The sequence below is a fragment of the Coptis chinensis genome, chromosome 3 (assembly GCF_015680905.1).
Source record: "Coptis chinensis isolate HL-2020 chromosome 3, ASM1568090v1, whole genome shotgun sequence".
NCBI classification, from domain to species: domain Eukaryota; kingdom Viridiplantae; phylum Streptophyta; class Magnoliopsida; order Ranunculales; family Ranunculaceae; genus Coptis; species Coptis chinensis.
In genome coordinates, this window is record NC_141458.1 from 46,788,964 (window position 1) to 46,861,052 (window position 72,089).

General features: G+C 38.0%; 2 protein-coding genes and 1 long non-coding RNA gene across 3 annotated transcripts; 2 read left to right on the forward strand and 1 right to left on the reverse strand.

Moving 5' to 3' along the window:
- Positions 1 to 6,274: 6,274 nt before the first annotated feature.
- LOC147509817 (uncharacterized) lies at positions 6,275 to 19,592 on the forward strand. Its single transcript, XM_086597925.1, has 5 exons — positions 6,275 to 6,485; positions 10,848 to 10,922; positions 14,897 to 15,288; positions 15,370 to 15,585; positions 19,485 to 19,592. The coding sequence occupies exons 3-5, from the start codon at positions 15,085 to 15,087 to the stop codon at positions 19,590 to 19,592; spliced, it is 528 nt and encodes a 175-aa protein (XP_086454051.1). The 5' UTR covers positions 6,275 to 6,485; positions 10,848 to 10,922; positions 14,897 to 15,084.
- Positions 19,593 to 21,579: 1,987 nt separating this feature from the next.
- LOC147509818 (uncharacterized) lies at positions 21,580 to 22,803 on the forward strand. Its single transcript, XM_086599254.1, has 6 exons — positions 21,580 to 21,718; positions 21,809 to 21,970; positions 22,070 to 22,174; positions 22,334 to 22,397; positions 22,474 to 22,572; positions 22,672 to 22,803. The coding sequence occupies exons 1-4, from the start codon at positions 21,678 to 21,680 to the stop codon at positions 22,368 to 22,370; spliced, it is 345 nt and encodes a 114-aa protein (XP_086455380.1). The 5' UTR covers positions 21,580 to 21,677; the 3' UTR covers positions 22,371 to 22,397; positions 22,474 to 22,572; positions 22,672 to 22,803.
- An 8,804-nt stretch (positions 22,804 to 31,607) lies between these two features.
- LOC147509819 (uncharacterized) lies at positions 31,608 to 33,143 on the reverse strand. Its single transcript, XR_015216650.1, has 3 exons — positions 33,117 to 33,143; positions 32,876 to 32,984; positions 31,608 to 32,751 (listed from the first exon to the last, which is right to left on the reverse strand). It is a non-coding gene; the product is annotated as an uncharacterized LOC147509819 (long non-coding RNA).
- Positions 33,144 to 72,089: the final 38,946 nt, after the last annotated feature.

Genomic DNA, 72,089 nt, shown 5'->3' on the forward strand with positions numbered 1-72,089 from the left:
TTTAGAGTATCAAAAGCTTGTTTGCAATTGAAATTGAAGTCGAATACCGCATCCTTAAGCAGGAGATTGGTTAAAGGTCGAGCAACTTTAGAAAAATCCTGAATGAATCTCCTGTAAAACCCGCGTGGCCTAAAAAGGCACGGATATCACTAACTGTACGTGGGAAAGGTAGCGAAATTATTTTAACAATTTTAGCTTTATCAACCTTTATCCCGTCTTTCGAAACAATATGACCCAGAACAAGTCCTTTGGTAACCATGAAATGACACTTCTCCCAATTGAGTACCAGATTTTTCTATTCGCAATGCGTTAATACTTTAGAAAGGTTGGATAGACAGTCGTCAAAGGAATTTCTGTAGATGGAAAAATCATCCATGAAGACTTCCATATAACGTTCCACCATATCACTGAAAATGTGAAGCATGCAGCGTTGGAAGGTGCCTGGGGCATTACAAAGACCAAAAGGCATTCGTCTATATGCAAAGGTTCCAAAGGGACATGTGAAAGTTGTCTTTTCTTGATCGGCAGGATCGATGACAATTTGGAAGTATCCGGAATAGCCATCAAGAAAACAGTAGTAAACATGACCGGCTAAACGTTCTAACATCTGGTCAATGAATGGGAGGGAAGTGATCTTTACGTGTTCTCGCATTAAGTTTGCGATAGTCAATGCGAATTCTCCATTTTAATGGAATGCGAGTGGAGATGTACTCACCATTTTCATTTTGTACAACTTGAATGCCAGACTTTTTGGGAACAACGTGGACAGGACTAACCCAATCACTATCAGAGATAGGGTATATGATACCCGCATCAAGTAAACGTAAAACTTCCTCTCTCACCACTTCCTTCATGGCGGGATTAAGGCGGCGTTGTGGTTCTCGCGATGTCTTTGTGCCGTCATCGAGATATATGTGATGCGTGCATATGCTAGGGTCTATTCCCTTGATATCATCTAAGGACCATCCGATAAGCGAGCGGTGTTCTTAATGACATGAATCAAACGTGCCTCTTCATCGGTAGTCAAGTGAGCAGAAATTATTATAGGGTGACTACCATCGAGATCAAGATGCACGTACTTCAAATCAGAGGGTAGAGGTTTTAAATCCGGAGTTGGAGGATTGGGGATCAAGGATTCGTGAGGGATTATCTCTTCAATGGAACAGAGCGAATACGGTTCTTCTGAATCAGTTTGCAATGCAGTAGTAGGATCAAATAGTGGTACCGACTCTAATAAAGCGTGGACATCCCTTATGTACGAGTCATCGTTAAACTCAGGATTATCAAAAGAAAGAAATTGGTGTATCTCGTTTGGGGGAAAAAAGTTTGTGAAATAATCATGTTCTAGTCTATAAACCAAACTAATCTCGCCCTCCATTATAGGATCAGGAAATTGTTTCATTAATTTTAATACGTTGAGTTCGACAGAAAGGTTCCTGAAAGACAATGTCGTTGAACCGTCCTGACAATTTATGAGAGCGTTAGCAGTTGCAAGAAAAGGACGTCCCAAGCTGATAGGGATGGAGTCACAAGCCACTTCAGTATCTAAAATGACAAAATCAACTGGGTAGTAAAAATCTTGGACCTTGACTATGACGTTCTCTACTATGCCCTTTGGGTACTTGATGGAGCGATCCGCGAGTTGCAGAGTCATATTGGTAGGTTTTAATTCATGAAGACCTAATTGCTTAAATAAGTAGTAGGGAAGTAGGTTAACACTGGCACCTAGGTCTAAAAGTGCGGTAGCGGTATACTTGTCGCCCAACGTGCATGGTACAGTTGGTCGACCTGGGTCCTTATACTTTACCACACCATTAGTAGTGGTAATCGAGGGAAACTGCTCAGTGAGGAATGCTTGTTGAGGAACATTCGTACGTTGTTTGGTGGTGCACATGTCCTTCAAAAACTTGGCATGCTTGGGTAAGTGCTTAAGCGCATCTAGAAAAGGTAAGTTTATGGTCAAATTTTTGAAGGTTTCACGGATCTCATCGAAATGTTCGTCACGTTTGTTCTTTACCAAACGGGCAGGGAACGGAGCTTTTGGGCGGAATCGCGCATAAGGATCAATGGCGTCTTTCTTTAGGGACGTGGGTGCAGATTTGGAAGGCACAACTTCGTCCGTTATAGGTTGCGAGATAGGAGTTGGAAGGATGTCAGCCATGGCTTCCGTCGATTCCTCGTCTGGCATACGTATATTATTGTCGATGGTTTCGCCGAACGAAGAGTGGTAATGGCATTTACCTCACCCTGGCTTGGATGACTAGATCCTGGTGTATTGTTGAGTTCAAAGGCAGTGTTTGTAAGCTTAGGGTTTGGAACTGCATGGCCAGGGAACACGCCCTTTTGACTTTTATCCTGAGCTAACAACTGAAGAGACTGTTGGATAGAAGCTAGGATTTAATTTTGTTGATTCATGTATGTCAGAAAAGTTTCAGCTGTTTTATCGGCTGTAGATTGTACCAGCGGAGCAGTAGGAACTAGTTCACGGTTGTTATTCACGGGTTGATTTTGGTAGCCATATCCTTGATTAGCGAGAACAAGGTTGCAATTGTTTTGTTATCCTATATTTCCATTGTTGGGAAAATTACTTTGCCCTTGCTGGAATTGTGGATGATTTCTTTGATGATGGGAATTGTAGTTCGCGGGTGGTCGTACAGGAACGTTGTTGACACCCGGAGGAACTTGTTGTTGGGCAGGGGGTGCCCAAGCTAAATTCAGATGTTGTCGCCAAGGTGCATTAGGGATGTTGAAAGCACAAGCCTCTTGGAAGGTTGGGGAGGGCACTCTCGATACCAAAAAGGACAATAAGAATCGGGCGTGCTTTCGGGACTTAAGTAAAGAGGACATGGGGAAGCGTTGGTAGCCATGACCTGTTTGGATTTTTGTTCATTTACTTGTACCGAAAGAGCATCGACCTTTTTGTTTAGGGACTCGATTAGAGTTTTTAATTCCGGATCGGGTTTGACCTCAAACATAGATGTAACTTTGGTAGGAGCGTCTTTAGAAGATCTAGAAGAATCAGTGTTCCCCCAATGGGTGCTTCGTGAAGCCTGTTTCTCAAGAAAAGTGTATGTAGCGCCCTTGTCCATGAAACAACCGCCGTTCATGATATCTAATGTTTCCTTTTGATGGTCAGGGAGACCATTAAAGAATGAACGGACTAATACAGCGGTGTCTAGTTGATGATGGGGACATTCGAGAAGCAGATCAGTAAATCTGCTCCATGCTTCCGAAAAGGATTCCTAGGGGTGCTGGCGAAAGATTTGAATCTTTTGAAGCATTTTTGTAGTTTTCTTCTGAGTATAGAACTTTATCATGAATGCTTGTACGAGTTTGGCCCATGTGTCAATGGATTGCGGCGCTTCGCCTGTGAGCCAAACTGAAGCTTTATCAGCTAAGGTGAAGGGAAACAACCTAAGCAAGACTTGTTCGTTGGTAACAGTTGGATGGCGGAAAGTAGTGACTACTTGTTGGATCCGACGAAGGTGATTGTACTATTTTTCATGGTCTAGACCATGGTACACAGGTAACAAATCGAAAAAGTTTGGCGGAATTCGAAAATCACCTACAATAGCATCGAGTTTAATGCAGGAGGCAGGTCCTTCTTGTAAGGCAGTATAGAAATCCGAAAGGGGTTTCTCGAGTGTGGGAATTTCCTGGGCCATAATTAAGGGAGATGATGGCAACAGAGATGGTTGACGAGGTTGGTTTACGGAGGAGGAACTATGTCTAGGAGATAGCATAAGCAGTTGTTTATTGTATTTTCGACGACGATACGTAAGTTCTAATTCCTTATGTTTACCAGACCGTAGTCTCACACAAATTTTAATTTAATGCTCATAAGGAATGAATTATGACTAGAGGTTTTAGAAATAAGGAAAGAGGGAGGTGAAGCACGTCTTCCTGAGCTGTTGCTAACTTGAGCAGGTAAGCTAGGATAACGTGTGAATATTCTAGCGGCCAGGTCACCTGAGAGAATTGAGGGAGGTTGTTCGTGCTAGCACGTTCCTTAATTAGGTAACCTCAATCTTTCAAGTTTTCTTAGCCACTGAGGGAATATGATGATAATTTATGAAGGTGTATTATGCGGGGTACTATTAAGATGATTAAGATGAAATTTTTAATTATTAGGATTTTTTTTATTTTTTTATATATATTTTTTTATTTTTTATTTTTAATTTTTTAATTTTTTGTATTTTGTGTTTACGTAATCAATGTATTATGGAGACGTGATTACGAAACATGCAATTAAAAACTATAGATGCCAAAATAGAAACTAAACATGCTAGTTTTACACAGGAAGTCTACACATGCAATCCTATATTACTTATACGTGAATCGAAATATGTCCTACGCATGCAATAATCTAGGTTACCGATACGTGCAACTATATGTGAGCTAGGGGAATGTCGAGAACGAACTCATACAAATGAATACCGCGTACGTGAATTGATGTAACATACACATACAAAAATATTCTAAGCAGGTGGTTTGAAACTACACATACATCCAAATATATTCGAATCATATTGATTGTGTTAACGTGAATATGTAATGACGAACCACATTTATATGCAAAGAGTTCTTATGCCACACATAAACATGCAAGGTAAAACAGGTTATAGTAACAACCAAATAATATCCTCGACAAAGTTTGAGGAGTTTAAGGATTTGAAACCTGGTGTCTCGCGATTCCTCGTACACGATCTAACTAACTCCCGAGCTTGTGAACTTACTTGCTAAACTGGACAAGAGAGTCCAAAAGAGTACTGAAAAGGAAAGTGGCCTGTACCTGAAAACCGGAGTGTTGATACTCCAGGTTAGTCTCTCGCGCTACTAATTTAGTCTCGTCCGAGACTCTTTTGTCAGTTCAGTACTTCAAGATCCTACGGAATACTTAAACTGTGCTAATAAAAATAAACAAAACTTGGTTCACAGATATTTGTTAGTAGATAAAGTTAAGGCAAACAGTTACGTAACACGTTAGTATCGTAAAAGAAATGGAAATTTAAAAAAATGAAGAGGTAGGGGAGGGGGTTTATGTTTGATGTATTCCAGTTATTACGTTAAGTCCAAAGTCCTTCAGCGTGCAGCGGTGCCATTTGATACAATGCTCTTTATACACGTTTATTGTTTTCAGTTACTTATTTTCTTATGTCCGAGGTCCACAGTCCGAAGTCCAAAGACCCAAGTCCAAAGTCCAAAGTCCAACGTCCGTATAGTCGTACGTTTTAGTCAGGTTACCTTACTCACGTGGGTTTGGTAGGATAGGTCGAGTAAGGGATCGTCCAAACCTTACACTACTACAGAATGACACATATACCACGGTCAATAAAAACGTTTATACCACGGTTATTCCAAAAACCGTGGGAAATACTTATATACCACGGCGGAAATTTCTTTGGTCATTGGTTTACTAGTATATGTCACAGTTACATGAAAACCGTGGGATAAGTTGGGCCATATACCATGGTTAGTTTTTTTTTCAGGATGAGAATACTCCGCATCCCTACTACCTTTAACATAAACAGTGGTATATAAATTTTCCACTTTCTACTGTGGTTTATGACTTTATGCCAAACAAGGACCAAAATATCGCCGATATATCCGACGCCGATATATCCGATATATATCGGTATTTTGGTACACATATATCAATATTTCTGACATATATCCACCGAATATAGAACCCTTTTTTCCCGCTATATATCGGAATTTCTGATATAAAATTTTATATCGCCGATATAATCGATATATCCGATATGTACGATATATATCGATTGACTTTTTGATCATTTTTTAATATAAATCCGATATTTCCAATATATTTCTGATATATATCCGATATTTCCGATATTTCCGATATTTTAAATAGTTTGGACTGGTTACAAAAAAAAATGGATATATCCGAAATATCCGATATATATCGGTTTTTGGGTACACCGATATATATCCATTTTGGGCCTTGATATCGATATTTTGGGCTTTGATGCCAAATAGTCAAATACGCCCAGAAAAAAAAATACGGCGAAACTCGTTCAAATTGGATATTCCCGCTATTATCTCGGTCTCTCCCTCACAACTTCTCCAGTTCTTCCACGACTTTTAGGATTCCCGCGGGTTTACGATTCTCACATCCCATTTGGATAAAAACGGTAGAATTAGAATTCTTTGTGGACTCCCATAACCTTATCTCGTGGAGAAACGGAATTGGATTTTGAGAGAATTATCACAAAGTTAGTTGCCTATAAAACTACAACTCAACTCGTCTTCTTCACATCAACTCGTCATCGTCCTCACTATTCAATCACTCGAGATAACCATTTTCATAAAAATAGCAACTTTTTTTTTTGTTGATTTTAACCATTTCTTCTTCACTTGCTTCTTTTACTGATTTTAACCTGTCGTCCTCACTATTCACATTTGTTTTTGTTGAAGGGGACCAACTAACCAAGTTCAAAGGATTATGTCAGTCTCTATTTCAGGTATTTTTTTTTATGTATATATTTGTTTTTTGCGATGAGATGTGATACCCTCTAGTTTCAATTTTTTTTTGCGATGATTGTATACCCTCTAGTTCAGACAAGCTATATTCACTATAGTAACGACACTAGTTTTCGCTTGGCTACTGAGAACGATCCTCTATAGGAGGAGTGAGCCCATCTCTTGATTACTCAAGGAAACAGAGGTATTTCCTTATAGAACAGATCCTGTTCAAGTAAGGTCGTTTCTGTTTTATTGTTAACTAAAATCTCAATGAGATTATGATCCTAGTTTACATTCCTCCTTAGCAAAGGTAACTGTATTCTCTAAAACGTTAAACAAAAACCTATGGTTTGATTGAGCAAGGTTTCCTATTATCACCGTGAATCTAAATCAAATTGATGAGGGACAATAGCCGGGCATAGATAGTCGGGAAAAACTAAAACGCCGCGGAAGTCACATCCAAATCTGCCCCTGGAAAGTGGAATGTGATGGTCGGTAGTATATTGTCATTACCCGCACTCGTACCCAGCTGACGCGAGTAGCACAAATCCATTCCATACATTGGTAGGAATGGCTGCTTTAGGGGTAAGAAGTACCATGCCGAGCCATTTTCACGTAATCATAGGCCTCTGTTCCATAAAAACTAAAGGGCTTCCATCGTCAAGGACGATTACCACCTTTACCATCACTTCTAATTCCAAATGTCCCGGTGGGTAGTCAAGGGAGCAAGTCAACATAGTAGAAACTTTGATATCTTGGTCCTTGGATCAATTGAGTAGTAAGTAGTTGTGCATCCGGGTTTAAACCGAAAGCATCCGCTTGAATCTTAAAATGTACTACTTGTTCTTTGGATTGTCTCTATAATGTGGTATGCAGAAGACACACGACCTAGACTATGAATAGGACCTAGTTGATTTAAGTGAATCTCCAATATTTTCATATGGAACATCCGGAATGAACGGCTAAAGCTCCTAGGCAACGCTGTCTTTCACTCCTGGGAAGAGAATAGCGTAAAAGTATTAGGGCTATCCGTTAGGCTGAACAACTGGAGACCAAAGCCTGCGTACAGTCGGGATTAGCCTGCGTAATCGAAGGGTTTATTTATAGCTTGAGCGTTTTTCATCATGAATTAGCGGCCAGCGGTTAGTGACCCTTGCTTGAGTACCCTCACTCTGGAAAGATTGACTTCACGAACCTATGGAAGACTAAAAGTGCGTTTTTCATTCACAAGAGAGCTTGAAACAGATAGCTTTGGATTTGCAGAGCTTAAAATCGATTGATTGATTACACAGATGGAGGAGCCGAGGGAGGGGCTGTGTTGCCCTACCGGTATCCGAAGTATACACCTTCTACTGCCGGGATAAGATTCCGTTCATTGGTCACCTCCCGGCGGTTTATGAATGGGGTAATTGGTCTAAGCCTCCCGCGAGAGGTTACGATCCTCACCCATGTCATTGAAGCCGGTCAACCATCCAGTGGCTTAGCTGACAACTGCTTTAAGTCAGGAAAGCTAAGATTACACTGAAGAAATAGCTGCAGAGGTTTAGCAGCCCTTACTTCGTGTGTGGCTTCTTTTTGAACGAAATGAATTTCTACTAAAGATAAATTGCCATTGTTGCAGGATTTTATAAAAATAGCTACTATCAGAGGTGCTGGCAGAAGAACTGTGTTAAAGGAGAAAGTAACTCGTCAGTAAGGGTTGAGTTATATTTGTAATATAATACTTATAGTCCGAAACGAGCGTTTGTTTATATACGAAATAATTTAGAGAAGCTTGTATCCGCCTCAGTGCCTTACCCTAGGACTCAGTAGTCCTAACTATACAACAACCTGTTGTGACAGGCTAAACATCTAGTATTTGAATATGAGGAACCATTTTATTTACTCTCAGTCTAAGTTCGGATTGCAATGCTTATCCTTGCTGTGTAGACCTTCCTTTTTGTAGAGTAATCTCTTGAAAAGAGACCTCGTGATTTGTTTAGTACAGGCTATAGGTTCTAATTTGATTGGGACGCTGGATGAAGGAAAGGTAAAAGATTTACCTTTTTCTTCTTTTTTAGAACTGAAAAACTTAATACAAAAGACAGATACTGGTTGCGAGGCGGTTTGAAGTTTGTTAACAGGTGGGAGCTTTTCAGTTCGTTACCATGAGGGATGTTTTACTCTAATGTGTGGCATACTTGTAGAGGGTATAAAGAAGCTTACATGTTAGGATTTTACTTTGTTTGATACCGGTAGCTCGGCGGTTTGAAGATCGTTAACATGAGAGCTGCTTTTTTTTTTTTCTATACTATGATATAGTTAGTATTGGTATTTCATCTACAATTAGATATTTCTTTGACTCTAAAGTGTGGTATACTTTATAGGGTATAAAGAAGCTTACATGTTAGGATTGACCTTTTGTTTGATACCGGTAGCTCGGCGGTGGGAGCTAGTATCAGTGCGAATATCACTCTTAGGTATTTCTATTCCTTGCTTCCACTAAGGCCGGAGCGAGCTATCAAGTGTTTTTTTCTCTTGGCTTTCTCTGCCTCTTATCTTCTTACCTGGTTTGCTAAGTAAGCATAGTCCTTATAGCTCCTCGCTTTATCTATCCAAGCCCCCTCAAACCCCCGCGGAGTTAGATCCGGTGGCTTTCGGTCTTTTGCTAGTAGGTTGATCGTTTAGTAGCATCTACTCTTTTAGCGGAATGCTTTGATTCCCACTTTCCTCACAGTGAGGGTTGGAACTGTATTGATAAGCCCGATCTGAATAGCTCCCGGCTTAAGCTTTGCCACGTTCTCCCACTTATTGAGTTGTTTGGAAAGTGAAGCCCGCCCTGACGACTAGTCGATGTATTCATGCCTCCAATTTCCTAAAAGTAAGTGGTTCTTAGAGTTTGAACTCGTTTGAGAAAGCCGCTAGTTGTCCAACCAGATTGCTAGCTTAGGTTCTCCAAGTTGCCTCCCACGGTGATAGAGGTCTCTTGTTTTCCAAGAGCTTGACCCGAAGGAATGGCAATCAACTTAAGCAAAGATTAGCTCGGATGAGGCTTGCCTTCGATATCTCCTTAAAAAAAAGGCAAGTAGCTCCTTTGTGAGTGAAAGGCTTCCCTTGCTAGAAGCTAAACGCCGCTTTGCTTAAGTGTTTTAGGTTAGTGAGTGCCCCCGACAGAGTTAAGCAAGCGTAAGACCGAACCGCTCCTTCTTGTTTTGAGAGTTGGTTGATCAAGAAGCATTTGAAAGCTCTTTCTTTTGCCCAAGTATCCCTCTTACAGTCCTCACTAGATGAGTGAGGGAATCCAACAGAATCACTCCCGGTTTTTTTTTTTCTTTGTCGTCCCTCGATACTAAGAGGATAAGCTGCGAGGGGGATAATGTGGTGATGCTATCGGTTGCGATTGCTTTTCTTTCTTGCTACTTCCTGTCGGGTTAAAGCCAGGTTTAAGAATTCCTAGGTTTCGAGAAGGCGACTTAATAAGGCGTGGGAGGCAACTTGGAGAACCTAAGCTATTTATGGAATACTTCTATAGGGGATTTTGAGTTGATATTTGAATTCTATTTATGGAATAGTCATCAGTTAGAGTTGTTTATAACTATAGAATAGTATGTTTGAAGTTATAAATACCATGATTATATAATAGTAGTCATTTATAGAATAATCATAAATACCATTAGTTATAACTCTCTTTTTATCTAAAGTGGTGCATATTGTATAGGGTATTGAGAATAGTAGTCATTTATAAATTTATAAAATATACCATTATTATATATATATATATATATATATATATATATATATATATTTATTTCTCCTAAATTAGTTCTCTGGCAATTGGGTGGTAAGGCTTGACAGAGACTTGAGTTGTCTTGTTGGTTTGTTGTGGGTAATTCAAGAGAATATATTCTAGAACCTCTATGCAATGATCCCTTCTTTAAAACTGTTTTAAAAGTTAATAATACAACTGAAATGTATTGCACTGTTGTTTGATCAAGAACACTACCGATATATGACGTTTGGATTTTAGCTATAAGCTAGATGCTACCTAAAAACTGAATGGTCTAGAGTGATGCACAGATAGATATAGTACGTGTTAATTTGTATGTGAAGTCACCATGGATATCCATTGCCTACTACTTCCAACAGACTTAAAAATGATCAAGAAAATGTGGACTTCAAACAAGTAGAAAATTAAGAAAATAGACTGGTCATCACAGTAGGTTGAAAGGCATGGATACAGGTTTGACGTTTGAGAACCTTATAAGCAGCTGAACTCTACTGTTAGACCACTTTAAGTCATAAGCTTGATTTTAGATTGCCAAAGTAGTAATTGCAGTAAGTAACTTGAGAGTTATTGTAAACATTCTTCCTTTGTCTTGCAGATTCTTGGGAAAGCTCTTGGAGTTCTTGAGAATAGTACGTGTAAGGACTTGAGTGGAAACCAGTATTCTTGCTAGGTATTGTTTTCTGCATTCAGTTCTCTGAACTTTTCTTTGTACTTTTCTATAGCTCCATGTAGTATGCTACATACTTGTTTTTATTTTGTGGTTACGGTGTTTAAAATGACTTATCTTTATGGGGTTTTAAGTTTTTGTTTACTTGCAATAGGAATAAGAATGGATAGGTCCTGGATGACTATGGATAGAGTAACGAATGAATTCGAAGTAGGGGTCTTGTACTTTCTTAAATGTGCTGAAAAGAGTGTAGGCCCGAAGATGCTTCATTGGATAAGATGCCCATGCTCTGTTTGTGGGAATAATCAACACCAAACTTTGGTGGAGATAAAAAATCATCTATATGAAAACGGTTTTGAAGAAACCTATACAACATGGATATTGCATGGGGAAGATTCTCCTAGTGATCACCCTGAAGTGGTAGTACATGTCAACCTCTTTCTCAAGATTTTGAGATCCCTGATGATTTTGCAGACACAACTAGAATGGTTGAGGATGCATATGAGCATTTCACTGGGGATCCTGAAAAACTTTGTAAGTTGCTTGAAGATGCGGAGAAGCCTCTGTACAAAGGTTGCAAAACATTTACAAAGTTGTCATTCCTTGTCGAAATGTTCAATTTGAAAGCAAGAAGCGGGTGGTCAGACAAGAGTTTTAGCCTTTTATTGAAGTTGTTCGGAAAAGCCCTTCCGGAAATTAATGAGTTGCCAAAATCCATGTCCAACGCTAGAGATATTTTGTCTACGTTTGGAATGCGATCTGAGAAAATACATGCATGTCCCAATGATTGTATACTTTATAGAGGTAAGGAGTACAAGTCTAGAACTACTTGTCCGACTTGTGGAGCGTCAAGATACCAAGAAAACAAGGGTAAAGCACCTGCAAAAGTATTGTGGTACTTTTCACCTATCCCAAGATTTGTAAAGATGTTTCAATCGGCTCAGACAGCAAAAGATTTGGTATGGCATGCAAATGAGAGAGAAGTAATTGATGGTCAAATGTGTCATCCTGGCCGATTCTCCGCGTGGAAAGAGATCGATAAGTTGTGGCCAACTTTTGCTTCAGAACCAAGGAATCTACGATTAGCTCTTTCGACAGATGGAATCAATCCACATAGTAACCTTAGCAGTAGGCATAGTTGTTGGCCCGTTATGTTGGTCACTTACAATCTTCCTCCATGGTTGTGTATGAAGAGAAATTTTTGATGTTGACAATGTTGATATCAGGTCCACGACAGCCGGGTAATGATATTGACATTTACCTCAGACCTTTGATTAAAGATTTACAGACTTTGTGGGGTCTTGGTGTTGAGGTTTTTGATGCCTACAAGCAGCAATCTTTTACATTGAGGGCTGTACTAATGTGGACAATTAATGATTTTCCCGCGTTAGGAAATTTAGCTGGTTGTAGCGTCAAGGGGTATTTTGCTTGTCCAGTTTGCAGTGAAGAAACAGATTCCATTAGATTGAAACATTAATAAAAACATATATCAAGCATTATCGAAAGTGGCTTCCAAAAACCATCGGTTTAGGAAGCAAAGAAAGGGGTTTAATGGGCAGCAAGAATGTCGATCAAGTCCGAGTCTGTTAACGGGAAGAAGATTTTGGGAAAGGTCAAGGGGATCCGAAGTCAAATGGAAAAAAAATTTTTGGTGATTCGAAGCCAAAAGCATCAAAAAGGAAGTCAAAGGCATCCAATGAAAAGTCGGATACACGAAAAGAGGAAGCGGCTTGCCCGACTAATGAAAGCGAAAGTAGAACTTGTTGGAAGAAGAAGTCCATATTTTTTTGAGCTCGAATATTGGGAATTTCTTCTTATGCGGTACAATTTGGATGTTATGCATATTGAGAAGAATGTTTGTGATAGTATTATTGGCACACTCCTCAACATGAAATATAAAACGAAGGATGACCTTAAAAGTCGTCTTGACCTTGTTGAGATGAATATTAGGAAGGAACGGCACTTAAAACAAGAGGAAATCGAACTTACCTTCCACCAAAGATGTCATACATTAACTAGAGAGGAGAAAGCAAAAGTCCGCAATACTTTGCTTGAGCTGAAAGTGCCGATGGATATTGTTGAATTCCCGCATCGCGTGTCGTCTGCAAGATTTGAAATTGTATGCGGTCTCAAGTCTCATGACTGTCATATATTGATGCAACAACTTCTTCCGGTGGCTATACGATCGGTGTTGCCAAAACATGTGAGATATGCCATCATTAGGTCGCGGTGTTTCTTCTTGATTCTCTTTGTGCCAAAGTGGTGGATGTGTCTAAGTTGCGGAAATCCAAGACAATTTGGCGGTTACATTGTGTTTGCTGGAAATGTACTTTCCACCATCATTTTTGACATTATGGTGCATCTCACAATTCATCTTGTACATGAGGTTGAGCTTTGTGGTCCAAGATTATTCTTCGGTGGATGTATCCATTTGAGAGGCAAGTACAAGCTAATTTCTTATATTTTTCAATAATTCAACGAAGCTTCCCCTTTTTCTCTAACTCTTATATGTATTAAATTTTAGATTCATGAAGATATTGAAGGGATACGTTCAAATCGAAATCGTCGAGGAAAGGATGCATTGCAGAAAATTATCTTGTTGAGGAAGTCGGTAGAGTTTCTTCGAAGTACTTATCAGTCCGCAAACCATGGGAGTTCCTTTAGGAAGAAACATGGATACCAACAACAAAGAAAAAAAAAGATACAATATCCAACGGGAAGCCTCTTGGTTGTACAAAGGTTGTTGGAGTGGAACAATACTCTTGGGAGCAAAAGCGATCGGTGTGTTTTGCAAAACACGGATGATGTACAACTTTATATTGAGTAAGTCGGCATTAATTATACCTAACAATAACCGCCTACAAGAAACTATGAAAGTTTCTTGCTTAATTTGGACAGTTTGATGGTTACTGTATTTTCCTAATTATGTCTTTGTAGGAAGCATATGGAGCACCTAAGACGTAGTAATCCCCTTAGGTCAGCGAAATGGCTACAAGATGAGCACCACCGCGACCTTTATTTCTGGCCAGTAAAACGGTATACTAATTGAACTTGCATCACATTTAATACCATATTATAAATGTGACTAACAAGTTCCCAAAACCTGCAAAAGCAGGTTGAGGAAGAGGAAATGATTCCCGGGAACGATCTCTCAGACATCTTGAAAGTTGTAGCTAAAAGGACCTCGTCGAGACGTTATAAAATGCTCCGCTATGTTATTGGCGGGTTTCGCTTTCATACAAAGGCTCGTGAAGCATCACTAGTAAACCGAATAGTGGTGTAAGCTTAGTGGCTTCAACAATTGCAAATTGCTAGTGCCAAGGATAAAACCAGTCATTTAGGAGATGTGTTATTACGGTGTTATTCAAGAAATATGGTTGCTTGACTATATGACGCTTTAAAGTCCCAAGATTCAAGTGTGATTGGGTTGAGAGCAGAAATGGCGTCAAAGTGGATGAATTGGGTTTCACATCTGTTGATCTTGGTAGAATAGGCCATAAATCAGACTCTTTTGTTATGGCCTCCCAAGCCAAGCAAGTATTTTATGTACCCGACCAGCTCGACCCAAGATGGTCAATAACATTGAGGGCTCCTGAAAGAGACTACCATGAAGAGGAGAATGAGGATGAGATCAACGTTGGTTGCTCTATTGACCATACAAACAGTAAAAGTTTGCCAGAAGTTGACTCTTTGGGTTCTTATGCTCGTGCAAATTGTGAGGGGATATGGGTCGATTCGACCTAAAACATATTTTCTTTCCTTCCAAAGGAGTTGGTTTATCTTGTACCAGATATTTTATCATTTTAGTTTATCACTAAGAAAAGTTTGTTTCGTTAATTTTTTTCCTCAATAAAATTTATTTGGGTTTATTTTGATTTGTTATCTTCTGCTTAAGTAAAATTGTGTAATCATTTTAGAAGTTATAGTTGTTATCTTATTTGGCTTCATGTGCTTTTATTCATGTCTACACTCTACAGGAATTTAACATGGATCCAGAAGAAAACTTCAATCCTAACACGGAAGTTGACGAGACTCTTGACTCAGACATGGATCCAGAAGAAAACTTCAATTCTAACACGGAAGTTGACGAGACTCCGACTCAAACATGGAAGAAAATGTGACACAACGGTACTGGAGAGAAAAGGAAAGGTAGAGGAGCAGTTGTATGCTCACGTCTTACAAAGATGAAAAAGAGAATGAACGTGTGGATGTTGTATTCAATCAAAATGGTCAACGTATTGGTGAAGGTGGGAAAGATTTGGCTAGCTACTCAGGTTTGCTGGCTGCTTCTCGAGTTTCCATTGCTACTTATGGCAATTGGCATGATGTCAAAGGAGAAGCGAGAGACAGATTATGGAAATTTATAAAGGTAAAAAGTTCGAAAATAAAATTACTTAATTAGATAGTCTTAATTCTTTGCTAGTTTCAAAATCTCTTGTATGTGTTTTAGGGGAAATTCAACTTGGAAGACCACGAAATGAAAGGTACTTTGCAAGATATCGGTGAGAAATGGAGAGAATTCAAGAGCAGGCTGACCAGGTTCTACATCACACCATTTAAAGACCAACTCGAATTGCTTAGAAAACCTCCCAGAATATACGAAAAATATATCAGCCAAGAAGATTGGGACAAGTTTGTTAAATCGAGATTGACTGATGAATTTCAGGTATACTATTTTAACAACTGAATTTCTGCTTATAGTTTTTTTTTTTTTTTTTGCTTTCTTTCTTTCTCTACTTGCATGAATACCATTTGGTTGTATATGAGTGTGGAAATTGGAGTCACTACATAATAATACATGATGCTCTGCTTCAAGCTAGGATGAGTTGTTTCATTTAAGTCATAGAAGAGAAATGATGGGCTTATTTGCTTTTGATCTAGGCGGGGTGTCGGCTTTTGAACTGGAAGGAATGCCAAGTGCTTTAGAACGTATTACTTAGGAAGTCTAACTGGGGCAGGATCAGCCCCAACGAGAATAGAAGCGACTCGCTTCTGGCTGGCTTGTAGTCGTAGTCTTTTAGTTTCTGTAGTCGGCATTCCCATAGAAGATCTACAATGTTCCCTGACAGCTGTAGTTGTGTCAGAGGGTCTTGCTCTCCTGCTCTTCCCCAGCTCTTATTCCTTAATTAGCTGGCTTCGTTCAGCTGACCTTTACCTTACAGGCTTTCTTTCTAATGAAAGGGCAGAGAAGGGGCGTGCGTGGGTCACATCAGTTTAGTTTGGTCTTAGCTTATCGTTAGGGTACTAAAATAAAAGGCTTGAAAGCTGGCTAGGTCGCACTTGAAATGTGCCAGGCTTCTATAACAAGGGCATTACGAGATTGAGAGCAAGTGGTACGATAAGACCTGCAAGAAGGCCCCGAGCTACGTATCTATCGCGGCTAAAAATCACTGGAACGGAGCGGAGTTGAAGAGCAGTACTCCTTCTCTTGAAAACTCACTTCTTAAGGTTAGGAGATGCTCGCCCGTCTACCGGGATTGGAGAAAGAGAAGATCTCGACTAGGACTGAGAGGGAATCTCTAGCGGATCTTTTCTAAGCCAGGAAGATGCCTCTGCTGAAGTATTGGGGTTTCAAACTGAGATTTTACTTTTTCTAGTAGGTTTACCAGATCGAAAGAATCCCGGGAGTGCTTTTTTCTATGTGTAATAGTTGTAGAGAAAAGTACCGAGAATTGATATTAAGGGAGGGAGCAATACCGGGATTGCTTCAGCTATGCGTTAATGGGACATGGAGGGCTAAAGGTTTAGCTAAATCTCTGTTGTTGCTATTAAGGGAGGAGTCCGAATTCGATTCTAGAAGACAGTTAGGGGATGATCTTTTTGAGCAGATTATGACGGAAATATATTCAGCTGAAGAGAAGGTTGCTAACAATACCGTAAAATTAGTAGAAAGGATGATAATGAATCACTTGTTGTCTAATTTATTTAGTGCTCATGACTAATCTTCGATGGATAGAGCATCTAGAATAGGGTCAGAATTGTTTTCTCGACTGTCATAGTTGGCTCAATACCTCATTGTATTCAACAATGTTCTTTTCATTTTATTTTTGAGGACCGATGAAATGGTTAAGAGCAACCCGATCCACTGGCTGGTGTGTTTCAGATTTAGCATGAAGTGGCTCATCATCCAACTTAAACATGCCTCTGTTATGTTGACAAGTTTGAGTTTTGTGTGGCTATCTTAGGTACAATCCCCGACCCCAACCATCCAAATGTCGGTTACAACAATCTCATCGAATGAAAAAAGGTGGCTAACAAGTATTCTAACTCACACTCGATTGAAATAGGATGACTCTTTTACATCTAAACAACGAAAACAACAAGTGAAGAACAAATGAATTCTCTGCCACCAATCAAATAAATAATCTATGCGCTACGAGTACAATTCTACGAGTCTCATGAAAAGCAGAACAAGTTCTCGTCCATCGGGAACTTCTTATTGATCAAGGATACGTGCCAATATCTCATAAGTGCAAGTGTAGGAGAGTCGAGGAGTTCAGTATCTTAGGTGCATTGTGTTATCTATTTATCTAAACAGAGTACAATTCTACATCTCATGAAGCAGAGAAAAAGTTCCCGTCCATCGGGAACTTCTTATTGATCAAGGATACGTGCCAATATCTCATAAGTGTAGGAAGTGTAGGAGATCTTCAAGTGTAGGGAGTTAAGTATCTTACAAGTGTAGGAGAGTCGAGGAGTTCAGATCTTAGGTGCATTGTGTTATCTATTTATCTAACACAGAGTACAATTCTCTATCTCATGAAACAGAAAAAGTTCCCCCGCCCGGGGGGAACTTCTTATTGATCAAGGATACGTGCCAATATCTCATAAGTACAAGTGTAGGAGAGTCGAGGAGTTCGTATCTTAGGTGCATTGTGTTATCTATTTATCTAACACAGAGTACAATTCTACAGTCTCATGAAACAGAACAAGTTCCTGTCCATCAGGAACTTCTTATGAGGAAGTGTATTTTTTTTAGAGCCTGATGAGCATGCATCTTAGATAAACGCATTATATGTCCTTATATAGAAAAAATTTATCTAATAGTATTTATCTAATGTACATATTTCATTAAAAACATAGAAGTTGTGTTAGATATGGTTGACAATAGGCTCCAAGGATTATGTGTATGGTTGGTGATAGGCTGTACGTGCTTAGTGAAATATCGAGATTAACATGCGTGTACTCATGGGCTATATAAGGCTACAGGTTGTATAACTGAACGACCGAAAGCTGACCCGGGGAGCTCATAATTGCTCCAGTGGGTTTCTTAGTCTATATTCTTGTTCAAACCGAGCCTTTAGGATTACCTTTAACTAGGCGATTGTACCCCGTTGGTATCGGGTAGTAGATAAAGGTAATTTGAACCATCTTTTGATAGACACCGCAGACGCCATGGGTAAGGATTTACTATATTCCTTTTTTCCGCTTCCGCGACTTGATTTTCGAAAGTAAGAACAACCTGAACCTTTGTTTTGAAGGTCCATCTAGGGATGTCCTGTTGTGATTTATGTTGGGGTCATTCGGTGCAACTCTAAAGTGTTGCTTCAGAGTGTTTTAATTGTTAATTGGAATGTGTGGTAACCCAGTCGGCATCACTAAAACTATAGATTTCTATATTAGGAAATTTAGAATAGATTTTCAAACTTACTAGTCTGTCACAATTATTTCCATTCAACAACTTGCTAGAATGCTAGCTAACATAATGGAGTTTAACCTTTAGGTATGGTTTATAGTTATACGAAATTGAATTCATTGGCTGATCAATATCACCTGCCCAACATGAAATTTTGTCTCCCCAAGATGTACATACTACGACTTATGAACTGTTTTATTGTAATCTGTCTTCTGATTTTCATTTCACTCTAATTCTAGTGGCTGATAGATGAGAAATAGGTATATTACATAGAAATAGGTATAACCATAGAAATAGGTATAACCATAGGTATACTGTGCAGCTATATGTGTCCCTTTTCCTTTCTAAATACATCACTGATTCACTTGGACAATAGGATGTTGCGCTGCTCTCTTTCTTGAGGGCCTTTCTAAAGAAACACAGAGTAGGCACACAGAATAAGGTGGGTTTGGCTAGACTATTACCAGTCCATAAAACTAACATCCAAGTAGCTTAGAATGAAATTTTGTTATCATTCTCATCATATAACCCTGCTGAATACTATGAAATCAATAGCTCTAAGCCTCTAACTGATTGATGTTTTTCTTTTTATAATGAAAGAATTAAAAGAACTTCAGGACATTAGAGTTAGCATAATTTTAGTGCGGTTAGCACATTAGAGTAGCATAAGAGTGCTAAGAGTAGCATAAGAGCAACTTGTTTTTCAGCACATTAGAGTAGCATAAGAGTGCTAAGAATAGCTTGTTTTTCAGCACATTAGAGTAGCATAATTTCAGCACTCTTATTCTCTTGTTTTTATTTTTCCATCTAGATGATACTCTTTGATAGATGATTCGAAGTCTAGTTGGCGTGTGGGGATTGTATTGTCGGGTTTTAGCGGGGCTTCGTCCTCACCCAAATGAGATGATAAGTGTAGAATTGTTTTGCAGGAAATTAGCAAGCTCAATTCGTGGCGGCAGCAAAAAAAATATAACCACCGGACGGGAAAGATGAGTTTGGCTAATCTTGGTGAAAATTTAGCACGCGTGCATTGTTAACATTTGTCTAGATTCCACGCACACATTATACACCATGCAAATATGTCTCGACTAAGTTGTTTTCATGATTATTGTTTAACCATAGAAAAGAGTTGGGACCATCTTTTGATCCATCCGATAGGACTATAATATGGAAAAGATCGCACAAAGCGAAAAAAGGAACATACAAAGACGATGTTGCTAAAGAAGTAGATGAAAAATAGTAAGATCAACTTTTGTCAATACTTTTATGGTCCTTATCAATGCTTATGTTCTAATATATTCCAATTCCTTTTTATTTGAAAAAATATATATTAAGGATGTCTTGAAAAAGCAAGTTGCAGAGGGAAGGTATCTACTCAAGGAAGCAAAGACGCGTCTTAACTTTAGCATTAGGCACCCAACATTCCGGGTCGTGTGAGATCTGCAGGGGAAGGGGTTATACCCACCACGCACTTCAGCCTCATGAAACGTGGCTCACGGAAACACATCGCTAACCTTGAGTCAACAATTCAAGAGGACCAAAAAGAATACAAGAATTACAGACCCAAAATTTGTTCGAACAAAACCGGAACTCGGGACTTCAAAAAAGAATTAAGGATGGTGTTAGAAAGAGTCCAAAGGTTGGAGAATGGAGGCTCAAAAAGATCTCTTCAAAACAAAGCGTTACTAGTGTCAGTAGAGATCATATGGTGCGCGCTCTTCTACTTGAACATCAAGGGCATAAAGTAGTGAGAAAATTTCAGCAAGTAAGTATTTTTTGTTTATCATGATCCACGACTTTCTTTTTTGTTCCATGCGTAATAATTTGTTTTTTTTGACATGTAGTCCAAAGACAAGGCCAAAACAACCCAACCGTCATCAAAGTTGAAACCTAGTCATGTAAAGAGAGTAGATAAGAAAGGAACAGGTCAATCACCTTCTTTGGGTCCCAAATCTGGTTTAGGGAAGGTAAATTTTAATTAACTTTTTGCAATATAGAAATAATTTGCTTTGGTTCCAATATGATTTGCTTGGCTGGTTACAGGAGCAAGAGTGTAGTTTAGCTGTGAATTCTAGAACAAATATTGTTGCTAAAGGATTGGTCTATGAGGAGTGTGGACCAAACGATAAAATTCACGGTCATCTTTTGGGATCTGGGAATTTTTGTGTGGCGGTTAAGTCAGTTGTTTATAAGGATGCTGGTCGTTACCATCTTCCTATACAAGTGAATGATGAGATCATGTATGTGGAAGATGTAGTTGGCACACAAGTTCCGTGGCCAAAAGACTTTGTTCTGCTTAAGGACGACATTGAGGTAAATTAAGAGAGCCTTTTATATGCAATTATTCATTTTTCCATGCATAATAATTTTTTTTTTACATGTAGTCCAAAGGCAAGGCCAAAACAACACAACCATCATCAAAGCTGAAATCTGATCATGTAAAGAGAGTAAATAAGAAAGGAACAGGTCAATCACCTTCTTTGGGTCCCAAATCTGGTCTAGGGAAGGTAAATTTTAATTAACTTTTTGCAATATAGAAATAATTTGCTTTGGTTCCAATATGATTTGCTTGGCGGTTCACAGGAGCAAGAGTGTAGTTTAGCTGTGAATTCTAGAACAAATATTGTTGCTAAAGGATTGGTCTACGAGGAGTGTGGACCAAACGATAAAGTTCACGGTCATCTTTTGGGATCTGGGAATTTTCGTGTGGCGGTTAAGTCACTTGTTTCTAAGGATGCTGGTCGTTACTATCTTCCTATACAAGTGAATTACGAGTTCGTGCATGTGGAAGATGCAGTTGGCACACAAGTTCCATGGCCAAAAGACCTTGTTCTTTTTAAGGATGACATTGAGGTAAAAGAGCCTTTTATATGCAATTTTTTAATTTCCGATTCGCTATGATTTTAATGCCTGGTTGGTTTGAATTTTCAATAATTTAGGAAGAGACAAGTAAAAGTAGTGCTAGTCGTCATCAAGGTCCAATTGATTCTTTCAAGGGATTGCTCAATATCATGCTTCCCGGAACCCATGGTGTGGTATTTTTTCCAGTTGGAAAAGAGTTGTTTGGAGAAGATACAGAAAAATTTGTTATCGAGAAATGTGATTTGTTGGATGTGTGTAATATGGATAGCTTAGAAGCTGTTTGTTTAATTGCATACATGAGGTAAGCATATCTTGAAGGTTTTATTATTGGTGATTTTAATCAAATATTAGTTATTTAAATTTATTTATGACAGTGATTTTTTCCTTTTAGAATCCTTTACAGTGAATTTGTGAGCTGCTGCCGTGACATCGTTGGATTTGTTAATCCTTTATCTTTTACAAGAGCAGATGGAACTGCTAAAACTGAAATCATTGTAGAAACATTGCGGAATGCAAGTGGAAAGAAAATTGTTCTCATTCCTTACAATCCAGGGTAAGGACATAAACGATCCTATCACAGTGTATTGTTTAAATTGATAAAACTATCAATTGTACTGATTGTTTTCCATTTTTTCCCCCTTTTCTTTCATAGCGGCCATTGGGTTTTAATTGTCATTGATCTATCACGTATGTCTTTCATTTGGTTGGATTCGATGCATGGTGAACCAAGCTCAGATATAGCAATATATTTTAGGAGGTGAGCATAGCTATATTTTTTGACATATCTTAACATTTTGAGGTACTACCATAGTGAAAGTACATAAAGGATTGAATAAAATGAAGTACTAAAAACGTCTCCAATTAGACTTCCCACTAGCGATTGTGAATTAAATGTTTTGCATTTATCTTTGTGAAGTGCGGTCCTCACATTGCAAAGGGTTGATGGGAAATGAGTTCCGCTGAAGTGGGACAAGATCAAGGTAAACAAATCCTACACATTATTGTCTTTTTCTTTGAAAAGTATATGTTTACATATGTTGTGAGTCTATATGTTAGGGCCCATATCAACCAGGTGGCACAGAGTGTGGGTATTATACAATGAAGTTTATGAGGGAAATAGTAGAAGCTTGTTCAACTGGATCATTTGAAAATAAGGTATTCGAAAGTTTTGACAAACACTTTATTTGGCTCAATTCAACGACTTTGCCTTATTCTTATATAGTAACTCTACATGTTGTGCTTTGACTCATCCAGATAACAAATTTAGAACTGAAGGAGACATACACGCAAGATGAACTTGACGGTGTTCGGCTTGATATTATTCAGTTCATCCAGGAAAATGGGGTGTTTCAGTCGGAAGCGAATGAGGATGAGTTTTAGCTATGTTCAGACCCCTTCAGTTTAATTTATGAGTCTTACCTTTTTAATTTATGTTTGATAGTTTATTGTACATTTTGGAATTTGTTGGGAAGATGGAAAATAATTAATGGAAGTTTTTTTATTATTATCTTTTTTTTGCAATGTTTGATAGTTTATTGTATATTTTGGAATTTGTTGGGAAGATGGAAATGTTGAATGTAGGCCGGCTGTGTAAATTTTGTTATGCAGGTTCAGTTTTTGACTGTTATTAGTATTATTATTAAAAAAAAAAATATATATATATATATACCACGGTTTGGCATAAACCGTAGTATTTAGTATAACTATATACCACGGTGTTATAATACATACACTAATATAAACCACGGTTTCAATAGCTTATATGCCACGGTTCTGTTGACAATTGTGGTATATAATGGGCATACAAACCACGGTTATTTGAAAAACCGTGGTATCCGTTAAATATATATACCACAGTTTTGCTATTATTATATACCACACCACCTATTGTCACGGTTGTATAACAGTGGTAAATATATTTATACCACACTTAAAAACAGTGGTATAAGTGTTATTCTATAGTAGTGTTAGGGCTCGGAAAAGGTTCACAACTGTAATTACAACTTTTAGTGAGTAGGATTTTAGGTTTTTTAGTTGGTTTTAATTAAATTAACGGTAATGCAAATAATGTAAATTACTACGGTGATTATATGTGGGTAAACAAAAATAGAGAAACAGGGAGAGAGTTAAGCATACTCATGCAAGAATCATTTTTTAATAGTTTATATTACCACATCACTACATCTCTAATTGCCACCGTGTTAGGAGGCGACATCGAAGTATTGATCCCTAGCATGCCCACATCTCTCGAGCAGCATCACACTAGCATAAGGAGTTGAACTAATATTTCATCTCCGGAATATCATTTCAGCTCTCGGCTCGATTCCACATCATTTGGACAAATTAGAGAGTTGTCGACACCATAGAGTCGCGAGACATTTTTGGGTCGCTACGAGGCGTTTCGGGGCATCGGCACTCCAAATTTGTCTGATCTCGATCATTTTGGGACCGGATGTCTAATCTATGCCTAATTCTAAGTAATGATTCTAGAATATTAACGAAGTCAATCTGGATTCTCACACGGCATAAAGATAAACCTCCGAGGGGGTGGGATTAGCTCATGGTCATTGAAGGAATAATAAAACTTGCTGTGTACATTAAGTAAATAAATGCAGGACAGGAATTACAATAGAAACGAAATGACTGTTATTCAGGGTAAAATGACTTACAGTATTTAAGCTGTTGGAAAGTAAATGACGGAATATAAGTGCTGAATTAAAACTAACTACTACTAAGCGGAAGCTAGAACATAAAATGCTGAAGGAAGATATATGAAGACCCCCCTCACATATATATAGCCTGGGGACCCTTCACGTGAAATCCCAACATTTAATCAGGTTTGTTTTTTAGCCCAATTCAGTTTGTTAGGATCAAAACTTTGTTTTTATAAAGTTTTGTTTTATTATCATTTGTTTTGTCCTTTTATGATTTGGTTTTGTCTTTTAGCCCAATTCAATTCAAACATTGAATTGGTACGTGTCTTTCTCATTGCAAGGTGCACAAATTTGTGACCATTACTTGCCACCTGCCTATGCTGACTCATCATGCCTTTGGGCCCGCAGAGTGGGTCAACTTAGTGTGTCCAGTGGCGGCGCCGATTTTTTGGCATTTTTACGACTTTCTCGTCTTTCGTAGTTAGAGTTAAATTAGCCGGTTTGCTATGGCGGTTTCACTAGCCAACGTCGGCATCGATTTATCGGATGTGAGAGCCGGAAGAAGTTTGCTTCTTTATATGTGGTCCCATTCTACACTGGTTTTGTTCTTTTGGAAACTTCGGCTCTAGTCAGGCTTTGTTGGGCTTCACTAGGGTTGAGTGGGAAACTTCAAATATTCCAGTATTCCCGTACTTCAATGCATGTTTTATCATTATATTAATTTTAAATGCGGAAACCTGCAAAAGTACGAAAATATAATTATTACATGATTATTAAACACATAATCGACCAAAATGCTATGTCTCTCGGGGTTTCATATTACAGTTTTGGGTGCTTATCAGTATACCTTGTACCAACAATTTTCTCTTAATGGCTGTAACCTAGGACAAGTTTCAGAATGGCAAATTAACTTTTATCGAACCCTACACGAGCCATAGAAATAATCTTCTTTTGAAGGCCAACAGGGAGTAAATCCCATAAATTAACAGGTGGGGAGCACTTAGGTTTCTATCTCAAAACTGATCTTTCAACAACATGCTTACTTCTTGTAGACATTTTTGCTTGATCTACTAGAATTCCTTCCTTTGAAACTTGGTGACCCAGCACTATCCCTTCCTTTACCATGAATTGACACTTTTCCCAATTCATAACTAAGTTAGTATCACAACAACGTTTAAGGACTAAGGAGAGATGGTGCAGGCAATCCTCAAGTAGACATGTGAATGTGGTCTTCTCTTAGTCCTCAGGGTGAATATGGATCTAATAAATATCCCGAGTAACCATCACGAAAGCAGTAGATTGCTTGTCCAGCTAATATTTCTAACATCTGATCGATGAATGGCAATGGAAAATGGTATTTCCTTGATGCGCTATTTAACTTCCCGTAATCGATGCAAACTCTCCATCTAGTCTGAATCCTGGTTGGAATCAACTCATTGTTCTCATTCTCAATCAATGTGGTTCCGGACTTCTTCGACACAACTTGAACTAGACTAACCAATTGACTATCAGAAATAGGGTTGATAATGTCAGCATCAAGGAGTTTGACGACCTCTTCTCGGACTACTTCTTTCATCTTCGGATTAAGCTTCCTCTATGGTTGCTTAAAAGTCTTAAAATCCTCTTCCAAATGAATCCTATGTTGAACTATCATAGGGCTGATCTCCTTGATATCATCAATTGTCCAACCTATATCTGACCTGTGTTCCTTTAAAAGTCCTACTAACCTAGATTCTTGCTCCTCAGTCAAATCTAATGCAATGATTACTGGGTAGGTTCCCAAATCTCCCAAGAAAACATACTTGAGTGTAGACAGCAAATGCTTTAATTCTAGCTTAGGTGGCTCCTTTTTAAGCTCTTTTGATGGTTCATCAGGCATAGGCGATTCAAACTTTTCTTTGAACTTGCTGTCATCCATGACAGGTGATGAATCCAAAATCGCAATGATTGCCTCGACACTAAGTTCCTCACAATCTGAGTCTGTTAGAGCTTTCAACAACTTGTCAGCAGGATATGAATGAGTTAGATAATCCTGTGCTAACACTTCAATCATGCATACCTTGCTCGTAGCACACACCTCCTGTGGTTGTTGTAACATATGGAAAACATTGGTCTCGACTCTCATAATACCAAAGAATAACGTCATATTACCGTTTCAACAGTTGATGAGTTCATTTGTAGTGGCCAAGAATGGTCTGCCTAGAATGACTGGTATCTGCCTACCAGATGTAGGTTCTGTGTTGAGTACTATGAAATCAACCAGATAATAGAAATTTTCGATCTTGACTGTGATGTCTTCAAATGATTCCTCTAGGTATCTTCATCGATCTATCACTTATTTGTAAAGTAACATCGATTCGGTTTTAGATCCTTCAAGCCTAACTTCGTAGATGAAATATGGTAGAAGATTCACTGCGGCAACTAAATCTAATAAAGCTTGCTCCTCTAAAGAATCTCCAATTCTGCATGTAATAGTTGGACTTCGGGATCTTTAAGTTTCACAACCGCTAGATTCTATGGAATACGATGAACATCTTTGAGCGATAAAAGTTTCTTTCAAAATGTTGGTCTTCTTCTTCACTAGATCTTCCACGAATTTGGCATACGAGGGAACTTGCTTGATGACAGTCAGAAATGGGATATTAATATGCAAATTCTGAAATACATCGCAAATCTCCTTGTACTGGTCATCCTTTCTGGTATTCACTAGTTTCGAAGGAAACGGTGCTGGCAGATTCTTCAATATCGGTTCTCTTCTTTCAGTTTCGGTTGACTTGGTAACAGATAGTGCAGTGACAGGTGGAGTCACTCGCAATGGCTTCTTTTTACTTACTTCCACAATAGTTCCTTCAACTTCTTTTGCAATAGTTTCTTCAACAGGTGGCCCAAAACTAGATATATCTGGAATGTTAGAATTGGGTGGGATGGTGGGGACATAAGTTTCCTTAGGTTGCGTAGAATTTTCCTGGTTCATAGACAATCTTGTTATAAACTTTCTTGCCTGGCCTCAGAGTGGTGACAGTATTAACTTGGTCATTCGAATGAGTAATCTCCAAGTTATCCACCTGCAGGACACCTCTTCCTTTCGGATTTGGCACCGTCTGGCTTGGTAATGCTCCTTTCGATCTTTCCGTCAAGGCGGCAGCGATTTGCCCTATCTGGCCTTGAATGACACTAAAGTTATTCTCCAACTTCTGGGTTCTTCGATTTGTCTATTTTAGCTCATTGACAATGGTGGTGATAACTTTTTCCAGATGTGGGATAACTGATTTGCTCGACTGAGGCGTTGGGGTAATATATCCACTCATAAGATCTAGTACTAACTCTCTATTTGTGTTGGCTTGGTATTGCTGGTTCTGGTATGACTGTTGATTTATGTATGGTTGTTGGCGGTTTTGGAACCGACAACGGGTTATTCGAACCGATTTGGTGATTTTAGAATCACGGAGGAAAATTTCCTCTGATTTGTATTTTGTGGCTTCCAATAATTTTGTCCCTGATTGAACTGGTTATTTCTTCCTAAAGAGTTGATACTACATGCCTCTGCATTAGTATCCAGATAGTATGAACACTCTTCAGTGGTGTGACCTTCATCAGAACATAGCTCACAAATGGCATAACAAGGCTTGGATGGCTGAGGTTTAGCTTGGAAATTGTTTACTTTTGGTGATTCATGGAGAACTGATCAAACTTCTTGTTCAAAATTTCAAGTCCTGTTGATAGACTTGCCATAATTGATAGCATCGCTTGATTTGGGTCTTCTTGAATTTGGTTGGCAAATTGCTTCGGCACCCCCTCCACTCTAGCTACGTCCTCATTGCTAGTACTCCATTGTTGAGTGTCTTTAGCTAAACTCTCAAGAAAGTTGTAGGCTTCCTCTCCATCCAATGATGTAAACTTACCATGATGCATTGACTGTATCATCTGCTTGTTCATAGTCGAAAGTCCTCCAAGAAAAAATAAGCTAGTGTGCTCTTATCATAACCATGATGTAGACATGAGACTAGCAGATTATTGAATTTCTCCCAGCTTTGATGATATTCTTCATTCACCTTCCTTTTGAAATTGCTGATGGCTTGCTGCATGACATCTGTCTTCTAGGGTGGGTAGAACTTGTTTATAAACTTTATTCTCAACTTCTCCTAGTTGTTAATTGAATTGATCGGTTGTGCAGTTAACCATTCAGATGTTTTACCTTCGAGTGAGAGTGGAAAAAGAAATAACTTGATACTCTCATCCCTGATATTCAGGTTCTTGAAAGTTCTGAGGACAGATAGAAATTTGTTCATGTGGACATAAGTCTGAACATTGTCTGAACCATTGAACTTTGGAAGCATAGAGATTACTGATGCTCTAAGTTCAAACTGGTTAGCTTCTGTCTCTTGAAAAACAATACTGTTGGGTGGGTCTCCAATGATTGGTAAATAGAAATCACTTTCGACTTCTTCCTCATCCTTGTTGTGCTTGCATAGGTGGGATAGCTTCAGGATTATTAGTGTCCACAACACCTCCATCATTGCATGCGGCCATTGTATCAATCTCGTCTAGTATTCTTGTGAGTTGGTTGTTAAACCTTGTCCACTGTTATGTTCTTACCGAACGATGATATGGACGACGGGGAATACACTAGAAAATGCTATGCGAAAATGACGAAAAATTATCCTACAATGCTTGAATAATATGCAACTATTCTAAATTATACTAAAATATAAAACTACTTTCCTTCAATTAGGTTGGGCTTTCCAGCTAGTATCTTGCCCGTTGTCTAAAGCTGTCTCTTCTAGGGTTATGGTGAATCACTTGGATTGCTTAAATACCACGGCCCACGGACGATAGTCCGTTTGTCAAGAATCAGATAAGAAACACTAGAGTTTGATATTTCACTGTGTTGGCTTACAACTTCAATTGTTGAAAAGGTCCTAAATGCAATTATACTAGAAAGCAATAATACTAAACTACAATGCAACTATACTAAGAATGAAATAAAAAGAATGAAGATTCGACTAACCTGGATGGTAGATCTTGTCTTCAAGATGTCCTTCAAACTTCTCTCTTTCTCAAAAGGATGGATGATGCGGCTAAAATTACCTCAAGATCCAAACTTCTAATCTTGAAAGAAAATGTTAAACATAAATAACTTAAAATGGCAGCGACACCATTTGACACGCTTATAGGGTTACATTTAATTATATCCCCGCAGTTTGCCATTTGACACTCCTCCTTTTGTGTCTGAGATGGTAGATGGATGATGTAGATAGATGATGTAGATGGATGATGGTCGTTGAACAAAATAGAAGTGTATCAAAACCTAATTATCCCTCAATAAGTAAATGATGAGTAGGGTATTGTTCCACTTTTAAGTGTATGTTATGTGAAGGACAGGACTGGAAAAGGGGTTTAAGGGATTAAAAACTATGATTGTAGAGATTTTAGATTCTAATGCTAAACTAATTAAACTATTGAGAATTTATAGGAGACTGAATTCAAGAGATTAGAATCCACCAATACTTTTGATCTATGACCTTCTGCTTCATGGTTGTTCTTACAAGTAGACTACAATTAGGCAATTGAGCGAGTGCCGATGCCCTTTTGGACGAAGCATCGTTAACAATTAACTCTACTTAAGGTTGTTCCTATGTTTGTGCTATTAATATCTTCTTTCCTTTTATGTAAGCTCAGGCAGCCATTCAATATATTATCGAGAGCAACATCAAGGAGTACTTCCTGATAGGGCGGCCATTCAATGAATCACCACTTAAGGCAAACACAAAGAATACTTCCCCTAGGCAGCCACTCCCTAAGCTACCCCTTTTAAGGCAACACAAAGAATACTTCTCTAACTATAAAGAACTATACTACTAGAAGAAAAGTAAAGAACACTGGCATGATATTAATATTGCAAAACATAAACCCTATTCTATACTTCCATCCCCTGGTGTGGGCAATGGAACTAATAACTAAAAACATAAAGAACTGACCTGATAGAAGAACACCATGAACCAGAAGAATTATTAAACCTTGAGCATCGACTTCATCTCCTCCCTTGAAGGAGAAGATTAGCCTTCCATAAAGAAGGAAGAACACGAAGAACGAGAAGAAGAAGAGTCGAAGAACATAAGACTAGAAAGACTAATTTATTAAGACTCGACTAGTTAAAACCAAATATTTTATTATTAATCTCTCTCCGCCTCAAGTTCTGGAGACAAGAATATAAGTGAATTGGCCAATTACGTGAGGCACTTACGTCCTCTATTTATAGGGGTTACAATGAGTTCTAGAAGCATTCCAAACCGCCATTTGTTTCCTAATACAAATCAACTTCTTTCAGGGTCCAACTTCGTCTCCAAAACTGAGAAGGAAGTGGCCACATTGTTGTTTCATGCGTCTGGACACACGATCCTTGCGTCTCAGACGCGAGCATTGCGTCTACGCACGATCCTTGGGTCCCAGACGCGGAAGTCTATTTTCCCTCTTTTGCTCTATCCTTCTATCCTCTTTTGTGGGCTTTGGTCCAAGCAACGAATCCTTTTGCCTTGGGCTTCCAAATAGGCTTTAAAATAGGTCCAAGTCGCATTTTTAATAGCTTCAATTCCTTGGCCTTCTCCATGATTGTCCACGGGCTTCCCATGTTTTCTTTAATGCTCCGAATTGCTCTGTTTTACCCCTTTTTCTCTAATATACTACAAAACTCTCTTTTTCACCTGTAGAATCATAAAACATAACTTACAAACACTAGTAGTCCACTAAGATGGCTAAGCAAGAGGCATAATCGAGGGTTAAATTGCACTTTTTGAGCACTTATCATTGGGATTCCATGTTTGAGACAATAGAGTTCCCAAAATGAGTTACCAACTTGAATCCCTACCTGACCAATATGAATACTAATTATTTCTCTCATTTTTTGCTTTTCAGATCTATGTTCTCTTTTGCAAAGAAAGAAACTAGATCTGGAAAAATAAGTAGAAAATAAAACCCTAAAATATCGATTTCATAACAAGTCCATGCATGTAGCATAACTTCTTTGAATTTCCCTCTCCGTTGAACGTCAATCGGATCATCCTTAACAACATTCGTAATCATAGTTTCACCTGAAGCAAATTTAAATTATTGCGGTGATTCGCAATCGGAAGCAAGTCTTGAGATAATTTGGTCATCTCTACCGCCAAATTGCCAATCAATAATCATGTTAATTAATTAATTTGTTAAAAATATAATAATAATAATAAGGAAGAAGAATAAAGTGTTGCCTCGTGTTCTCTGATGAGAGATTGTCGATCCCAAACAAAGAAAGTGAGAACAACGAATGAAATGAAAAGGAAAGCTAATCGTTTAAGACGTTTCAGATAATAAGATGGGTGAATATATCTCCAACAATTATAGGATGATGAGGAAGAGATTGATGATTTTCTAGCCATTGATTGATTTATTATTATTAGCTTCGAGCTCTGTCAAGTTTTTTTTTTAAGAAGAGATTTGGTTTCAACACAATCCATTTGTTGGGAATTAGAAAAGGAAGAAAGGTAGGAAGTGATAGGGGTGTCCACGGTTCGGTTCGGTCCGGTTTTAGATAAAACCTTGAGCCAAACCATTAGTACTCGGTTCCTAAAAAACAAAACCGTCAACAAACCGATGGATCACAAGAACCGGGTGCAGACCGAACAGTAAATTCGGTTCGGTTCGGTTTATAAACCGATGCTTAGGCCCCTTTTCCAAAACTCTTATTTACCAGCGTAAGACCTGATTTGCACCAAGCCCAATAGTTGGTTAACTAACCAAGCCCATATATTTATAGACTTGTAATGTTATTATTGTTTCTAGTCTGGGCGATGTGGGACTATAAATTTACCAGCTCAAGACTTTTGGGATGTTCTTCTTTAAGATTGGAGGATCCATCCAGAAGATTGTATGTGTATGAATCAATAGTTTAATCCATGCACACGAAATGAGGTAAACATTGTAAACTTGTTCTATAGGCCTGAGAACAAGTTCAGAAGTGGCTTGCTTTTTGTTGAGGATGAGTTGAGCACCCCTAATAGCAATGCTTGAAAGTCCAGAAACAGCAGTGGCAAGAGGAGGAAGGAAACTTTGTATTGAATCTTACTCTGGCCTGTGCAGCTGCCCAACCATACAATGCAAGCTCGTCACCCTGGCCGTAGATTCATCAAAGATGGAGATAGCCAACTATGCTTTTTCTATACCTTGCAATAATAGCCTCTTCTTCTTGTTTGAGCGGAGGCCCAAAATGTACTCCCAAGCTGACCAATTGAATTCTAGTAAAAAGTGTGTTTGTCAGTCAAAGTCCCGAGTCTGTATGCTTTTGAAATGTCCAAACTGGACAAATGCTTTGGTGATCAAAATGACAACTTGTTGTGTGATTAGTACGATTAGTAGATGGCAATTTGGGCACCACATAATTGGACAGGAGATCAAAGTAACAGGCAAAGCCTCCTTCTTTGTAAAAGGGTTTTACAAGGGTTTTAGTGGAAGAAGAAGAAGAAGAAACAAGAAGAAGAAAGAAAAAAATAAGATGCCTCTCTGGAACCTGAGCTCTGTGAAAGAGCTAGCAAAATGTCACCATCAACAGCAAAGCTGAGGTCTTCTTCATCATCACCTTTGTTTCTCAAACTGATTCAGTCCAGTACCATGCTCACAAAATTCAAGCAGTTCTGAAAATTCTAGCCTGTTATATCTCAACGTGATGAACTTCAGTGGTTTCAACTCATATGTACGTATATATGTTAGCATTTTGTCATAGTGAATTAACTTAAAATATACGTAAACATAAACTCAAACTACAGAATTACCTCATGTAAAGGATGTTGAGGGCTGCCTTAAATTCATTCGAACAAGTCCTCAATCAGAGATCGTGATCAGCTCTTGTTGCCAATCCTAGTACAAACGATTCTTTCCAACCTGAAAAGAAGGACAAATGCGAAGAGTTATATATTGACAAGTTAAAATGGCAGTTTGGCCTCGGCAATAGCCAGCCTCTGTTTTCATGGACAAATTCTTAACATGTCCTTGTCCGTTCAAAGATCAAGTAACCTGATAGCCGAAGTTTTGACGAGGTTTTTGACAAGGTGAAACGAATAAGACGATCACGTTTATGTGGTAAAAAATAAGAAATGTTCTTAATCTTACTTAAGGGCAGATTAAACTTGCAAAGCTTTCAGACTTATGGTTATGATTCACGATCAGCTAGACTTTGGAAATGACTTGCGTAAAATCGACTAATCTATACTAATACACTTAAAAACTAGTACTTTTAGTATCAGGACTCAAAAGAAAAATAGTAGACCACCTAACCCAGTTGCAAAGGTTGTTTTTAAACATGTGGGGGTGTGTTATTTTAGTCCTGGTAGTCCATGTGGATCTGATGTTAGTGATTCTAGTCATTTTGGTTTTCAAAGTGTTGGTTCTCATGTTTTTAGGCCTGTTGCTTTCAAGCGGGCGATTTTACCACCTCATCATCCGATTGAAACTTTTGCTACGCCGATTGATCCCTTTATTCCCCGACTTCGCTTTCTTTATCATTACCTGGAATCGCTGCTGCGACAAAGTCTTCTTCTGTTAGGCATAAGCATAGTCAGAGTTTGCCTACAGCACTGCTTCCACCAAATTTTATTGTTTCATCAGTTTCCTGTTTCAACGAATCAGCAGGATCAGTATACGGCAAAATGGTCCTCATCTCCTATATGTACAACTCACATGCCTGCAACTCGAGATGTTTGACTTGTAGATGGAGGTGAGTAAATGGGTGAAAGGAAGAAAGCGAACTAGTCACAAATATGTTTAGGACATGGGATTTTAAAAAAATCAGAAACAGCTATTACCCTTAATGAATATCTCTTAAACATACTCCCAATCACAATAACGAACCTGTCACACTCATCCTTATATGAAAACCAAAAAACACAACAGGTTGTAAAGGTGTCAAAACAAGATGAACTTCCATATCAGAAGAAATACGTTCCATCCTCTTTTCAGGTAATATGTAACAGAGTCAAAGAAACATACAAAAGAAGTCTAATTAAACCATTACATATGATCCCCAGTCACCCAAAAGTGGTAGATGAGCAAAAGAAACATGCAAAAGAAGTCTAAACTATTACATATGATCCCCCAATCATGGTCCCAAAAACTATCAAACTGTTATATCTTCACGTATTCATTGTATCTTCACATATTCCCTGTATCTTCACATATTCCCTGTGGTAAATCAGCAACCATCCCAACAATGACTCCAAAACTGCCATATTGGGAAATCTTTACATTTTGCACCAGTAAGTTAGCAACAAGCTTCAAAGGTGATCCAAAATCTGCTGCATCCTTAGTTCTACACCTAATAATCACTTTCAAACAGTTAAATAACCATAATCAGTGACCAAAGCAAATTCCAATTATACACAAATGCAAACAAGTTATAAAATACTTCGGAGAGTTTTATTTACCAAAAGTCAAAAGAGACAACTCAAACCCTCAATCAGGACCTCTCGTGAAATCATCGCCCGAACAGTTCTACAGAGACGATCAAAATAAGAATAAAACAGTTGTATAACTAATAGTTAGGAGTGCAAAAAACTATTTATTTTCACATAATATTACCTGAATCAATTGCGTCATATTGCTCTGTTTCTCGCATTGTCGCTTTGAAGATCAATTGGCTTCGCACTAGTCCCAAGAACCAATTTTGAGTGCAAATGAGGGGCTTCAACTGTGTTAGGTTAAAAAGAGCTACTTAAATGGGTCAATTACACGGCCTCCTGTGCTAAAAGCCGACTCCGACGCAACGGAAGTCACCGGAATGGCCATCAAATCACGAGCCACGAGAGAAAGGATGGGATACTTGGAGGCATTAGCTTTCCACCAACCCAATATATCAAACAATTCCTCTATATTTTGTTCTTCAAGAGTCGACGTCAAATACTTGTCAACCTCAGACATACTCCCTAAACTTCCCTGCATGTTACGCATCATCCATTTCGTTGCCGGATCACTAGACACAATATGTTCACTTTCATGTTGTGGTCTTTTGTGTTTGAGCCCTTTCCATTGCTAACATACCATCCATGCAAACGTACTAGTGTGTTCTTCACCTTCTTTTCAATTGAGTCAATTGGTACATTCCAGATAGCCCCGTCATCTTTGAAACTCACATATTCTAATTTGAAGTGAGGATCAAGAACCATTGAAACCAACAGTAGGGGATTGATCTTTTCGGGGCTCCAATACTTATCAAATTTTGCAACCATCCTCAAACCCATATCATATAAGCATAAATCAGCTGAATCACATAAATCTTTCAAACTTGTCCTCACAATGATAAGCTCATTAAACAAAAGATCAGAAGTGACATAGTTAGAACCAGAAATTTTGTTTGTTGTTTCAAAATAAACTTGAAGAAATTGAACAAACATTCTAGCTCTCTTCAATCCCTAACATCCGAGGCCCAATGTTACGCTTTAGTGGTTGGAGTTCTCGTGGCTTTTCTTCATCCTCAAGATCATCCTCATTCTCAATCTCTATTTAGTTTTAAGTAATTCCTATATCCAACATCTTCATCCTCTAGCCTATCAAATGCTTTTTCAAACTTTTCCCCCACATCCAACATCTCATATGTCGAGTTCCACCTTGTTGCCACATCTAAGCATACATTTTTCTCACACACAATTTTTTCATCTTTCACACACTTCTTCCAAGTCGTCCATCTAGATGGAGATGATCTCACATATCTTATTGCATTCCTTATCTTAACAATTGATTCATCAAATTTTTTCAAGCCATCACGAACAATAAGATTTAAAATATGAGCCGAACATCTAACTTGTAAAAATTCATGCTCTAAGACTATATTTTTCCAATGACTAGTCTTTTTCTTCAACCAATCAATGGCTACGTTGTTCGAGCTTGCATTATCACATGTAACAGTCAAAACACTATCAATACCCCACTCTAGCAAGCACTTCTCCACCATCCTCCCAATGGTCTCACCTTTATGGTTTGGAACTACACAAAAACAAAGGATTTTTTTCTTTAACTTCCATTCACTATCCACATAATGAGAGGTGAGACACATGTAATTAATATTTTGAATAGAAGTCCATGTATCGGTTGTAACACAAATTTTTTGACCTTTCAAGACACGCTTCAACTTCTTTTTCTCCTCCAAGTACAAAGCTACACAATGTCTAGTAATTGTTGTGCGACTTGGGACATGGAGCCGTGGACAAGCAACTCGACAAAAGTTCAAAAACCCTTCACACTCCACAAACTTAAATGGAAGCTCATCAACAATGATCATTTGGGCAATGGCTTCTACGCAAGACTCTTGACTAAATGTGATGGCCACAAGCTCATGCCCACCTTCTTCTTTGGGTTTGAAAGTCAATGTCGATTGCTTCGGGTCCTTTGGTACACGGTTTGGGTTTTTCTTACAAACACTAGCAATGTGAGACCTCATGCTGGAAGTCCCATTAATAACAGAATCACACTTAAATGACGTCTTACAATAGTTACAGGTAGAACTTAAAGGAACACTACCTTCAACTTTGGTGAAGTGACTCCATACATCCGACTTATCTGTCTTTCTTTTTCTTTGCGTGCCACTACCTCATTCTCGTTAGATGCATCCGGTTGAAGTGTCACATTAGCAGCTTGTGTTTCCGCATTGGTTTGTTTCATTGAAGAACCCATGAATCTAAGTAAGAGAGGGGGGACGAAATATTAGGCCATCAAACAGAAATTTAATTGCATATATTAAGTAAAAATATATATAAGAGAAATAGAGACTTAGAGAGTGAATAATTAGTGAAGACTGAAGAGTTACTTGTAATGGTTGTCTTTCTCTTGTTGGTATAGAGAGTGGAGATGGAGAAGGTGAGCTGAACTGCCGAAATCTCTTTTGGTGATTGAGAAGGATTAGACTTCTAAGTTCTAATCCAACGGTTGTAATAAAACAAAATTTGGGGTATGAACTAAACACGGTTCGGTTCGGTTGGCACCGGTTAACCGAGATATGAAACCGAGAACCGCACCGACCCAGTCGGTTTTCACTTTTAGGAACCGAGAACCGAACCGGGTCTACAAAGAACCGAAAAAATTGGCCGGTTCGGGCCGGTTCGGTTCGGTTTTTCGGTTTCCGGTTTTTTATGAACACCCCTAGGAAGTGATTGTTCTAGGGAAGGTGAGAAAGAGGAACAAAAGATAAGAAAACCCTAAGTTAGCGGCTATGAGAGAGAAAAAGAGGTTTCACGATTTCTTTTTTGTTTCCCTCTTTTCGAAATTTCGATGTTGTTTTGGTTTTTCGGATTTGTAACACTTCTCAAATGATTTTCAAGTGTTAGCAATTAATTCCAGAAATTCACCAAAATAAAGTAACGCTTTACAACATTGCTAACGCTTATATAGCATTGGCAACTTAATAACGGTAAATAACCATTGCAAAGCAAAAAAGGTGCGTGTTGCAAATATCCTATTATGGTGTAGTGTTCTCCTCCTCTCAAAAAAGTGAAGTCATCATCGTTCCCCTTAAGAACAATTGACACGGCCTCTTTTTGTGTATGTTGATGGTGTATGGTTGTTGAACAAAATAGAAACGTATCAAAACCTAATTATCCCTTAATAAGTAAAGGATGAGTAAGGTATCATTCCACTTTTAAGTGTATGTTATGTGAAGGACAGGACTGGAAAGGGGGTTTAAGGGATTGAAAACTATGATTGTAGAGATTGTAGATTTTAATATTAAACTAAACTAAACTAAATTAAACTAAACTATTGAAAATTTATAAGAAAGGGAATTCAAGAGATTAGAATCCACCAATACTTTTAATCTATGACCTTCTGCTTCATGGTTGTTCTTACAAGTAGACTACAATTAGGCAATCGAGCGAAAGTGCCGATGCCCTCTTGGATGAAACATCATTAACAATTAACTTCTCTAAGGTTATTCCTATGTTTATGCTATTAATATCTTCTTTCCTTTTATGTAAGCTCGAGGGCGACCATTCAATGTATTACCACTTAAGGCAAACACAAAGAATACTTCCCCTAGGCAGCCTCGAGCTACCCTTTCTAAGGCAACACAAAGAATACTTCCCTAACTCTAAAGATCTATACTATAGGAAGAAAAGTAAAGAACACTAGAATGATATTAATATTGCAAAACATAAACCTATTCTATACTTCCATCCCCCGGTGTGGGCAATGGAACTAATAACCAAAAACATAAAAAGAATTAACCCTGATTGAAGAACACCATGAACGGAAGAATCATTAAACTTAAAGCATCGGCTTCATCTCCTCCCTTGAAGAAGGAGAAGATTAGCCTTCCATAAAGAAGGAAGAACACGAAGAGCGAGAAGAAGAAGAGTCGAAGAACATAAGACTAGAAATACTAATTTATTAAGACTCGGCTAGTTAAAACCAATCATTTATTATTAATCTCTCTCGCCTCAAGTTCCGGAGACAAGAATATAAGTGAATTGGCTAATTACATGAGGCACTTAGGTCCTCTATTTGTAGGGGGTTACAATGAGCTCTAGAAGCATTCCAAACCACTATTTGTTTCCTAATACAAAATAGACTTCTTTCGAGTCCAACCGTCTCCAAAACCGAGGAAGGAATTGGCTATATTGTAGTTTCATGCGTCTAGGCCAGCGATTCATCGTCCAGGGCGTGATCAATTCATCTGATCGCGTCGATCCATCGTCCCAGACGCAGAAGCCTATTTTGTCTCTTCCGGCTTCTATCATTCTATCCACTTTTGCGGGCTTTGGTCCAAGCAACGAATCCTTTGGCCTTGGGCTTCCAAAATAGGCTTTAAAATAGGTCCAAGTCGCATCTTTAATAGGTCCGATTCCTTGGCCTTCTCCATGATTGTCCATGGGCTTCCCATGTGATCCTTAATGTTGAATTGCTCCGGTTTTTACCTTTTTTCTCTAATATTCCACAAAACTTACTTTTTCACCTATAGAATCATAAAACATAACTTACAAACACTATTAATCCACTAAGATGGCTAAACGAGAGGCATAATCGAGGGTTAAATTGTACTTTTTATGCACTTATCAACAACTTCCATCACACCATTACATCAACGTGTCAGTACTCGTGGAGTATAACATATATTACATCTAATCTACATACTCATCAACAATTTGGGTGCCTACTTCAAATGTCCCTTGCATATTCTTGTTCCACCCGGTTACTCTGACATTTGGGACTGCTCTTTTGTGCATCTTCCACAACATGGGTCTTGTTTTTTTCAAGTTTGCCTCTTTGTGGTCGCTGCACTCGTATAGTCTTTTGTTTCTGCAGTGACGGTCATACTTGTTTGTCCACATTAGATGGCTCTTACATTGGAGATAGTAGTTCTTAGCTGCCAGTAGTAGTCGTTCTTGTGCTTGGATCTTGGTACATACCGAAGCCCATGATAAATCTCTGAATAATTGCATATCAACTTTACGACTATAGAAGATATGTATGTTAGGCCTTTGATCGATCTACTGAAAATATTATTAAAACAGAAAACGTACGAAACCAATCAAACCAAAATACCAACAAACCATAAGGTAGGTTGGTATGGTAGATTAAGGAGTTTTCAAAGTCCTGTTATGCTAGAGTAATGGATGAATCCATACAATTCTACAAGCACTTCAACTTTGGTAGTGCCAATTCTTACACAGGGAGAAACGGAAAAATCATAAATTGACAAAAAGGGTTAAAACCCTCATAACCTAATTGTGTTCCAATATAGTTCATTGATTGTGTTCCCTCATAAGCTCCATTTACCCCTTCTTTTCTAACTTGTTTCCAATCGTAGAAACGTCCAAAATGGCGGTACTCAGCCGGTGATGTTGTTGTCGGGTATAATCAATTCTGCATGGATTTGGAATACCGTCAAGAAATCTACCAATATGGATGCGAGAAGTTTGATGTAGCATATAATAGCCCTAAGTAGTTAGTGCTAAAGATAAAGATTATTTAGGATGATTTATATAGGGTTTTAGAAAAAAAATTACACGGAGTAACACCATCGAAACTTGACCATTTCGTCGGCTAAGGCAAATCTTATTAGGGAGAGCTACTTTAACATGATAATTTGTTTCTCTCTCGTAAGTCTTTCTTTGGTTTCTTTTTCATTGGGCCATCTAAATATGAATAAACAAAATAAAAACACACAGTGAAAAATTACTTTACAAGACAATACGACACAGGAAAAGAAAAATGATAAGATAAGCGTGATCAATATATAGTCGACTTACCTATTACACAATCAGGTCTCTTTGTGAACCCGAGCCACCAAAGGAGCTTTGGAGTTAGTGGAGTACAACAAGGTGAACTTTGACTTTGATTACAAAGCCCGGTTTATTTGTCTCAAAGGCGGGAGGCTTGACAAGAGTCGATAGGGTTATATACTAAAAGCATTACTTTTGTATTAAATCTAATTCTTTAGGTTTATAGACAAACCAAGAAGGGCCTAGAGTTTGATCCTAGTAGATTTCTCTCATCTCAAGAGAACCTACTAACATGAAAAGTTGTTAAAGAACTCTATCTCTGGGGAGAACCTAACAAGTCGAGCTTGTTATCATCATCGACTATTTTGGAGTTTGATGTGACAACAAACTGTGAAAACCTAAAGCAATGAATGAAGACTCCATTAATAGAGATTCTCCTCCATGAGCACCATTAACCTCCTGAGGGAGGGTTTAGCTCTCATGATCCTTAGAATACACAAACTAAAAGGCAAGAAGATGACATGAAAAATAGAAGTTATATTGAAGATTATAATCTAAACAATGGAGAAGACTCTATTAACAACACAAGCTTTCATAAAAACTAAAACATGATGAATTTTCCTTTCAAAACTATTAATTTTAAATCTAACAATGGAATGAGTTCAAATCATAAGTGCTTCACTTTGGTTTTGTCTCCTTAGTGCTCAAATAATGGATAAACCAAATAAGTGATGGGACCACATGTTTTGAACAGTGGTAGGTCTATGTGGGCCCATGTTAACTTTTATATCTTCACGCTTTTGCCTGAGCTGCTACACTAATCATTTTGGATACCACTTGCGAATTGAAGTCTAAAATCACAAGATATAAGTGTTTGAAGTTTTATGACTATTCAGCATGATTGTCCTGGTTTGACCTAGAAATGATCGATGTTGAGTCCATGGGCTTTATTCTGGTCTTTTTGAGCTTCAAATGGGCTGAGAGCCTGAGAGAGAAGACTTCAAGTTCAAACACTATTCCATACATTGTTTTCATGCTAAAACCACAGGTTTTGCTAGAATTTTGTCGTTAAGCTGCTAAAGCATGTAAAACACTAAAACAATTAATTTACATTTATTAAACAAATAATCAACTAATATATAGTGTCTCTACGAGGTTTATAACACAGTTTTTGGTGCTTATCAATTAACAACTCCGACTTGCATTTCTTTAATTTGGCAACATATTTTTCCAGCGAACATAATAATGATGAAGAAAAATAAAAATAAAATAAAATGTAATAATGATTGTTTTGCTTTTTGAGAAACATAAGTAATATGAAATATTATATCATACCAAATAATCTTATAAATATCATCTAAGTCAAAATTTTGTAGTAATTGAAACTGACATGAAAGAAATTCTCTTTGAGTTAGGAACAATACATCAAGTCTTGCTTCTCATAGGGTCAAAAGACAAGCCAAATAAGTCGGTTAGGATGACGTAAAGACAAGCTGTGTTATGTTAGATCAAAGCATTACCAGCCGGTCCAATGGGAGAAAAACTAGGTTTAGGGTTTCCCAACTATAAATAGTATGCCAATTCTTTGTTTGGCATGCTTTACTGAATTATGTCTTTACTAAGGTCATTCTCACGGTCTTTAATATGTTGAACTAACTTTCCAAGGTAATTAAGGATGACATCTATTTTTCTAATAGGGGATCTCTAGTGGGAGAATGGGTGTAACTTAGCTTATCTACCATTTATGATCCCTATACCCCCAAATTTTACCTTTTTAGTAACTTTTAGTTGGTAGATAATCTTATCTCTATTTTTACCACTTATAGTAGCTTTTGTTCAAGTAACTCGTGAAGAAAAGAGGGTTTCAGTTGGAGACTCTCAAGTGAGCGGTTGAAATCTTGATCAAAGTTTGGTGCTTGCTCACTCATACTCCTCATAAAGAGAGTTTATCTTTGAATTTTCTCTCTTCTTTTAGTAAAGTTTTTTTTCATTTATAAAACTGTCCTGGATTAGGTAAGGAAAATGAGATTTCTATAAGTGAGTAGCGTCCATCGTTTTCTTAGCTTCTCTTAACTCTTTCCTACAAATGGCCACGGAAGTAACTCTGTACAACAATCTACTCAAAGCAACGGGAGAATTATTCAAGATGGATCATGGAGCTCTCTCTTTCGATACTTAGGTTCTCGAAGGAGCGATGGCGTTTCTGCCGTTAGCACCATTCTAATGGATGGGCTAGCACAAGTTCTAGATCATCACGGTGGAACAAAGGATAAAATAGTGGGATGAGTACTTGGTGGGTGATAAGCACGTAAATGTTACATTATTTATGCCCAATGTTGTTATATCAGTTAGCTTTCGTTTACTTTATTTGTTTTATTTAGTTGAATGCGTGTTTAGTGATTTTGGCAAGAATTGGAGTGAAGTTAATTAAAAAGTGTCAAAACTATCGAGAATGTGTGAGTACGTGATTTGTTTACATTAGTTGTTAGGTTCAATGGAGGTGCTTTCGGTACTATTGGGAATATATTGTTCATTGTCTATTACACTCGAGAATCGAGTGGATGTTTGTTGGGAATATGGGCTCTTGGGCAAAGTGATCCATGAGGCAAAACTATTGGACCAAATCATGTGCTAAAAATTAGGTGCTTCCATCTTTTATACTTAAAACTAAAATAGAAAAGCCATATCACATTAAAGCCCACAACAATAACAAAGCCCACACCAATATAACCCACCTATCTCTTGGACCTTTGTCGGTCCTTGGTTTCTCTTTTCCATCACTCCGCGACGAGAAACAAAAAGCGAGAACCGAAACAAAAGACCGTGATCCCTCATTCAAATCAAATTGATAGCCTAATCACGAAAACCGGAATAAAATCTTTTTATTTCCATTCAAAGCAGTCAATACAACGAGATGAAGCTCTTATAAATGAACCGCAGTCGAACCGAAAGGAGGGCGCTTCACAACCGCAATGAGAACTAAAGAACGGTGACGAAGTGAGAAGAAATATATCAAAGCGGGAATACGGTTTTGTCGATGATTTTTATTCTTCTTGTATTTTCATGTTACAAATTATAATGTCTAGCTAAATTCCAAGCTAGAGCTTAGATGAAGCCCTAGACTTGCGTATGTTTTCTATGTCTAATTGGGGGGTTGTTCTCGACTTAAGTTTTACGATAAATAATTAGTTGAATTCTCGATTCTGTAGAAATTCTATCATTGATTATATTCGTGATGTTTAATCCATCTAGACTAGTCAATTGTTGGATTAAGTTTTAAATTTGAGATGAAACATCGGTTTAAAGTCTATTTAAACTGCGGAGAAGTTGTGGTGTAAAAAAACAATTTTGCTAGGGGTTTATATTTATTTGCTAAAATTCAATTAATCGATTTGTTAGAATTGTTTAAGAATTACACATTCACATCTTCGCAAGCAAAGGTTGCATTTCCCTCATGCTACAAAGTAATAAAAGAGAACTTTAAAATTAATTAAACTAAGATAATCTACAACGGTCTAGGGTGGATTCAAAGTCTTAGTATTTTCTTCTTTAATAGTTAATCCATATTTTTATTGCCTTCATAGTAATTAGTTAATTTTAGTTAATAGTAATTCAAACTTCCATAAAACAACATTGTCGAATTAGGTTAGGTAATATTTTAGTATTCAATTGTCCTCTAAATAGCAATCCCCATGGGATCGACCTTGTTCTTAGCACCTATTACAATAAACCTTGTGTGCTTCTTTTGAATTATTATTATATTAAAAGTAGGGTTAGATTAGTCTATTAATTTAGATTTTGGTTGATTTCCTATCAAGTTTTTGGCACCATTGCGGGGGATTGTAGTAGACATTGAGTTTTAAAGTTTTATTTATCGTGATTCAGTGAGTTTAAGTTTAGTAAGTAATTATATTAATTCATAGTTTAAATTGTTCAATTTTAGTTATTTTTGAAGATAATTAAGCAAAGTTTCTTCTTTACAAAGTCGATAAATTGATTTTCTTGTGGAGTTTTGAAGTTGTTTGTTTGTTGTCACCGGCGTTTCAAGTAATACTCAAAAGGCTCAACTTGGAGGAATACGCCTCTATCTTTTGTGGGGTTGAACTTTGTTTGTTTTTGTATTTTGTCCTGCTTTTATTGTTTCTTGCATTTAGGAAGGTTAATTCACATTTGACCACCTTAGGCATCTTGCATTACAGACAGGTTTAGCTACCACTAGGAAAGCCCCTTTTGACACGTGGATCGTGGCGGTGCTTTTGCACAAGAACTGGGAATCGTGTTATTTGGGTTTAGGAGCAAATATATTAAACAAGTTTTTAAAAATTCAATCGGGTTGAAATTTTTTTGTTTGGTATTGTTTGTGTGTGAATCGTGCATCTTTTCTTAGAGTCTTAGGTTTTAGAAGTAGTTTATGGTAGAAACTTCGGACAACACACCTGAATCGCTTGATCTTGAGATTGAACGCGGCTCTCAATAGGAGAAATAGATATCGAACGGAAGTATAAACTTTTTTGCAATACACCAATTTTGCCGACATGGAAAGTAATAATAATAATACGTGGTTGCCTAAGTACCTAGATCTATTAAGGAATATATATATCCTACTAGGACAACCCGACCATCTTGCATCGTTCCCCCTCAACCAATGCTAATTACTTTGAGTTGAAGCCCAATCTGCTTTAGGGCTCCTTCCAAGTTTAGGGGAACGGAGGAGGAAGATCCATATCTTCATGTATGAGAGAATTTGAGGACATTTGTGGGACTATTAAGCTTGTTTAGGTTTAGTGATGAAGTTATAAAATTAAAATTATTCCCATTTTCTCTTAAAGAAAAAGCCAAGAGTTGGTTTCACACTCTCCCATCGAATTCCATAACGGGATGGGAAAAATTATGCATTATGTTTTAAATAACTTTTTCCACGATCATAAGGCTTATTTGCTTTCATAAAAGACTTGTCATCTTTTGCCAAATGGAGAGTCATTATGGAAGTGTATGGGGAGGTTTAAGGACATGCTCTTGCAAGTGTCCTAACCATGGCCTAGAAAAGGGTAGGGTAGCGTCTGAGCATTCTCTATGAGGGTCTTGATTTTAATTCTAAGTCTATGATTGAGACCATGAGTATTGGAGATTTTTGTGATAAAACTATAGATGGAGCATGGACCTTTTAGAAGAAGTCTTTGAAAAGGGCAAAACAATGGGAAACTAGTTGAGCCTAAGAAGGTGGCTAGTAGTACTACACAGAAGGGTTTGTTCCACGTTGACAAGGAATTTGACACTAACGCCAGCATGGCCGCTTTAATTAGAAGAGTTAAAGCTCTCGAGCTAGAAAAAGAGGCAAACTCTTTAGCTCCAGTTAACAATGTTGAAGTCCCTGGGTGTGTGTTGTGTGAAAGTCTTGATCACATTATAGATAATTGCCCTGGCATAAATGCACAAGTCAATGCTTTTAATTCGTACCAAAAGCCAGTTAATAATCCTTATTCTAACACGTATAACCCTGGATGGCGTAACCATCCCAATTTATCTTGGTCTAAAGGTATACATCAGGGAGGGCATGTGGGTAACTCAAAATCCGGTCTTGCACCTTTAGAGTATACACCCCAACCACGAAACATCCCACTTTTAGAGGAAACCCTTGCCCGCCAAAGCACAAACCGCTCACCAAGTTGGAAATTCAAATGGACAAATTGCTATTAATTTAATTTGAGAAAGAGAGAAGGGTAGGTTTCCTAGTCAACCAATAGCTAACCCAATGGGTCGGTTTGAAATAGGTTCTAACGACCCAAGACCATCACAAGGAGCAAGCCAAGTTTATCAACTGTTCTTAAGAGTGGAAAACATGTAGATAATAGGGTTGAGATGCCTAGGGACACCGAGGTCAGATTTGATATATAGAGTGAGCAGGAGGGAGAGTGGGAGTGAATCTAATAGTCATAATACTTCTAGGAAGGGGTGTAGAACCTCCTCGATATGTAGACTAACCCCATGCCATCTTATATACCTAAAGCTCCTTTTCCCCAGCGTTTGATTCAGGCTAAGAAAGGTTCTAATATTCTTTGAAATAATGGAGATGTTTAAATAGGTTCAAATAAATATTCCGTTACTTGATGTTATAAAACAAGTTCCTTCCTATGCCAAGTTTCTTAAAGATTTGTGTACACAAAAACGTAAGTTGAATGTGCAAGAAAGCTTCCTAATCGAAAGCAAGTGAGTTCTATTATCCAAAACCAAACCTCATCTAAGTTTAGAGATCCAGGATGCCCTACTATTTCTTGTGCTATTGGTGATCATATGATTGAGAAGGCATTACTTGATTTAGAGCTAGCATTAATTTGTTGCCTTATTTAGTTTATTTCTGACTTGTTCTTGGTTAGTTGAAACCCACACACCAATTACTTTTTCAATTGGGAGATAGGTCTATTAGGATTCCACGTGGTGTTGTTGAGGATGTTTTGATTCAGGTTGATAAATTTTATTTCCCTGTTGACTTTGTTGTTCGATACACAACTGTTCAAGATCCTAAACACCATATTCGGGTCATTTTAGGTCGTCCTTTTAGCCACTTCTAATGCTATCATTAAATGTCGTAATAGAGTTGTTAAAGCTTTCTTTTGGTAATATGACTAGATAACTTAATGTGTTTAATGTGGGTCAAGAACCTCCCCGAACCTGATGATGATTTTGGGATGTTAATCTTATTGATAGTATAGTTGTGAGACTTTCTTGGAGAAGTTATTCTCGATGACCCTCTTGAGTCTTGCCTTAACTAATGCAGTTGTGGTTGTGATGTAGATGATGTCATTTGTGAAGTGAATCGTTGCTTGAGCATAAATGGAGTTGAGCATAAATGGAAGAGAAGAAATACAAAGAAGTGTTAAGGGCTAAGTTCTGAGGAAGAGATCCATCCAGTGAGTCCTCAAAAGAATTATAGTGACTTTGGGATGAGTTGAATGCTCATATCCAAAATAGGAAGATACAATGGATGAACAAGCCTTGGTAGTGGTTTATGAATCTAGCAAAATGGAGAGACTCGAAAGCACCCGTAAGAGGTCTGTTTAGGGTAGATTGAAATATATTTGAGGAATTAGTAGAACTAGATGAGGGATGGCTTTGTCGGATGTTGAACGAAATGTTCGGGGATGTCTTTTACTCTTTCTACTCGATTTCTCCGCTAATGAATATGGTGAACTCTCCAGTTCAAACAAGAGCTCAAAAGAAGAAGAATATAGAAACCAAAATGCATCAACGAAGAGAGAGGGGGGTAGACCCAAAGGGCATGGTAAGAGGAGAGGACATTGATTGCTCAAATGTCAATGTTAAAAATATGTAGCTTGAATATAAGTGGGATTAAATGACCCTATGAAGGCTAGAAGTATCTGAGAGGTTTGTGGTTGAGAATAAGATCAGTTGTATGAGTTTTTAGAAACTAAGGTTAGAATGGATAAGTTTAGCAAGACTACAGGCATGACATGCCCTTCATGGGGCAATTCATAACTACTCAAGTGATTAATATGGTAGGGTCCGGATCACATGGGATACATGTATTTTGGACATAAAGAAGGAAGTGGAAGGAGCTCAATTTATCCACTACAAGATCATTAGTTTGCCATATGGCTTCTCCTTCCATTTATCTGTGTGTATGCTAGTAATAAGAGCCATGAAAGGCTTTATTCGTGGGATGAGTTAAAAGCTATAAGTGTAGGAATCCAAGAAGCATGGTGTGTCATGGGTGATTTCAACAATGTATTATAATACTCACATGAAAAGGTTGGGGATAGAGTGTTGTACACCCAAGAGAAACAATTCCGTTTTCAAGTTGCTTAAATGTAGCGGGGCTTTTTGATCATATAGCCACTAGGTGTTACTATACATGGAATAGCCGGAGGAGACAATATCGGGGAAGTGGTCTAAAATTTATAGGTGCCTCAAAATGCGGCCTGGTCCTCAATAAACTTCACAACAAGGGTTAAATTCCTAAACCCGGGGGTTGTCACGATCATAACCCATTTGTTATGACCTTCATGAACTTCGATTGAAAAGCACCCTCCTTTCGGATTCTCGGGTACCGGGTGTTAAATCAAGTCTTTGTCCCTTCTCTTCGTGAGTGTTGGGATATTTCAGATCATGGGAGTCCTCCTTACATGTTTACAAGTAAACTTAAAACCCTGAAAGGGGTGTTGAAAGGATGGGCAAGACACTTCTGCAATGATATCCAAAGAATTGTTGAGGCCATAAAACTTGAACTGCAGGACATTCAAGAGAATCTCCAAAGAGATCTACTTGACCAGTCTCTAAGTGCACATGAGTTTGTAACAAAGGGGAAACTCTATAAGTTACTTAAACTAGAGGAAGCAGAATTGTCTCATAAGACTGACATAGACTAGATGTGCTTTGGTGATAAATGCAGTAAGTACTTCTTCAATTCTTTAAAGGAGAAGAAGACTAGAAACCAAATGTGGAGTATAATAGATGCACAAGGGGTAGTGAGAAGGCCAAGAACAAGTAGCTGCTGCATTCGAATTACTACTCACGAGATCATAGGAGTGGAATCAAATGCTAGATGTGAACCCGAAGTTCCTTAATGGTCCTTAGGTAGTGGAGCTAACCGGATGCAAGTCGGCTTTAATAGTAGCCCCTATCGGTGACATGGAGATTAAATAAGCCCCTTTTGCTATGGGTGATAATAAGGCACCAGGCCGGCGGGTTTAATGCCTTCTTCTTTAAGTCTAGTTGGGACATTATTAGATTTGATCTCATTAAAGTCATCAAGTACATTTTTAACCATAAGCAGATCCCGGGAGGTATCAACTCTACATTTCTTTTGTCTTATTCCTAAGATGAAAAATGGTTCTCATGTTGCCTCTTTTATACCTACAACATGTTCTAATATTTTTGTATAAGTATGTATCCAAAGTTTTAACAAACGGGATGAAAACTTGCATCTCATCAATCGATATCGTGTGCTCAATCTACTTTTTTGTACCTAGGAGGGGCAATTCAAGACAATCTTCTGGCGGCTCATGAACTCCTCAAGGGGTACTCTAGAAAGAAAGGTCAAAAAGATGTGCTATCAAACTTGATATCCAGAAGGCATATGATTATATTCCATGGCAAGCTTTGGAAGCCATACTCCACAAGTTCAAATTCCTACTTCTATTCATTGATTAGTTAAAGATGTGTTATGCTTCTCCTCACTTCTCTGTGATGGTAAATGGGACAACTAAAGGCTACTTCAAAGGAAAACGAGGCCTTAGATAGGGTGATCCAGTGCCCCTATATCTCTTTGTTCTTGTTATGGAAGTGTTGAGTTCACTCCTACAGGGCATTCAGTCTAAAAGGATCTCTGCTCACTCTAAATGTAAAAAGCTGGACATCTCACATTTATGTTTTGCGGATGATGTCCTTCTCTTCTATAAAGGCAACATGGAGTCTATATTGGCAATTAAGGATATTCTAAAATCCTTTTCCCAAGCTACAAGGCTGCACTTAAGTAATGCCAAGACTACTGATAACCCGTAAAAACTCAACTAGATTACTCTAACTTTATTCTTACGGTATCAATTATTTATTTCCTACTCTCACATATATATTCATGCAATATATAGAGCACAGAATCGTTCCGCTCTTAATCTATCTAGACTTAAATAAATTTAATTAATCAAACACAAGGAAACAATGGTGAGAACAATGAGATTAGTGTTGTGATTTATTTAAACTAAAACTAATTATAAATTAAACTAATTTAATTAAACAATTTAAAGGTGAATTTAATGAATTGGACGAACATAGAGGGGGGAAATTCCACCATGCAATTCAATTAGGTATTAGTTAGTCATTGAATTGTATATTGATCCCTAGTGAATACCAAGCCCTCTCGAATCAAGGTTCCACTAGCATGAGAGTTTAGCTCCACCACAAATCTCTTTGATGGTGGCTCTAAACTCTAGTTCATCATTATGAGGTTTATCTCTAAATACTCATAATAATGAACTTGAAATTCTATTCTAAATGACAACTATTCTAACAAGCAATCATCCTCACATGACTTCTTTAACTTCCTCTAATAGAGTTTTTAGCCTAGTTTCATTGGATTCATTGACAATAAACAATAATAGGAAGACATAATTAAATTAAACTAAACTTGATTAAAATAAACTTGAAATAAACTTGATTAAACGAATAGAATAAATAGTCTAAGAATCAACATGAATTAAAACTGAAATTACAACTAATGTAGAACTAAGATTATGAATAACTATTTAAGACAAACTAAATCTACGAATTTAATTGAATTAGAAACTAAAACTTGAAAATACAAACTAATTATTGATTCTAAAAACGAAATCTTGTTCTAAACACTAATTTAATGCTAATTAACTAGATCTAAAACTAACTATTGGATCTAGACTAAGTAAAGATAATTAAAAGCTAAGTTACTTAAAAGCTAAGCTTTTATCTCTTGATATAGAGGAGACAAGATCCACAAATTTGTGCATGGGTTGAGGAGCCATGTTTTTTGGGCGAAAAATCAAACTCAAAAACCTCATTACTTGATCAAAGGGTTTTAGGTTGGAAATGACTTGATAGCCTTTTCATCCACCTTTGCTCCTCTAATTGGGTCCAAGGCTTGAACCATTGGAAAGCTCTTTCCGAGATGGTCATTTTGATATAAGGTAGGCTAATTTGAGGTCACGAGTCCAAAGATCGACCTTTGGAAGTTCTAATGACTTTTATCGCTTATTTCTGCTCGTTGACTTTGACTTTTCAGCTTTGACGGGCTTTAAAAAGTGTTTTCTCCTTGAATCTTGGCCTTTTATCATAGAACTTCTTAGCAACCAACCCTCTCCTTTATCTGCATAAAGGCATTTACGCACATATTAGACTCAATGCCCGAAATACATAAGAACACGATAACAATACTAACTCTTACTTACTAATCACATGGTGGTCAAAAGCGATATTGTTAAAGGGGTTAAAACTACAGTTTTGGGCTCTTATCAACTACTCTCCTCACGGGGAGTATGACTAAAAGAAGCCAAGAACAAGAACTAGCGAAGCCATAAACATTTCTCTTGTAACACCTCCACCCCTTATCTAGGATTGCCACTCAGCGTAAGCGGAGACTAGGTATCGAGAAAATGCTTACCACTCATTGAAAAGATTACAGGAGAATTTCAAATTAGAAGAATAAGGACTTGAATAGATCAGGTAGAGTGCAACTTGTCAACTCTGTACTCACATCTTTTCAGATTTATTGGGCTAAGACATTTGTGCTTCCAAAATCTTGCTAGATTAGGTCTCAAAGATTTGCAACAAATTCATTTGGTATAGTCCTAAGATGGAGAAAAAAATGCATCATGCAAGTCATTCAACCTGAGACTAACCAAAAAGCATGGAGGCCTAGGATTGGTGGACCCGAGGGTTTGGAACCAAAGCTGCCTATTATGGACTAGTGATGAAATAGGCCCAAAAAACTGATTGTTTATGGGTAAAATGGTCATGGGAGAATCATATCAAGAACAAACATTTTTGGACCATGAAGGTGCCAAAGGACTATTCATGGGTGTGGAGAGGGATATTAAAGCATATAGAAATAGCTTGGAAATATGTGAGATATAGCATAGGCGATGGACACAACACCAATTTCTAGAATGACCCTTGGTGCACAAGTCCTCTAAATTTGAATGCCGAAGCAAAGGAAGTGCTAGCCAGCGTGCTAGAGAATGCTTGATTTCTTGATTGATTGTTAATAGAGGATGGGGCGGGAGAATTCTGACCTCCACGATTGTGAAGCTAAACAGTGGATCATGGATCAGAGATTAATTCGTACTTGCCAGAAGACAAAATAATTTGGACTCTTTCAAGTTCTGGTAACTTCTCTCTTTCCTCTGCATATGTTGTTTTTAAGAATGTGAGGAGCAAGGTTAAATGGTTCAAGATTGTTTGGGGAAATCCCTCAGTATCAAAACACTCTTTCATGATATGACAATTATTCGCTGGTTCTTCCCACCCAAAATAGATTGATGGCCAAGAAAGTGATAAGGGTTTCGAAGTGTTGTTTGTGTAATGTACAAGAAGAAAGCTCTGCTCACCTATTTTTTGATTGCCCTTACTCGAAAGTTATGCAGCAAGACTTCAAGAAAGCAACGGGGTTACCTGATAGAGTGAGATCCTCATATAATGAGTGGTACTACCTTATGAGGCTATGTAGGGGGAACTCAGTGGCGTCTGAAGTTCTAAGGGCTTTTACTTGTGCAGCTATGCAAACTATATGGAATGAAAAGAACTAGAGTATCAAAAGGAAGAGATTCTTATCTGCAAAATATGTAAGCTTCAAGGCATTGAACAACATGAGAGTGTATTGATAAGTGCTCAAAAAGTGCTATTTAACCCTCGATTATGCCTCTTGTTTAGCCATCTTAGTGGACTAATAGTGTTTATAAGTTGTGTTTTAAGATTCTATAGGTGAAAAAGAGAGTTTTGTAGAATATTAGAGAAAATGGGGTAAAACGAAGCAATTCGGAGCATTAAGGATCACATGAGAGGCCCGTGGACAATCATGGCGAAGGCCAAGGAATTGGAGCTGTTAAAGATGCGACTTGGACCTATTTTAAAGTATATTTGGAAGCCCGAGGCCAAAGGATTCGTTGTTTGGACCAAAGCCATAAAAGAGGATAGAAGGATAGAAGTGAGGAGAGAAAATCGGCTTATCGTGCGGGGCCATATGTATCGAGTAATGTCGGGCATTGATTTGCGTCTGGGGCCTTATAAATCGGCGTCGGATGCATTGATTAAGTTCAGGGGGCATGAATAATGCGTCGAGCATGAATCGAATCGACTCTTATAGCCAATTCCTTCTACCAGTTTTGAAGGCGAAGTCGGACTCTGGAAAGAAGTCTATTTGTATTAGGAAACAAATGGCGGTTTGGAATGCTTCTAGAGCTCATTGTAACCCTATAAATAGAGGACCTAAGTGCCTCATGTAATTGGCGAATTCACTTATATTCTTGTCTCTCAGAACTTGGAGAGATTAATAATAAAAGATCGGTTTTAACTAGAGTCTTAATAAATTATTTTTTCTAGTCTTATGTTCTTGACTCTTCTTCTTCTTGTTCTTCCTTCTTTATGGAAGGCTAATCGTCTCCTTCAAGGGAGAAGATGAAGCGAGCTTAAGGTTTAATGATTCTTCGGGTCATGGTGTTCTTCAATCAGGTTAGTTCTTTATGTTTGTAGTTATTAGTTCCATTGCCCGGGGGGGATGGAAGTATAGAATATGATTTATGTTTTGCAATATTAATATCATGCTAGTGTTCTTTACTTTTCTTCTAGTAGTATAGTTCTTTAGAGTTAGGGAAGTATTCTTTGTGTTGCCTTAGAAGGGGGTAGCTCGGGGGCTGCCTAGGGGAAGTATTCTTTGTGTTTGCCTTAAAGTGGTGATTCATTGAATGGCAGCCCTATTAGGAAGTACTCCTTGATGTTGCTCTTGGTAATACATTGAATGGCTGCCCGAGCTTACATAAAAGGAAAAAGAAGATATTAATAGCATAAACATAGGAACAACCTTAAGTAGAGTTAATTGCTAACGATGTTTAGATCCAAGAGGGCATCGGCTTTTCATTTCGATTGCCTAATTGTAGTCTACTTGTAAGAACAACCATGAAAGCGAGCGTCGTAGATCAAAATATTGGTGGATTCTAATCTCTTGAATTCCCTCTCTTATAAATTCTCGATAGTTTAGTTAGTTTATCTTAGTTTAGTATTTAAAATCTCTACAATCATAGTTTTAATCCCTCGAACCCCCTTTCGGTCTGTCCTTCACATAACATACACTTAAAAGTGGAGCGATACCACTACTCATCCTTTACTTATTGAGGGATAATTAGGTTTTGATGGCTTCTATTTGTTCAGCGATCATCATCTATCTACATCACCCATCATCTCATCTACACCAACAAAAAAAGGTAGAAATGGCCATTCTGCGTTTTAAGTTGTCTATGTTTAACGTTTTCTTTCAAGATTAGAATTTTGGATCTTGAGGTAATTTTAGCAAGCATCATCCATCCTTTTAAGAAAGAAAGAAGCTTGAAGGACATCTCGAAGACAAGATCTACCATCGGGTTAGTCGAATCTTCATTCTTTTTATTGCTTTCTTAGCAAAGTTGCATCATAGTTTAGTTTTATTGCTTTCTAGTATAATTGTATTTAGGACCTTTTAACAATTGAAGTTGTAAGCCAACACACGGTGAAAAAATCAAACTCTAGTGTTTCTTGTGCGAATCTTGACAAGCGGACTATCGTGCGTGGCGTGGTACTTAAGCAATCCAAGTGATTCACCATAGCCCTAGAAAGAGACTTTTTAGACACGCAGGCGAGATACTAGTACGCAAAGCCCAACCAGTTGAAGAAAAGTAGTTTTACATTCTAAAGTATAATTTAGAATAGTTGCATAGTAGGATAGTTTTGTTATTTTTCGCATAGAATTTTTCTAGTGTATGCCCCGTCGTCCATATCATCGTCTAGTAAGAACCACAATGGTGGACAAGGTTTAACAACCGACTCACAAGAATACTAGGCGAGATTGATACAATGGCGCACACAATGATAGAGGTGTTTTGGACACCAATAATCTGAAGCTATCCCGCCCATGCAAGCCTGTGAGAGGAAGAAATTTGAGTGATTTCTATTCACCAATCATTGGAGACCCACCCGTGATATTGTTTTTCGAGAGGCGAAGCTAATCGGTTTGAACTTAGAGCATCGGTAATCTCTATGCTTCCAAAGTTCAATGGTTGATTAATGTTGACCTTATGTTCACATGAACAAATTTCTATCGATCCTCGGAACTTTCAAGAACCAGAATATTAGGGATGAGAGTATCAAGTTAATTCTTTTTCCCTCTCGCTCGAAGGTAAAGCATCCAAATGGTTAGCTGCACGCGATGATCAATTCAATCAACATTTGGGAGAAGTTGAGAACAAAGTTTATGAACAAGTTCTACCCATCGGAAAGGCGAGATGCCATCAGGCAATCCATCAACAATTTCAAAGGGAAGGTGGTGAAGAAGAATATCATCAAAGTTGGGAGAAATTCAATAATCTGCTAGTCTCATGTCCACATCATGGTTATGATAAAGCACATTTGGCTCATTTTTCTTTCGAGGACTTTCTACTATGAACAAGCGGATGATCTGATCCGATGCATCAAGGTAAGTTTACATCATTGGATGGAGAGGAAGCCTACAACTTTCTCGAGAATTTAGTTGAAGACACTTTCAACAATGGAGTACTAGCGAGGGCGTAGCTAGAGTGGGAAGTCTTGAAGAAATTTGGCAACCAAATTCAAGAAGACCAAATCAAGCAATCTTTATCAATTATGGCAAGCCCTATCAGCCGGGACTTGAAAATCTGAACAAGAAGTTTAATTAGTTCTCCATGAATCCTCAAAACCAAACAATTTCCAAGCTAAACCTCGGCCGTCCAAGCCTTGTTATACCATTTGTGAGCTATGTTACGATGAAGGCCATACCGAAGAGTGTTAGGTACTATTTGGATACTAATGCGAGGCATGTAGTATCAACTCTTTAGGAAGAAATAACCGGTTCAATCGAGGACGAAATTATTGGAAGCCACAAAATACAAATCGAGGAATTTTCCTCAGGGTTTCAGAATCGATCAAATCGGTTCGAATAACGATGTCGGTTCAAAACCGCCGGCAACCATGCAGAAATCAGCGGTCATACGGAACCAACAATACCAAGCCAACCAAAGAGAGTTAGTACGGATCTTATGAGTGGATATATTGCCCTACGCTTTCGGTCGAGCAAAGCGGTTATCCCCATCTGGGAAGAAGCTATCACCACCATTGTCGATGGCTGGAAACGGACAAATCAAAAAGAACCGAAGTTGGAGAATAACTTTGAGTGTCATTCAAAGGCCGGATAGGGCAAATCGGCTGCCGCCTAGCCAGCGGAGAGATCAAAAGGAGCATTACCAAGCCGGGTAGGGGCAAATCCGAAAGGAAGAGGTGTCTGCGGTGGATAACTGGAGATTGCTCGGTCGAATACCCAAGTTAATTCTGTCACCACTCGGTCGGGCAAAGAAAGTTGATAACAAGATTGTCTATGAACCGGGGAAAAGATTACGTGGAGCCTAAAGGTAACTTATGTCCCCACCATCCCACCCGGTTCTAACATTCGGATATATTTAGTGTTGTGCCACCCGAGCGAAAAGCTTTGAAAGAAGTTGAAGGAACTCTTGTGAAAGTAAGTAAAGAAGAAGCCATCACAGTGACTCCACTGTCACTCCATTTATTTGTCACCAAACCCGAAGCCCGAAAGAAGAGAACCAATATTGAAGAATCCGCCCACCGTTTTCTTGAAACTAGTGAATACCGAGAAAAAGATGACCCGGTACAAGGAGATTTGTGATGTATTTGAGATTTCTGATTAATATCCCATTTAAATTTGCCATCAAGCAAGTTCCCTCATATGTTAAGTTCTGAAAGATCTAGTAAAAAGAAGACCAACATTCGAAAGAAGCTTTTATGGCTCAAAGATGTTCATCATTACTCTGAGAATCTATCGGTTGTGGCGAAAGATCACGGAATCAAGCTATTATCTTGGTGGAGATTCTTTGGAGGAACAAGCTTTATTAGATTTGGGTGCGGTGTGAATCTTACCATATTTCATCTACGAGAAGTTGGGCTTGAAGGATCTAAAACCGACTGATGTTACTTTATAGTTGGCAGATAGATCAGTGAAGATACCTAGAGGAATCATTGAAGATGTCATAGTCAAGATCGAAGATTTCTATTATCCGGTTGATTTCATAGTACTCGACACAGAACCTACATCTGGTAGGCAAATACCAATCATTCTAAATGAGACCATTCTTGGCCACTGCAAATGCACTCATCAACTGTCGAAACGGTAATATGACATTATCCTTTGGTAATATGAAAGTCGAGACCAATGTTTTCCATATGTTACAGCAACCACAGGAGGTGTGTACTGTGAACGAGGTATGCATGATTGAAGCGTTAGCACAGGATTATCTGACTCATTCATATCCTGCTGACGAGTTATTGAAAGCTCGACGGATTTCAGTTGTGAGGAACTTAGTGTTAAGTCAATCAATGCAATTTTGGATTCATCACCTGTCATGGATGACATCAAGTTCAAAGAAAAGCTTGAATCGCCTATGCTTGATGGACCACCTAAAGAGCTTAAGAAGGAGCCACCTAAGTTAGAATTGAAGCCTTTACCGTCTACACTCAAGTATGTTTTCTTGGGAGATTTGGGAACCTACCCAGTAGTCATTGCATCATATTTGACTGCGGAGCAAGAATCCAGGTTAGTAGCACTTTTAAAGGAACACAAAGTCGACTATAGGTTGGACAATTGATGATATCAAGGGGATCAGCCCTATGATAGTTCAACATAGGATTCATCACGGAAGAGGATTCCAAGACTTCTAAGGAACCACGAGGAGGAGGCTTAATCTGAAAATGAAGGAAGTAGTTAGAGAAGTCGTCAAACTCCTTGATGCGGCATTATCTACCCTATTTATGATAGTCAATGGGTTAGTCAGTTCAAGTTGTGCCAAAAAGTCAGGAACCCGATTGATCGAGAATGAGAACAATGAGTTGATTCAACCCGGGATTCAATTTGGATGGAGAGTTTGCATCGATTTGGTGAATAGCGCATCAAGGAAAGACCATTTTCCATTGCCATTCATCGATCGGATGTTAGAAAGATTAATTTGGACAAGCTTACTACTTGCTTTGTTGATGGTTATTTTCGGGATATTTTCAAATCCATATTCACCACGAGGACCAGAGAAGACCACATTCACATGTCCGTTGAACATTTAGCGTACCGTCGTATGCCTTTTGGTCTATGCAATGCACCGACCACTTTTCAGGGTGCATGATGAGTATTTTGGCGACATGGTGGAGAAATACATGGAAGTTTTTATGGGCCGATTTTTCAGTGTTTGGATCATCTTTTGAGGATTGCCTACACCATCTCTCCTTAGTCCTTAGCGTTGTTGCGATACCAACTTAGTTACGGCGGGAAAAGTGTCACTTCATGGTAAAGGAAGGGATAATGCTAGGTCACCAAGTTTCAAAGGAAGGAATTCTAGTAGATCGGCGAAGATTGATATTATAAAGGATCTACCCAAACCGAAAGCGTCAAAGATATTCATGCCTTCCTAGGTCCAGCGGGATTCTACCGTCGATTTATCAAGGATTTCGTGAGAATTGCAAGACCAGCTATCACATCGTTAGGGAAAGATATTGTCTTTGATTTTGATACATCATGTGTTGAAGCTTTTATGAAGTTAAAGGAAGCACTCACTTCGGCACCAATCATTAGATGCGCCGATTGGAGCCCGACCATTTGAGATCATGTGTGATGCATCGATTATGCTATAGGAGCCGTTCTAGGACAAAGAGACAAAGAAAGTGCGATGCAATCTATTATGCTAGCAAGACTCTAAAGGGAGCACATATTAATTATTCTACCCGAGAAGGAACTCTTGCCCGTCGTCTATTCTCTTGACAAATTTCGACAATATTTAATAGGTTCAAAGGTGATTGTCTATACCGACCATCTTTGCTTTGCGTCATTTACTTCGCTAAGCGGGATGCAAAGCCAAGATTGATCCGATGGATACTACTTTTACAAAATTTGATTTGGAGATCATTGATAAGAAAGGAGCGAGAGAATATGGATTCTTGATCACCTTTCTAGATTGCTAGTGGAGAATCGAGGAAGACAATTTACAAATCGTGAGACTTTTCCGATGAGCGGTTGTTGATTATATCGAAGTGCCATGAATACTGACCACATTGCAAATTATCTTGTGACCGACAAAGGTACCATCACATTGGAGCAAGCAAAGAAAAAGATTTATTCTACTCAAAGGCCGGATATTATTTTTTGGGATGATCCATACTTATTCAAGAAGTGTTAGGATCAAATTATTGAAAGATGCATCCGAAGTGGAGCGAGGAATCCATTCTATCATTACGTCATGATCGGCCTGCGAGGAGGACATTTTGGCCATAGCGTCTGCGAACAAAGGTATTACAAAGCTGGATTCTATTGGCCTACTCTTTTAAAGATGCAAATATTTATTGCAAAGCATGTCCAAGATGCCAATTTTTGGGTAAGACCTCGAAAAGGTTAAAGTGGCCTCAACAACCGATCCTTATCTCGAGAAATCTTTGATGTATGGGGTATAGATTTCATGGGACCATTTCCTCCTTCTTTTGGTTACACCTACATTCTACTTGCTGTGGACTATGTTTCAAAATGGATTGAAGCGGTTCCCTACGAAGACCGCCCGATCATAAAATTAAAGTCGTGGACTTTTCGAAGAAAAACATTCTACCAAGATTTGGAACACGAGAGCCATCATCGGTGATAGCGGTTCTCACTTCTGTAACCTTGTATTTGGGAATCTTATGGCAAAGTATGGAGTAATTCACAAGCTAGCTTTAGCATATCATCCTCGGACTAATGGTCAAAGCGAAGTTTGAATAGGAAATCAAAAGTATACGGAGAAGGCGATAAAATCCATCTAGGAAAAGACTGGTCTCTTAGACTCCAAGATACACTATGGGCATACATAACAACATTCAAAACACCCGTAGGGATGTAAGCCCTATCGCTTGGTATATGGAAAAGCGTGTCATCTACTGTCGAGTTAGAACATAAAGCTTATTGGGCATTGAAAGAGATGAATTTCAACCTAGATCAAGCGGGGGAGAAGGAGGAAGCTTCAGAGTTAGTGAATTAGAGGAATTAAGAAGTGATGCTTATGATAAGTCAAGGATTTACAAGGATAAGACTAAAACATTACATGACGAAGAAAGTGCGAAGAGAGAATTTGAACACAGGCCGGAAGGTTACGGGTCTCACAACTCGTCTAGAAATTTTCCCTGGAAAATTGAGATCTAGATGGATGGGACCGTTTATAGTAAGACATGTCACACCTTTTGGAGCTATTGAAGTAGAAGACATCAAGAGAAGGACTCGTTTTAAAGTCAATGCTCATCGACTAAAAGCCTTTTTGGAGTTACCTCTTGGAGGCGTGGAGGCCGTTTTTCTCGAGGATCGGTTTATCGGTACCCTTGTTGGCGGAAAATTGGGGTAAGTTACCTACACACCTTAAAGATTACATTTTATGTCTTGCTGAACTGTTACTATGCCTAGTTTAAGTTTTTGCATGAAGAAGCCAAAGCGTGCGTAAGCTTGACTCCTTAGGATCTCATTAGTATAAGTATAACCGATAAAATTTGGGCCCTTAGATTTTCATAACTTTATCCTTTCTTGAGAGGAGTTGCTGTTAGGAGTCAAAGTCTCATAACTCTAGTAGGCCCGAGTATAAAATGTCTATGGGAAGTAAGCATGTTGTTGAGATATCAGTTTTGGAGTAGGAATTCTAGTCTTGAGGATCGACTTTAAAAGACTCACATTCGTCTTAGGGATCGGCGTAAAAGACCTACCTCGATCATTCTCTTGAAAAACTTTCATTTTAATCACTTCATTTTATTACCGCGAAATTTTGATTAGGAACCCATGCTTTAAGGTCCGGTAGTTTTCAAACTAATGTTAAGATTTCCTTTTACATTTATATGTTATTTTTAGTCTATCTAAAAAAAAAAAAAAAAAAAAATTATATGGGTTTGGGCCAAATCGGTTCACATTTATTGAATAACTCATTCTCTTCCCATACCACCTCAAAACCCTAACCTAGATTCGCCACCTCCCACCACCACCAACCATTGCGAATCGGTTGAGGAATCATCCTCCAAGAATTCCAAACCCAACCACTCAAATGTCACAGGACATATCAATTTTGCCTACCCCTTGCGTCGGGCGGCAACCAAACCAAATTTTTAATTTTTGCATTTTACACCACCACTTCATCCCATTTTTTTATATATATCATTCACAACCACGGCATAAGCTACCCACCATTGCCATTTTGAAAAGATAACATCAAATTTCATACCCGCCAAAATCAAAATTTTGAACTTGACTGGCATGCGGGTGGGGATATAGGATTACAACTGAAATTTCGTCGTCGGGCATCATTTCGACCCGATTGAAGCAGTAATTACAGTTTTTCCTTTTTGGTTGTCGTTGTTCGTTTTCCTTTGTTTGATTATTATGGAAGTCTTAAAGAGATACATCGAGTTGAAGTTTGGGAATTTGTTGAGAAAGAGGGTCTCGACACACTTTGGAAATGCTATCTCGGCGTTGAGTTGGGATGTGTTTTGTATGGCGAGGTGACTTCGTATGATGAGGGTCTAGTTAGACAGTTTTTGGTGCTATAGACCATTTCATACTAGAGGCAGTGAGCTTGTGTTGAAATTTGAGACAGGCGAGTTTAAGTTGGCGAGGGAGATGCTCGAGGAGTTCACCCAAATTCCGATGTATGAGGGGATGAGACACACATCTTGGGAGGATTGAAGGATTACCATGGGCGTCTTGGCCAACACGAGAGGTTAATCAAGCGAGGCGGGCGAAGACCAAGTCTCTGCAGAAGAACCGGTGACTAGCATCTGAGATGGCTTTGTCCTGGCGTAGTAGGCACGGTGAGTGAGAACACTTTATACCAGCCCGGTCTACACTTGCTTTGGATGTTGATGACTAGGGGCGTTAGAATCTGTATGTGTAGATTTATTCTTAGAAGGCTGGGAATATGAAGACAAAGAAGGTGGAGCATTCTAAGATAAGCTCGGTCATAGCCACAAAAGATCATGGAAGGCTTAGGATTTAGATCGGCTACTTTCGGATGAGACTTCGAGAGCTATGATCCTAAGAGTATTTTGGCTACGAGGACCCTTGAGGAGAATGGAGCTCAGAGTACTTAGATGTGCAGGGACAGCCGGCGTACCAGATGTAGGCTGCACCACACCCTACCGAGTATGATTTTGGAAACATAGCACCCTATCAAGCTATAGAGGATCGGAACATGAGGGCTGCTATGATACATATCTGAGAGGGAATCGCGGCGTTGTTTGAACATCAAAAAGGACTACGAAGCAAAGACCACCCATACACTTCGGGATTGACGAGGTAGAGAGATACCTGGCTGGTAGTGTTGGCGAGATTAAAAGCGGGTGGGCGGTTGGAGAGTCAACCGAGAGGGCGGACGGCGGATAAGAGGGCGTCGTAACATCGAGGAGGCATACGAGTAGTTTTGAGCACTTGTTTGCTTTCGGTAGGATTAGTTACTTTAATAATCCTGTATTTGTTTTGTTTCTTGAACTAATGATATTTGATTTTCTCTATTTTGTGAGCTTAACATTTATATGATGAGAGAAAGATCAAATATTGATGTCGGCATCAATGGTAATATCCTAACTTTTTCTCATCCATTTCATTTACTTCTTTATACATTAAGGTCAATGCTTGCATAAGTAGGGGATGGTGTACTTGAGAAATGAATTTCAAAATTAGTTTTCAAAACAAAAATATTTTTGTTTCTATATCGATAGCATGAGAAAAATGAATTTTAATGATGAGTGTGGGATATATATTCTATCTTTGCTTAGTGTTGAGTTTGATAGATAGTTGATATTATTGATTTCATTACGCTTAGACTATTTATTATGCTCGGACATAGTTCTTATTGATAGAATTCTTTATAAAGGCATCACCATAATACTTGGTCAGTTTTGTGTACTTTTGCTAGAAGAGAGATTTAAACCCCTAGTAAACTAGAAGTAGATTTTTTTAAACTTAGCCCGTGAGACTTGGGCTTTATACCCATTCTTTGGAGAGTTCTTACGAAAAATCCGAGTCTTAGTGACTCCAACATCTTTCAGTTCTTTATGTCGTTGTAATATAGTCTCATTATTCGTTGATTTGGTTAATCCGAAGTGACATCAACTGGGAGATAGCCATTAGGTCTTGTAGTCTATTCAAAGCAGAGTATCATCTTGATAAGTCAAGTAGTAAACCCATTCAGCCTTTATCCCACCTAGTAGGACCATCATGTTAAACACTTTTTGCGCCTTACAATAAGCCATTTTCTTTCATAAAACCCCACCCTTTTAACTCGGACAAAGGAGTATAGCCAAAATCTTTATCAGCCATACCCATATGTTTTACGAGAATACGAGGGACCAAAAGAGGAAGAAAGAGCACAAAAGGAAGATTACAAGGAAATACAGGAGATACAATAAAGACCATCATTACATTTCTAAGTGAAAGAAGCTAGTGGAAAACAAGCATATCCAAATTACTAATCAAGGATATACCACCGAAAAAAAAAAAAAAAAAAAAAGTTGAGCGGAATAGATGGAAAAGCTAAAGACAAAGGAAGAATTTTCCCTGCAATCTGAATTTAAAGAAATCTTCCAAAGAAAAGCAAAACCCTTAGTGTTTTTTGAAATAACCTTAGAATCCTTTTTACCTTTTCTTCATAAACCAATACCCAAGCCAAGTTACAACCATGACTTATCACTCTGAAGATGGTGCGAAGTCTAGAATAGGTGAGAGAATGCTAAAGTGAATGACCGACACTTCATATGTGATTGACATTCTTTCCATGAGACTAATTTATATTGAGAAGTCTTTTTTTCAAAGGTAGTATGTGGGATGTTCAGTATGCATTATTCTTTTCCCCACATATATGAGGTAAAATAGTAGACCATCTTTCGAGAGATTCTTTGTTGAGAGTATGAGTGGTGAGGATTGAAAGTCAAGATTATCTGTCTAAAGGTAAACTAGGGATTCCATTTCTTGGATAGGAGAGTATAGAAAATTGACTAAGTACACACATAAGCCTTGATTGAGAATTTTTGTCAATTTTTACTATCTCTCATCATAATCTAAGAGTCTTTGCAGCAATGTAGTTAGCAATGGTGATTGTCTATTGGAGTAAGCACTAAGTGGGTAAGGAATTTCTCTCTCAAAAAAATACTATCATTCTTGAACATGCTATTGATTGATTTTGTGGGTATATCACCGAAAACCCTCACGAGACTATGATTTCGTCCTTTTTGTGGAACTTAAAGGTTTAAAGCCTTGTTGCATATGGTAAATGTAATCTTGATGCCTCTTGAAAATGAGTTAGGATTTTATTTTTGTTATTAGGATGTGATTTTGATCACTTATCTATTTTTTTATCTTATTAGCTAAGAGACTAGCAAAAGGCTAGTTGGGAGTTGTGATAAGTGCTCAAAAGTGCTATTTAACCCTCGATTATGCCTCTTGTTTAGCCATCTTAGTGGACTAATAGTGTTTATAAGTTGTGTTTTAAGATTCTACAGGTGAAAAAAGAGAGTTTTGTAGAATATTAGAAAATGGGGGTAAAATGAAGCAATTCGAGACATTAAGGATCACATGAGAGGCCCGTGGACAATCATGGGAAGGCCAAGGAATTGGAGCTGTTAAAGATGCGACTTGGACCTATTTTAAAGTCTATTTGGAAGCCCAAGGCCAAAGGATTCATTGTTTGGACCAAAGCACCGCAAAAGAGGATAGAAGGATAGAAGCGAGAAGAGAAAATCGGCTTATGCGTGCGGGACGATGTATCGAGCATCGAGGCGCATTGATTGCGTCAGGGGATAAAATCAGCGTCCGACACATTGATTAAGTCAGGGGCGCATGAATAATCGTCCAGCGCATGAATCGACATCGTAGCCAATTCCTTTCGGTTTTGAAAGGCGAAGTCGGACTCTGGAAGAAGTCTATTTGTATTAGGAAACAAATGGCGGTTTGGAATGCTTCTAGAGCTCATTGTAACCCCTATAAATAGAGGACCTAAGTGCCTCATGTAATCGGCGAATTCACTTATATTCTTGTCTCCAGAACTTGAGGCAGAGAGAGATTAATAATAAAAGATCGGTTTTAACTAGCTGAGTCTTAATAAAGTAGTCTTTCTAGTCTTATGTTCTTCAACTCTTCTTCTTCTTGTTCTTCCTTCTTTATGGAAGGTTAATCTTCTCCTTCAAGGGAGAAGATGAAGCGAAACTTAAGGTTTAATGATTCTTACGGTTCATGGTGTTCTTGATAAGGTTAGTTCTTTATGTTTGTAGTTATTAGTTCCATTGCCCACACCAGGGGATGGAAGAATAGAATAGGGTTTATGTTTTGCAATATTAATATTATGCTAGTGTTCTTTACTTTTCTTCTAGTAGTATAGTTCTTTAGAGTTAGGGAAGTATTCTTTGTGTTGCCTTAGAAGGGGTAGCTCGTGGAGTGGTCGCCTTTAGGAAAGTATTCTTTGTGTTTGCCTTAAGTGGTGATTCATTGAATGGCCGCCCTATTAGGAAGTACTCCTTGATGTTGCTCTTGGTAATACATTGAATGGCAGCCCGAGTTTACATAAAGGGAAAGAAGATATTAATAGCATAAACATAGGAAGAACCTTAAGTAGAGTTAATTGTTAGCGATGTTTAGATCAAGAGGACATCGGCTTTTCGCTCGATTGCCTAATTGTAGTCTACTTGTAAGAACAACCATGAAGCAGAAGGTCATAGATCAAAAGTATTGGTGGATTCTAATATCTTGAATTCCCTCTCTTATAAATTCTCAATAGTTTAGTTAGTTTATCTTAGTTCAGTATTTAAAATCTCTACAATCATAGTTTTAATCCTTCAACCCCACTTTCAGTCCTGTCCTTCACATAACATACACTTAAAAGTGGAGCGATACCCTACTCATCCTTTACTTATTGAGGGATAATTAGGTTTTGATACGCTTCTATTTGTTCAACAATCATCATCTATCTATATCACCCATCATCTCATCTACACACACAAAAAGAGGTAGTGTCATGTATATCGAGGAAATCACTAGATAAGGTAAAAGGAAGATGGGGCTCACGAGAATGGTGTTGACAAGACTAGGCATCGGGGTTAGTTTCAAACAGAGAGAAGATAAGTGGATAAAGTGGGAGAAGCACGCCAGCGACATGCCAACCTTAAACACGGATGGCTTCTTCTACAACATGGAAATTTGGTTATGAAGGGTTTTGCAAAATTGGAATGGGGATGTGCAAGGCGTTCACTTTGCAAGCTCAAAGAAGTTATTAATTTTACATCAAGTACTTGTTGGGAGTACTTCAAGGGCTTAAGGGGTGGCAGCTATGAATATCATGAGATTAGAAGTGCAAGCTAAATCAATGCGAGTTGTGAAGATCTTGACCAAAAAGAAGACCCACCATGGCATTGTTGCAACTTAGTGGCCCAGATTCTTGTGGATCTAAGGAAGTATAAAAAGTAAACTTCAAACATGTTCGAGGGAAGGTATCGGTGGTGGACTATATGTCAAAGCTACATACTACGGACTTAGATGTCATTAGTGAATGTAATGAAACTTTGTACTTTTCGCCCCATGGATCACAAAATTAGTGAATTGGTCAAAGGGGATAAAGAAGGGAAGTTGTACTTGAGAACTTAATATAAATAAAGGTTGGGGGTACCCTAACCCCTAGTTGTTTCAAAAAGAAACTTTCAAGGTAAAATTTGCTTGTGTAAACTTGAAGTATATTGCAAAGTTAAATTTTAATGTGTTTTAGATCGTATATTGTTTAAAAATTTGCTTATTACTTGAAATATTTTTGCAATGTTAAATTTAATGTGTTTTAGATCTATATCTGTTAAAATAGGTTATGATGGTTTGATTTTGTTGTTTTGTCATAGGATTGCTCAAAGCACAAAACACTAGATTAACTATGACATCGAGAGAAAGTGAATCTGATCCTTGAGGATTTACTTTAATAGTGTTTAGTGTTTTTGCACACATTGTTCTTTGCCCTTCATATTAGATATACTATTATAGCCTTGTCCTCTTAAAACTTGGCATTTTTAAATCGAGCTCAAGATTATTTATGGCATCTATAAGTTTCCTTAGAAAATAATTTTGTTGATGCACGTATCATCTACTTTTGCTTGAGAAGATTAACACCTAAATATCTTTAGTTTGTCTATCCACTCACAAAAAGTTTACGAAAAACATATAAATTACTATCTATGTTGAAAAGGCTAAGTTCAATTTCCCAAACAAAGAGTGTATTACCTTTCAAATTAAAGCTTAGATTAAAATCACGAGTTTAAACTTGATCAAATTATTAAGAGCATTATTAAAGTACTCAAAGAGACAAGAATAAAAGTATGAGTGATAAAGTGGCACTGAACAACCTAGAAGAAGAGAAGTGATAAAAGTGATTTTACGTATTCTAACTATCTATGCGTAAACACAAATAATCAATTTACGTAAATACATGTTTATATCAATATTCCTACTCTCAATAACGAAGTAATATAAAAGAGTAATGATTCGTTCCATTCTTAACTGTCTAGACTTAAATTGAATTCAACTAATCAAATCCAAAATGAACAATGGTGAGAGTAATGATTTGATGTGAAATTTCTATACTACCATTCCCAACACAAGAACAATAATAACAATAAGACATAATTAAATTAAACTGAAATTAAAACAAATTTAGAACTAAGATTGTGAATAACTAATTATGAATTTAAGACAACTAAATCTAAATAAGAATTTAAGCAATAATCTAAATTGAAATGAAGAACTAATACTTTATTCTAAAAACTAAAATATGATTCTAAACTAACTAATTGAATGAATGTAAAAAAACTAGATCTAGATCTAAAAACTAATCTAGATCTATCTTTTTCTAACCCTAAACTCCATTAACATTAGCTTCCTAACCTCACTGCCATTAATAAAGAGTCAAGCTTTTGTTTTTATACTTTCAGATCCAAAAATCGTGCATGGGCTTGGAGCCATGTTTTGGGCCGGAAAATCGAGCCCAAAACCCAATTTCTTTAGTCCAAAATGGGCTTTTCAGCTGTAGTTGGCTTCGATAGACGTTTCATCCACTTCCGCTCCTCTGATTGGGCCAAGGCTTGGACCATTGGAAAGCTCTTTTCGAGCCGGTCGTTTTGACATAAGGTAGGCCCAATTCCGAGGTCTGAGTCCAAAGATATGGTCTTCGGAAGTTATGTTGACTTTGTGCACTATTTCTGCCCGCGTGGACTTTGACTTTTCAGCTTTTGACCGGGCTTTACAAAGGCTTTGTCTTCTTGAAAATTGGCCTTTAATCATAGAACTCCTTAGCAACCAACCTTTGCTCCTTTATCTCGCTAAAGTGGCACATTTCTACACATAATGGACTTTGAAGCTTTGAAATGCATAAAACACGTAATCAATCAATATTAACTCTTACTTATTATTCACATAATTGGTTTTAAAATCACGATTGTTAAGGGGTTAAAACTACAGTTTTGGGCTCTTATCAAACCACCCAAACAGCATTTTGCTTGTCCCCAAGCAAAGATGAGAAATTAGAATAAGTGACCAAAAATGGAGTTCTATCTACTCTTTTTGTTGAGTGCAATTGCATTGACCATATGCAACAAGGCCTTAAACCACTAGGAATTCCTAGTGGGCCGAGTTATAGCCTCGTGAGAGTTTTTCGGTGAAGGTACTCACAAACTTCATCTATACTATAGCGACTAAGAAATAAAACTATTGTTTCCTCATTCATTCATGTCTTAACTATCTATACATCTCACTAAGAAATTGAATAAGAATAACCAAGTCAAAAACCTAAACTAATATATGCATAATAATCAATCATCTATGATACAAATATATATACTATGAGTAATTCTATGAAATGCCTAGCAAGTTCGTTTCTGAAAACTCGGAATAGCGTCCTTAAGTAGGTCCTCACATAAATGTCAAGACAAAAACCACTCTGATTTTTCCGCTCAAGTTTCGCTACTCGTGTTAATGGGTGGGCACACTTTACCTTACAATCTCAATGACAAACAAGGAAGCCGGAGTCGATCAAACACATCTGCCACTTACTATCACACTAACCTATTCCTAATTGAGCTAGATGTTTTTATTAGGTGTTGCGGGGATTAGGAGATGGTTTAAGAAGGAAAGAAATGGATATTCAAAAGGGACAAGTCTGAGATAATAGAGTCTTCATATTATTTAACTTAGAGAAAACCTTGTTATTTTCTTTTGCTTCTATACTTTGTTTCCATCCTTAGCCATATTTTTCTTTTTCTTTTCTTTGGCTTTTGACTCCCTTTTATTCTATTTTTAGAGTTTTTATTTATTTCTATTTATTTCTTTTCCTTGGATGGAAACTTCTTTTCTTTTTCTGAAGCAACTAACTAATTTTTGTTTACACAGGTTTTTCTCTTCTTCTTTCTTCACTCATTCTATTCTCATACTTATTCTAGATTGGGTAAGTTGAATTTTTTATTTTGTTTTGTTTTTGTAACAGGTAAAAAAATTGTGGTTTATGGAAGGCTAAAGAAAGGCTCGAGGAGGGGCGACTAGCGGAAAATAATTCATAGGTTTGAATTTCTGGCTATATCGATCCAAAGAGGGCCTAAATTCTCACTTAGGATATGGCATAGTGATCAAGCAAGTGGGCGTGTGATTTCTATCCGGATTTTACTTCTCCTTGTGTCATTTCTCAAATGTTTTCATTTCCACTCTGAGAATGACACATATACCACGGTCAATAAGAGCGTTTATACCATGGTTATTCAAAACCGTGGGAAATACTTATATACCACGGCGGAAATTTCTTTGGTCATTGGTTTACTAGTATATGTCGCGAGTTACATGAAAACCGTGGGATAAGTTGGGCCATATACCATGGTTAGTTTTTTTCAAACATGAGAATACTCCGCGCATCCCACTACCTTTAACATAAGCGAGTGGTATATAAATTTTCCACTTTCTACCGTGGTTTATGACTTTATGCCAAACAAGGACCAAAATATCGCCGATATATCCGGCCCGATATATCCGATATATATCGGTATTTTGGTACACATATATCGATATTTTCGACATATATCCACCGAATATAGAACCTTTTTTTCCGCTATATATGAATTTCCGATATAAAATTTTATATCGCCCGATATAATCGATATATCCGATATTTACGATATATATCGGTTGACTTTTTGATCATTTTTAATATAAATCCGATATTTCCAATATATTTCGATATATATCGATATTTCCGATATATCCGATATTTCCGATATTTTAAATAGTTTGGACTGGTTACAAAAAAAAAAATGGATATATCGAAATATCCGATATATATCGGTTTTGGGTACACCGATATATATCCATTTTGGGCCTTGATATCGATATTTTGGGCTTTGATGCCAAATAGTCAAATCGCCCAAAAAAAAAATCTGGTGAAACTTCGTTCAAATTAGATATTCCCGCTATTATCTCGGACTCTCCCTCACAACTTCTCCGGTTCTTCCCGACTCTTAGGATTCCCGCGGGTTTACGATTCTCACATCCCATTTGGATAAAAAGCTGGTAGAATTAAATTCTTTGTGGACTCCCATAACCTTATCTCGTGAGAAGCGGGAATTGGATTTTGAGAGAATTATCACAAAGTTAGTTGCCTATAAAACTACAACTCAACTTCGTCTTCTTCACATCAACTTCGTCATCGTCCTCACTATTCAATCACTTTCGAGGTAACCATTTTCATAAAAATAGCAACTTTTTTTTTTTTTTTTTGATTTTAACCATTTCTTCTTCACTTGCTTCTTTTCTTGATTTTAACTTTTATCGTCCTCACTATTCACATTTGTTTTGTTGAAGGGGACCAACTAACCAAGTTCAAAGGATTAAATGGGTCTCTATTTCAGTATTTTTTTTTTATGTATATATTTGTTTTTCGCGATGAGATGTGATACCCCTCTAGTTTCAATTAATTTTTTGCGATGATTGTATACCCTCTAGTTCGGACAAGCTATATTCACTATAGTAGCGACACTAGTTGCCCGGCAGCTCGCGAGAACGATCCTCTATGGGAGGAGTGAGCCCATCTCTTGATTACTCAAGGAAGCAGAGGTATTTCCTTATAGAGCGGATCTGTTCAAGTAAGGTCGTTTTTCGCTTTTTTATTGTTAACTAAAATCTCAATGAGATTATGATCCTAGTTTACATTCCTCCTTAGCAAAGGTAAGCGTATTCTCTAAAGCGTTAAACAAAACCTATGGTTTGATTTGAGCAAGGTTTCCTATTATTATGAATATGAAATCAAATTGATGAGGGACAATAGCCGGGCATAGATAGTCGGGGAAAAACTAAAGCGCTTATTGAAGTCACATCATCAAATCTGCCCTGGAAAGTGGAATGTGATGGTCGGTAGTATATTGTCATTACCCTTTTCGTACCCGGTGGCCGTAAGTAGCACAAATCCATTCCATACATTGGTAGGAATGGCTGCTTTAGGGTAAAAGTACCATGCGAGCCATTTTCACGCGAATCATAGGCCTCTGTTCCATAAAAACTAAAGGGCTTCCAGCATCAAGGGCGATTACCACCTTTACCATCACTTCTAATTCCAAATGTGGGTGGGTAGTCAAGGGAGCAAGTCAACATAGTAGAAACTTTGATATCTTGGTCCTTGGATCAATTGAGTAGTAAGTAGTTGTGCATCTGGTTTAAACCGGAGCATCTGCGCGAATCTTAAAATGTACTACTTGTTCTTTGGATTGTCTCTATAATGTGGTGGTATGCGGTAAGACATGCGACCTAGACTATGAATAGGACCTAGTTGATTTAAGTGAATCTCCAATATTTTCATATGGAACATCCGGAATGAGCGGCTAAAGCTCCTAGAGCAACTGTCTTGTCTTTCAATCACAGGGGAAGAGAATAGCGTAAAAGTATTAGGGCTATCCGTTAATTTTGAACAACCTGGAGACCAAAGCATGC

Coding starts and splice junctions, on each gene's coding strand:
- LOC147509817 (XM_086597925.1), top strand. CDS start 15,085: ATGCTCACGTCTTACAAAGATGAAAAAGAGAATGAACGTGTGGATGTT. Junction 15,289..15,369: donor GATTATGGAAATTTATAAAG/GTAAAAAGTTCG, acceptor TATGTGTTTTAG/GGGAAATTCAACTTGGAAGA. Junction 15,586..19,484: donor GATTGACTGATGAATTTCAG/GTATACTATTTT, acceptor ATTGTTTTGCAG/GAAATTAGCAAGCTCAATTC.
- LOC147509818 (XM_086599254.1), top strand. CDS start 21,678: ATGGATAGCTTAGAAGCTGTTTGTTTAATTGCATACATGAG. Junction 21,971..22,069: donor CTCATTCCTTACAATCCAGG/GTAAGGACATAA, acceptor TTTCTTTCATAG/CGGCCATTGGGTTTTAATTG. Junction 22,175..22,333: donor ATAGCAATATATTTTAGGAG/GTGAGCATAGCT, acceptor ATCTTTGTGAAG/TGCGGTCCTCACATTGCAAA.